This window comes from Centroberyx affinis, unplaced genomic scaffold (assembly GCF_046629955.1).
Source record: "Centroberyx affinis isolate AG114_WGS23_722 - 3 ecotype Tasmania unplaced genomic scaffold, CSIRO-AGI_Caff_v1 ptg001447l_1, whole genome shotgun sequence".
In the NCBI taxonomy this organism is placed as follows: Eukaryota; Metazoa; Chordata; class Actinopteri; order Beryciformes; family Berycidae; genus Centroberyx; species Centroberyx affinis.
Window position 1 is genome coordinate 210 of NW_027279921.1, and position 71,021 is coordinate 71,230.

The following is a 71,021-nucleotide window of genomic DNA, read 5'->3' on the forward strand; positions in this document are numbered from 1 at the left end:
ACGGTCATGGCAACACAATGCAGGTGCGGGTCCTGCCTTATACACGTTTAAGCGGCTACAGACAGTCTGTTAGCAGAAACACTTACCCCAGTTGTTCTAACTTTGGCGTTAAAAATCCTCTCCTGCCGTTGCAACTCTCTGTTGCGACGCTTCTCCAGACTTGCCGCAGCAACGCGGTCTGAGAGCAATTCAACGTTAAACATTTTGCCAAATTGTAGCTAACGTTACTTATTTAACGAAAAAAAAGTCCCCACTCCTTCAGTGAGAAAAATGGACACACTCAAATCCCAAACACATCGGTTGCTAAGAAACCAGTGTTTCGTCAACGTCCGCCTGTCCTCGGCGCTGATTGGCTGAGTCACGTTGGAGGCGACTGAAAACGGTTAAAGGTGCTACTTGCAGCATTTTACCAATATAATATAATGATAGTATAATTTCTGTAAACAAATGGCACAATAGTCGAGACAATTGGTAGCCTCTATCTCAAGCCAGTGGTGCTGGTGTTTCTCAAAATGAAGACCACTTTTCCCAGAAAACCTGCTGCTTCCTGTGTTAAACAGGATCTTTGCTTCTTAAACATGTTGTAAGTGATTTTCCCATAAGTTTTTCATTTGTTGCAACATCTGCCACTGTGAGTAACTGTGCCATAGACAAATATCACTTTGTGCCGTAAAGCCGCCCAGCAGATTTCCCCAAGTAGTCCCCGCAAAATCTATGGTGGCACACAATGTAAAATAGAGTGTAGGTCTCGTTTGTTTATGGTAATTATACTAGTGGCTCACAATTTATGTGGTAATGATTTATTGATGATAAAATTGTACACATAGCACCTTTAATTCTTATTGCACCAACCGAAAGTCACCATTTATACCAGTCATTATATGTTGCTTAGCAACCACATTGTCTGGCTACTGTTCAAGAACTTTATTTCTTGGTAGAAGAAAAACATAAAATTATGTAATTATTGATTAAAATAAATGTATTGTATTTCGTTCTTTCATTCTGTGGTATTTTAGATGTTTCGTAAAAGCTTCATTGTGCCCAACAATGCTCCTTAGCAGTTCTAAAATCACTAAAGAATGGCTTCTTGCGGCGTATAGCTTAAATCTACACTACCAGTCAAAAGTTTGGAGACACCTGATTGAATGAACTCTGTTTTCATTAAAAAGCCATTTTGATCTAAAGGCTTATACTTAAATACTTGAAATATGTTTCTTAGACAAATACAAATAGTGAAGTTGATGCCCATGTATGAATTTCTTTCCAAAGCCTTTGCCTTTCCATGAAGGCAAAGGGCGGCTACTTTGAAGAATCTAAAATATAAGATTGCCAACTATGTGTCCAAGAGATATTACAGATTAGTCATTTCTGGTTAACACTCCCTGGGTGCAGTCTGGTTGAACTGTACATGAAAACCACTCTTGGCCCTTCATGGCACATGGTCGCCCATCCTTGCTGTACACTTTGCCACACAGGTTTGATCCTTAGTTCTCTGGTTTCTGGTCTTTGGGAAATTTCATGGTGAAATAGACCGATCAGACTGTCCGACTACATGGGAATAACAAATACGAGTACATTGAGCGGTATTCCCTTTTACATTTCTATTCAAATCAACTCATGGAGAGAAAGAGAAAAATACTACTAAACAGTATAGGATTTATTGTACAATGAAGCCCACACATAAGAGGCTGTGCAAATGTCTGTGTGTTTGATTCAAGATTTACAAAAACCCAGAGTCACGTTGCTTTTCCATCCCATTAAAATGAATTACATTTTAGGCATTTAGTCGATGCTATTGTTCAGTGATTTATGAGCATAACAATACACCAGTAACCCCACCCCCACCACCACACCACTACCCCACACACCCACCTTAGAAGGCTTTGATTATGTTTTGGGCTTCCCATCTTTGGCCAGTGCATTCCTGCACTACAAGTTTGCTCTTTATAATTTCCAAACATCTTTTTGTCTGTCTGTTCTTCATTTCTTTGCCCTAGAAAAAGAGAGTAAGAGCAGAACACAGGTGTATCTCATCACATCATCATATTCAGACAACCATGGGAAATATTTCCAGTCATACTAGTCAATGTAAACTCATACAACATGCATTTCCAAAGGGGAAATACAACAGCTTCTTTAAAAAGGTGCATTTACTGACCATTTTATTGAAAAGGTGAATATTCCCCATGCCCCATCTCAGTCATGACTATAAAAACTTGTTTTTATGTCTGTCAAAACAAGTGGGAGTAGTTTATCCTGATGTACCTGAGTGAAGTCCCAGTAAATCCCCATCCCTTTCTGCATAGCCTCTTTGCAGTTGTGAAGGCCAGGCTCACTGGCTTTGTTGCCGTCGTCAGTCAAACACCGGTTGTCATTGTACTTGTGGGACTTGATGCCACCGATGTAAAGCTCACCACTTGTACGGTAATATGTGTGCTGAAGAAACAAGAGTAGCAGATTGGGCAATGAAAAAATAGGCCAACTGCAACAGGCACAAGGTTTCTTCTTAGTACTCGTACATTTCCAGGAAGCCACATTCCTTTTGATAATAGAACTGTTAGCTGCTTGACTTACTTGAGGTCCATAGTAGTAGCACTGGTAGGCAATGGGTGTGTGACCTGGCACAGGACCTTGGTCTATGCACATGTCAGCATTAATGTTCTTCATCTATAAGTTGGAGAGTCAATTGTTTTAATAAATCAAGTGAAACTTTATCACCAAGCACTATTAAGACAGGTAGTGGTGACTCATGAAAAGTACATGCGTATACTGTATGTGGACATGTGCATCCATACCATCTCCACCACACAAACTCTACAGTAGATAAACTCCAAACTTACTCCTCCATAGGCCACTATATTTTCCCAGGAATCCAACATGGGATAGACATTTTCCAGGTACCACTTGAAAGGTTTACATTTCAACTTCTCTCTCAGTTTTTTCCTCTCGGTCACATCCCCTATATCAATCCCATGATCCTGCAGAGGTGGAGAATTGCGCATGATTAGTTTGTGGTTGTAATACTGTGATTGTAGAATTTCAAAATCTCACATTAAAGTACCAAGACATGTATTCATAAGATACTGTTGTCAGAATCTTGCAAGCTGATGAATGTTTGTCTTGTGAAACATTCATCAGCTTGCAAGATTCTGACAACAGGAGTATCTTATGAATACATCTCTTGCAACCAACACCAGTGCGTGGGAAAAACACACAGTAGTTGAGAAGTAGAACCCGCACACCGAAGTAATCTTTAACTCACAAAACGCACAGTAGGCCATAATGAGGAAATAACGTGGAAATAAAGACAGTTTCTCTGCAGTGTGTTTCTTGGCAATATGTCAGTACCTTAAAGGGCACGTTCCAGGCCAAATTAACATTGTGTTTGTATTCATCCATCCAGATCTCAGCTACTCTCAGAGCATTCCTCTTCATGGCCTGGCTCAGGTCCGGCATGTAAGGCTTGTGGTTCCTCTCGATGTGGGCAATCTTGGAGCACGGAACTACTTCAACAGTCCCTCCACATGTCCACACCTATAGCAGTGGTAAGAGACACCATTAACTTTATAAAATTCAATAAAATGCAATCATCACTAATGGGATAGGGGTGTGTTCAACTCACACGAATTCCTAGCTCAACATTTTCCCCGCCGTATACTTTCATTCCTTCATCAAGCACTCCAATTTCTCCGAGAAACTTCCTGTCTGCGACTAGGATCCCCATGACAGATGGACTCCTTAAGTAAAAGATGAAAATGGTTACTATGCCGTTCATAACATCTTGTAAAGAGTAGATTGTAACTGCCACACAACCAAGACCACTGGACCACAAGGAATCCCTCGCCGTCCAAGGCCTTTTTACGTGATAGAGGTTCACTAATTGGACTCTTTCAGTATGTAAATCAAAACAAGACGGATCGATCTCACTTTAACTTACTTCCCGGGCATGGAGCTGTCTTTGAGCTTGTACCACTCGGGCATAAATTTCTCGTACATGCACCACAAGGCCCAATCGAAGGCATGTGCTGCTGCAAGGTACTGCACCACCTTGAGGTCGAAGAAGTTCACTCTGTCAAACACGGGCGACACCACCGTCGTTCGGTTGGCTTTGATCTGGGTCAGCAGGGGCTCGGCCCTGGAGGGGGAGAGGGGTGGGAAACTGAGTATTACATATATGCAAGAGCTTCCATTTTCCTTCATTACAGTGTAGACAGCAGCAAAATGTGACAACACTTCACACAGTGGGGTTTTTGCTTCCTAGGGGTCTATAATTCGCTTACCCTTTACTGAATATTTACCTGCCAGATTGCTGGATTTGCTCACACCTAGACAAAGAATCTATTGCCAACAGAGGAAAAAAACAAAAAGAGGGGGGGGATAACTGGCCTAGTGTTTGGACCCTGTGTCTTTCTGATAACATTCATTACCATTATAGATTCCGTTTCTTCCTCCAATTTTTTGCTTCCCAACTTTTCAATCTGCATCTACAGAAGTCAATGACACGTAGATGATCACCAAGAATACAAAAAGCATTGATTTTTTTTGCCACACTCTTACCACATCTCATGGACTTCGATGTGCGCGTCCAGGATGGCCACCACGTCGGCGGTAGCGGCCCTCCACCCAGACACCCTGGCATGGGCGAGCCCTCGCTGCTCATTATGCCTCACTCTAGTAATGCGAAGGCCCGGATTCTGCTTCTCAATCGACTTGACATACAAGTCAAGGTCGCCCTTCAGGTTTTCTGGTATGACAGATAACATTCTTTTTGTTGGCAGGTTGACACTTTTTTTTCTGATCTTTTTGATCTACAGTGGCATCTGAATTTGGGAATCATTTTATTCATTATTATTTATTATTATTGACGTTATTATTATTTTTTTTCATCATTTTTCATCAGCAAGTCGTTCCTCCCAAACATCTAGTAGCAGAGTATTTACCCGTTCTAAATACACTACAAAACAGCTTTAAAAAGGCCACAAGTTTGTGTGCACAGTCCTTGTGATAAAGAAACAAACCAACCATTAGAGCTATTGTCATCCACCATAATGATCTCCCTCAGCAGGTGTTTAGGGGTGCGGTCAATGATGCTGCGGAGCGCTCTTTTGATGATGGACAGGGCCTCGTTAAGGTAGATCAACACCACTCCGATGCTCGGCAGGTCCTTTGGGTAAGTCTTTTTCAAGCACCTATTCAGAAAAGACACAGAGCATTGTTTGTCATAGTCTCACATTAAAACTAGAGGATATTTGAACCCCTTGCAAACAAAAACACATGTCTCTTGCATCAGTGTTTTCCAAATTCCTCTCTGTCTAAACTTGTTTGAATAGGTTGCGCAGCAGTACAGAAATATAAAGGACGTCAGATCAGCAAACAATGGAAAGGTTGGGGAAACAATTTCTCCTTCCTCTAGCTTATTTATCATCACGGGGTAGTTGCGTAAGGTGACAATGATGAATTCTGTCAAACCCAAAGAACATTCAATTCGGCATGCTGTACCTTGGATCCCGGGTATCTGGAAGAACTCGATCTAGAGGAAGGCGATCGCTGAGAAAAACATTGTAGCCGTACTGCTGAAACAAAGCCTGGGCCTCTTTCTGATCCTCCTCAGACAGATTCTCCCCCCATTCCTTGAACAGGGCCGAGTTGGGGAACAGTATCTGGGGCTTTTTCTCCTTCGGGGCCTCTTGGCTCTGGTTCTTCTGCTCTCCCTGCTCTGGCTGCTTTCTGACCGCTGACGCTTCCATCTCTACTGCTTGCCTACGTCTGCCTCTGTCCTCTTCAAGCATTTTATGCATGGTTTCCTGCTTTTGTTCGAAAGCTTTGAACAAATTGTCTTGACAAATGAGAAATGAGAGATTAACAAAGGATGAGAGAGAGAGAGAGAGCAAAATGAGCCAGGAGAGTAATCACTTTTTATGGAAAATAAAGATAGATCAGACAATAAAAATTCTATATAAAATACTTATCCTCTAAAGCATTTACTTCACTGTAGAAACATGTAGGCCTAATTTGCCAGTTTTTACAAATTACAATTAATTATAATTATTATTATTTAATTTTATTTTTTTTAACATTCCAATTTCAATAATAAAACAGAGACTTAAAATAATTTAAACCTCAGTCTTTCCTCATACATTTTTGGAAGCAAAATGCCCACCTAGGCTACGTTTCTAATACTTTTTTTTTTACAGAATTATTAGTATTATTTATTTCATTTTTCCACATGTTTGTTAGTGATGCGTGGATTTATAAACAAACATAAATGAAACAAATAAATAAATAAATTACCCTAACTTGTACATGTGAGTATTCTCTCTTCTAAGAGAAGGATCAATTATTGCCCCAACTCACAGAGATTGCCGACGCTCGACTCCAAATCAGAAAAACTCCTGATCATCCGAGATGAGTCCAGTCTTTCAGTCGCCACTACATGCTCATGTCCACTCTTTAAAAACATAGCCATGTAGATGAGGAGTCCAATCCCCCCCAGCATCAGGGCTGGCCGCTTCACCCACACTGCTCTCATACTGAGGAGATAACTGGAAATGACAAGGTAGAAAAAACAAACCGTTTTGTCCCATGTAGACGCCAAGATGGGATAACTGGACTGACTGGCTGGACCGCTGTGGAAGATGATCTGTCTGATTACAGTAGAGTTTTTTCTTTAACTCCTAACACTGTGCACCCCCCCCCCCCCCCCACCACCACCACCACCACCACCACCACCACCACCACCACCACCACACCATACCTGGACTTCCCCGGAGCATATGCTTCAATTAACCTGAATACATGTTTAGTTCCAACTGAAATGCCGCTATTGTCTAAATCAGTACAACTTTTTATACTGGCCCAATTCACCTCTGGACGCTCTTTCACTTCACATGCTACTGTACATATTGGTAAACAATGTAAATAATGTACACAGTGTTTCATATTGCCGCAAAAACAGGTTCAATTTCGGGCGTTGTCTGCCATTGTTGCTACTGGTAACCTGGAAACAGTCAGCAACAATGGCACAGAAGGCATAGCCTATCTATCACAGCAGACAGTTGCAATATAATGTAACAGCCCAGCGAGCCACTGCGCTGCCCCTCACATCGCACACAGTCACCGCCGCTCAGCACCATGGACAGCAGCCCGACCTCTAGTCAAACAAACTTCCCGCATATAGCCTACAGCTACAAAGTGCTTCACAGAGAAAAGAATAATACAAAAAAAAAAAACCTGACGCTTACTGTTGATGATTTAGATGTTTTTTTTCTCCTCTCCCTTTTTTCTTTTCTAAAAAAGGCAGAAAGCCATTCCCTCACTGCCAATGAATGTGGTGGCTTCCAACGGCATGCAATCATTCTTGAAGGTGATTAAAAGGTACCTATAAGATAAAGAGATGTTGTTCCAAATTGTTTGCTGATTTAAATTAGTGTGTGGACTTCAGTGTACAGAGCTGAAGCAATGCCTGTAGCAGCAGATTTGGGATCTAAAATAAAATGAAGACAAAGGACGAGGCAGGGAGATCATACTTGCTCTGAATATCCTGAAAAGCATCCTGAAAGGCCTCTGTAACGTTCAAATTGCATTTTAAATCCCAGTTTAAACCACATTTATTACTGGGAGCCACTGAATACGTATTAATTCACACATTCATAAATCCACCAATGTGTATCTAAAATGTTTATTTAATGAAAAATGAGCAATCCAGTTATCTTGAGTTATTTTATCTCTTAAGATAGTCTGAAGGACGAGAGGAAAATAAAACAGCAGTCTGAATTCAAAATTGTGATTTTTGTCAACAATCTATAGAAAATGCCCTGTAAGAAATATCTCATTTAAATAAAAAACAAAACAACCTCCTGAGGTAACACTTTGTTGATTTTGGGACTTTCTCCCATTCTTCTTTGTTGTTCTACATATTGTTCTTTCTTTCTATATCCTACTATAAAATGAGGAAAACTCTGTCCTTCTGTGTGTCTGTCTGCAACCATTTTGCTCCTCAATGGGTTGGCCAATCAATCTCAAACTGCACATGGGCATTGAGCATTGGCATAGGCAGGGACTGACGAAGCTGATCCATTTTCCCAAATTTACGAAGATTTTAGTGTCTAGATCGATGACAAAAATCCATTTTGAATTCAGTTGTACCATACAGGTGTGAGCTAAAACTTTGTGATGACATGCTGAAACGTCCAACGCTGTCCGCTGCAGCGCTGAATGATGAGCTCATAGTAAGAGTTTCCTCCCTGGGCGATCTCAAGGCATCTCTTAGTGACTCTGTTTCTTATCGCTTGGCCCTGCAAAATTATAAGAGACGGAAATTATGAGAGGGCAACGGGAAGATTTTGAGCGAGCAATATTCAGTACAAAAGATATGAATAGAGAAGTTTTAACTACCAAAATGATTTGGCCAACCATAACCTGGATGCCCATTGCCTTTACAATGAAGTTTGCATTTTGTGTGCTCCAAAATGCATGATACCAAAATGTCAAAATGATGATCTACTCATTTTTTGTTCCTCTAGCCACAAAAGTATTCAAGTAAGTAGTTCAAATAAGATAATCTTTTCGCTTCTAACTAAATTATGATAGCTCTACAATACTCATGTTTGCTTGTCATAAATGAAAAAAAATTGTAGGATGGCATGACCTTTGCTTCAGGATAAAATGTCTCATGTTGAAATTACTTGAAAAAGTCACTGCACAGTCTGAACAAAATGCTCCTGCAGCTGTTGTTTACTAGGGTCTTACTTGTTGGAAGTCCCAGTGCAGGTGTAATCCACCTTGCTTTGCCGGCTGACACTGCTGCAGAGTGGGAGTGCTGCCGGTGCCAGGATCAACTAGGCAGCGGTTGTCGTTATATTTGTGAGATTTAATCAACCCAACGATGATCTCGCCGTCTGTGTTGTAGTAACAACGCTGGTGAAAAGGATCAATTATGATATGCTGTTATGATATATTGTTATCATATCAGTAACATCAGACACACATGCATACACACACAAACCCACACACTACCTGTGGATTATGGAAGTGGCAGCCATACAGGATGGGGATGTTTCCAGGAAGCGCTCCCTGGTCCACACAGTAACTCATAAGAAGGCTGTTCTGCAGCTGTACAAGCCAGTGTGATGTTAGGGGATTTATTGAAGTATTTAGTGGATCTTGAGCACTATGTGATCACTAACTGATTGCGTTTATATTATTTTATCCAATCACAGTTTCAGGATTGTCACATTTTCAGGGCTCAGCCACATTTTTGCCTAGATAAAATTAAGGTAGAACTTTAACACCAGATTTCTGAACTTGGTATATTAGTCAGCTTTAATTCAAGGTCACTAATATTTTACTCAAGTTCACATCAAATATGAATTGTTACATCATCAGACTTCATAATGAAAAATGATCCTTACCACACCATAAGCCAAGAGATTATCCCATGTTTGTAGACTAGTATATACATTGTCCAGATACCACTTGAAAGGTTTACATTTCAGCTTTTCTCTGAGCTTCTTCATCTGGGAGATGTCTCCCACATCAATTCCGTGATCCTGTGTGTCATATTCCAGGTCAAGTTCAGAAAGCTACTTTAGGTAGATGAATACTGCAACACTTTGACAAAATGTATTATCAGCTAAAATCTCCATCACATGTAGAATATTGAGGCAAATATCCCACAAAATTGGCTTGAATGGCAGCTTTGTATGTAATTCTTGCAGAAGTGCAGAGCAATCAGCACTCCTCCCAGGTATTGAGGATATTGAGTGATATTAAATATCACTGCGGACTCACCGTTTGACCAATCTGAACACCCTTTGAAAAACTTGATATCTACCATCTAGAGAATGTCTGTGAACATTTTGGTAGCATATGAATGAAGACTTGTGGAGATATAGATGTTAATTGATTTTGCATATTTTGAAAAAGAGTGACGGACTTCTGAATTGACCATAGGTTGCAGTGAGGCAAACTTTTGTCCCAATTCAGTGGATGTGCTGAAAAAATGTCAGCTCTCTAGGACATTTTGGAATGTGAAATGTCTAGAAATTTAGATTTGTTGTAATAAGCCACGCCCACTTTAATCAATCATTACCAAATTTTATGCATCGACTGAGTCATGACCCTAGATCGTGCAAACCGAATTTCGTAGGAATCCATGTAGCTGATTACGAGATATAAACTTTTCGTATTTGTAGTGCCCCCTACTGTTCAAGATTAAAACAACTATGCACACATGGTCATTGATGATATCTGAACATGTTCACAAAGTTTCGTGATGATTGGACAATCGATTGGTCATGAAGTTACGACAATTTAGCTGACAGGCCACACATACTCTCAAATTAAAAAATTTATATCTTCAAAACGACAGTAGATATCAACAACCTTTTACCAACTTTTCATGAGATAGGTCTGTAGATGATACATAAACATTTGGTGGTGATCGGTCAAACGGTGTAGGAGGAGATGTTAAAAATGTGTTTTTCAAAACTTTCAAAATATCTCAAAAACTTTCCAGGCGCACCTTGAGGGTGCAAATAGCAAAGTTGTAGAGTATGGTCACCTGTATAATGTGGACCAAGTTTCGTGAAAATCGGACGTACGGTGTGGAAGTTATGGCCTTTAACGTAAAACCTTTAATTATAGCGCCACCTTCAGGCCGATTGGGTTCATTTTTCTGGTCCTAGTAATGGTTACCAATATTTGTCATTGGGCCAAATTTCATGTCTCTGCAATGTACCAACTCATGGGAATTTATGCCAACGTGGCAGGAAAATAATAATAACAAACCGGCACAAAAACAAGAGGGTTTCAGCCCCTTCAGAGCTTGAACCCCTAATAAATCACAGTACACACCTGGGGGGGAAGATTCCAGGCAACCCTCACATTCCTCTTGTACTCGTCCATCCAGATATCTGCAACTCTCAAGGCATTCCTCCGCATGGCAGGGTTCAGGTCGGGCGCGTAAGGTTTGTGTGCCCTCTCGATGTGCGCTATCTTGGAGCAAGGCACAACCTCTATACTGCCTCCACACAGCCAGACCTGATTGGTCAAGACACACATCAGATAGCCACTTGTGCTTACATGAATCTTCAACCATAACTGATTTAAATTACTTAAGTTGTGACTACTCACACGAATCCCAAGTTCAACATTTTCTCCTCCATAAACTCTCATTCCACCATCAAGTCCACCAATTTCTCCAAGGAAGACTCTGTCTGCTGCTAAGATGCCCATGACAGAGGGACTCCTGGCCAAAGTAATGATGATGCATTTACATGTGGCACAGGTGCCAAAACATTTTATTTCCTGAAAATGTGTCTAAATGACAAGTAGACTGATTTAAAGCTTGACAAATTCCTTGTAGAATCAATGAGCATTTATAGTCTGAGATAAGATTGCCAGTAAGCTTGATCTCCATTCATTATGAGGCAACTCGGTATCCAAATGAAATATTTTACCAATTGAAAAGCCAGCAATAAGAAAAAATCCACAAAAATTGAAAATGATTTTGTTATTTTCTTCCCTGGTGTGAAATTGAGGCACAGGTACACTGCCAGGGTGATGCTCTAATATAACTGTCCCCCTCAGTGATCTGGCTGAATGCAACATTGCTTGTTCTACGTACTTCCCGGGCTGTGATTCATCATTCAGCTTGGACCACTCTGGTCTGAAGGACTCGTACTTGCACCACAAAGGCCAGTCAAAGCCGTGAGCAGACGGGTAATAACGTTCCACATGCAGATCATCGTAATGGACCTTATCAAACATAGGGGTTACCACTACCGTCCTGTCAGCTTTGATCGTGGCCAGCAGAGGTTCTGCCCTGAAAAGACACCAAAATAAAACAATGCAATGACTCAAAGACAAGGAGGAATAACTAATTCATCAATCAATCTGTGATAGTATATGATCAATTCAGCTCTTGAATTTACACAAAGATCTAAGAATTGTTCAACTCTGTTTATACAACAATTCCTCAGTTGCTATTGGTTGCCCCATATCTACCTCTTGATTTGGAAGGTGCACTTACCATCCCACCATAACTTCAATGTGGGCATCCAAGATGGCCACAACATTAGCTGTGGCATGCTCCCAACCTGACATCCGGGACTGAGACAAACCCATTCGTTGCTTGTGTCTCACTTTCTTAATGAGTCCAGGCCATTCTTTGTGGATTTGACCTATGTAGTCTTCTAACGGTTTGCCCAGGTCATCTGGAAATTGAGTCTACAGTCAAATCTGTGAACATCGGTCTACGGATGATTACAAAAATTGGACAAATATATGAACTACTCCATATAATGCGAGAGCCATTGCCTCTACTCAGTAGCCACAAGTACCACACCCAATTAATTTCCTCAAAAAACTATTATTGAGCTGAAGCACTGTCATGCCCCTGGGACTTAAACTAATAAGGCTTCTCAACGTAGAAGGGCTGATTTAATTGCAGATTTGTCTCACAGGGTGATATAATAAGACTTGATTTAGATCAGAATGCTAAGACATTTGAGAAGGACTTGCTCCACCCTCCACATCTCATACTGAACAGTGGTACTTTACTACAGATGTACGGTATGTTGGACTTACTATTAGAGCTATGGTCGTCCACTAGTATGATTTCCCACAGCAGGTGTTTTGGGGTGCGGTCAATGATACTCCGGACGGCCCTCTTAATGACAGACAGAGCCTCGTCCAGGTAGATCAACACCACTCCGATATTTGGCAGGTCCTTGGGATAATGCTTCTGCAGACATCTAAATAGTGAGAGATGCAGTGAGAGATAGACACTTCTGTCTGTTTTTTTCAGCCAGTGGCAGCCTTGAGTGACACAGTAGGGAGAAAGGTTAAAAGGATGCAGAGTGAGAAATCGGACACCATGTCCTGTTGCTTGTGACTGCATGGACGTTCACCATGTTCTGCAGTCTTAACAACTGCACCATCTATGCGCACATGAGCTGTCTTGGCAAGGTAAGGAAGGGAGAGTGTGAAAAGATTAGAAAGAAGCAATAGGGGTCAGATCCTTTTGTGTCCTGCCCTGTCTCCTACCCATGTCCATTTGTGCCCTGTGTAATGAGGGTCTTGTTCCATTACTGCATCCTGTCCTGTCCATTTGTGTCTTGTCCTGTGTAATGTGTGCCATTTGTTGGCTATTGTCTTGTCATGCTATATTGTGTATGCATTTAGCACAAGCAAACTTTTATTGAATTAGCGTCATTATTTACAGCTTTGTAAAAATGCAGCTTTGTAAGATTACTCCAAGATTGTAAATGTAGCCCAGTCTATAGCTGAGATAGCCTACAGTTACCCTAACTTTTAAAATTGCATGCAGCAATGGACAGAACACAAAGACCATAGGACAGGACATACTAGCCACCTAATGGTACGAGACCCTCATTACACAGGACAAAGCACTAAATTACTCAGGAAGATACTGCATAGGACAGGACACAAAATGATCTAATCCTTTCTCAAAAGAGTTAAAACCCCATGAAGTGGACTGAAGTTACCTCTTGTCTCTCGTGTCTGGAATCTTCCTGTCTAATGGCAGCCGGTTGCTCAGGAAGACATTGTATCCATATCTCTGAAACAGAGCTTCTGCCTCTCTCTGTTCCTCCTCTGACAGGGCATCGCCCCAGTTGGCAAACAGGGCTGAGTTTGGGTATAACTTTGGCACTGCTTTCTTTTCTGTTTTTTTGTCCACTTTTTCCTTCACAATTGGGAGGCCTGCAGTCGTGGAGTCGGTTTGACTGGATAATTCTATCAATTTTGCTTTGAGAAATATGGTCACAAAAGAAGGAACAAATTAGAAATGTAAACAAGTTGAAAAGTGAGATTCAGTTATATTGACCAAGAGCCTCAATAGAGGCACAAATATCAGTTTGACAACTTACTGATTTAGCTGAAATGACAGGATTGTTTAGAAAACGTGTCAGTGCAGCAAGTGCAGTCATACTTGTTTGCTCATTCAAATGAAACAGCACATTTTGCCATCTTGTTCACTCTCCTAGCCCATTACAGACCTATGCTTCTTAGGGCACAATTATCTGATTTAATGTGTCATGGACCTTTAAAATAGGTCTCTACAAAAACTGAAGACTTCATTTCCAAAATGCTATAGATCTTTAGGTTATGACTGCAACCCTGGTTCTCTGATAGCATGAGTGATGACTCTCACTATTGTCCTTAGAAGCTGCTGTCTCATTAGGCCAGCAATGATTGACCGGCAGGTGGGACTCCTGTGTCCAGAGGAGGGACATCCTCTCCCTAGATATTTAGGGCAAGCACAGCATCACTGGGTCACTCAAAATGAGCGCACCTCTTCCTCGCTTCATGCAAGGAGGGTAGTCTGGTGAGATACAGTACCTCACTCCTGCTGTCAGTGAACCAGCGTTATGAAATTCCTGACATATTTTACCACCGTGACACCTCAGAAAATACCGAGGTGTCAACCTGGACAAAGACCTAGTTCATTGGCAAGTATTGGGCTGCTCTGTGTACATTCAGCATTCCTATTCCTATAAATTTGTGAGGTTGACATTTGATGCCACGTTGCCATGTTAAGCCATCGTCTAACTCCAAATAGATGCAGTTTATTGTGCTGTCAAAAGGATTGGGGGAATAATATGGAGAGACTGCGCTGACAGGTGTCCAGTCATCAGCAGAGTTGGACACTGGTTTAATTCAAGCAGCATCTCCATCTCACTGTAGGCTCAGACTTTAAGCTGTATAATAATACTGTTGGTTTTGACTGTAGCTTTTTGGAGCTTTCTTCCTGCGGTGTCCAAGCACATCCAACGGCCTTCCAGCTCATGCTGCGCTCTGTGGCGGAGCGAGCTCGCGCATGACAATCATATGATCGCTGCTGAGTGGTCTGAAGGTTTATCAGGTGTGTCATTAGCAATGTGGTCAATAACCTCTATCACCTAGAGACAAACTAGTTAGTCTTGAGACTGATTAATTTAACTTCCATTCAGTCCAATATGCGCCATGCGTCTCCAGCAGCACCTGGTCAAGACACACGGACCCTGCTGTTCTGCAGCACCAACGACAGCACCTCCCGCCTGGGCAGGGGAAACCACATGTAGGAGCTTTAGGTTGGCCTCACAGATTAATTGAATGTTTATGGTGTGTTATTATTTGTGATTTAGTAAATTCTTAGTGACCATGGACATTGAATCTCTTTATACAAATGTAGCCTACCCTTTGAAGGGGGCCTACAGGCTGCAGAGTTTTTCTTAAATCAGCGCACTAACTGCATCCCCAGTACTCACTGCATTGTGGACCTCATCGGGATTGTCCTCACATCTAATTTTTTTCTGTTTGGTTCTGATTTCTACCACCCGGTATCAGGCACAAGCATGGGGGCTAAAATGGCTCCCAGCTTTGCTTCTCTATACTGTGGTTTCTTTGAACACAAAATCATCTTCAATCACCAACGCAACCCGTACCTAACCTTCATTTCCAACTGGAAGAGGTACATTGATGCCATTTTTTTATTTGGAAAGCATCTGAAACCCAACTGAGGGAGTTCCATAACTTTATTAACACTAACAGTCGCCATCTGAAATTCACTAAGGAATATGATGAGCACAAGATGAACTTCTTAGACATCCTTGTTCACAGGGACTCTAACAGACTTGGTACTAACCTATATTGTAAAAGCACTGACAGAAACTCTATTTTACATGGACAATCCTTCCATCCCATTCCACTCAAGAGGAGTCTGCCTATATCCCAGTTCAGCCGCATTCGCCACATCTGTAGTTCTGATGTACACTTCTAAGCCCAGGCTGCTGACCTAGAGAAACGCTTTCAACAAAGACAGTATAAACATGAATGGGTTGCACAGGCACGTAGTTGTTTTGAAAATGTATCGCAAGCAGAATGTCTTTACCAGATCCAGAGCATCTGAGTCCAGAGTCAATTGTATAATCCAGTATTCACCCCATGGCACGGAATTTCAATCTATCATTCGAAAACACTGGCACATTATAGAATCTGAACCAGCACTTAACAAATGTTTAACCACACAACCTTGTATTGTCTACAAGAGACCACCCAATCTGAGAAGGTGGGCTCTCACCTGCTGGTGAGAGCCCACCTTCCACCACTGACCCAGCCCCTTTTTTTACAGACTATTCCTCACGGCAATTACAGATGTGGTAACTGCCCACAATGCAATTTCACACACAAAGCCACTACTTTCAATCACCCACAAACTGGAAAACCTTACAACATCAAGGGTGTTATAACATGCAACACCAATAATGTGATCTATATGCTCAAATGCCCATGCAGCCTGGCCTACATCGGAAAAACTACCAGACCACTAAAAACAAGAATTTCTGAGCACAGATCCAACATTTGAAACCATGACATTAGAAGCTCAGTGGCAGTGCATTTCACACAAGCTGCTCACAACGTTTCTTCTCTCAGATACTTGGGCATCGAACTGGTTAAACATCCCCATCGTGGAGGTGATATTAACTCATTGTAACTCAAAAGAGAAGCGTTTTGGATCTACACCTTGGACATGCTGGCTCCAAAAGGGTTAAATGAGGACTTTGACTTGCGGCCATTTCTGTGTTGACTCTCTTGTGCAGGCTCTCTCTGGCCAGTCTCCTCTATTTACCAGGTGTGTGTGTGTGTGTGTGTGTGTGTGTGTGTATGTTTTTTATGATTGCTCTGATGTTGATGTTGACATATCTTCAGCCTGTGGGTTATATACTTTTTTGCTCTATCTCTCCATTGCTGTGGTATTGATGTTGACATTATATCCTCAGCTTGTGGGTTATATACTACTTTTTCTGCTCTGTCTCTCCATTGCTGTGGTATTGTTTCATTGCCATTTAATATTACCACCTTTTTAGATTAGCAGAGGTGCCTCTAAATTAGTTAGGTTAGATTTTCCTTCTTCTGTTTTCTTCTTGTTATTGCATTACATTATGATGGTTCATACCTGATGCTCTAGTCATGTGATATTCAAGTTCTAGGCACTGTACAAGGTCTTTGACTTGACAGATAAGTGTATCTTTTTGAAGTGTACTATGGTGCTTTGTACAATTTTTGTGTGCACATATGTGTATATATGTATGTGGTGTATTTTCTGGGGACTATATTGTGCACTTTTACTATGCATTGTACGTTTTACTACATGCTGAGCATATTTTTCTCCTCTCTATATGCTATAAAGTATGATGGTTTATTTACCTGATGATTCTGTTATGGCATATTTAGGTGGTTTAGAATATATTTTACATGTTTATTATACTTACAGGATTCATTGTACATATTCTTTGTACTTACAGGGCTCACTATTTTATGTATGTCTTTTTCACCTTTCATTTATTTCGTGGCTGAAGAAGGGCATGCGCCCGAAACGTCACATGGTGGTATTTTTATTTATTTATTTTTTTTATTTAACCTTTATTTAACCAGGCAGGTCAATTAACAAATTCTTATTTACAATGACGGCCTAGCGAGAGGACAAAAGGGCCTCTCGAAGGGTAAAGGGAAAAGGGGACCAAAAAAAAAAAAAAAACCACGCAAAAGAAACTAAACAAAGAACAATCCAGATAAGACTATCAGACACAAATGTTACATACATCGCAGAGGCAGAGAAACCCAACACAGTATGGGAACGAGGAAATAATCAAAACACACACCGAACAAACAACCAAATAAAATTACAAGTCATGCAAGTCTTGAAGCAGAATAGACAAATTTCCTTTTCAGTTAAAAAGCTGGGTAACAGTTGCAGGTGTGTGTGAACAACTCTGCAATAGAGTCCTTAAAAGCAGTGAGGGAGATCAATTTCTCCAGAGTCTTTTGCAGCTCATTCCAACAGCTCGGAGCAGCAGACTGGAAGGAGGACCGGCCAAAAGAAGTATTAGCACGGGGAACTTCTAGCGAGATATGGCGGGCAGCTCTGGTGTTATAGGGAGTGGATGACAATTTTTACAAGTGTATCAAATAAGGAGGAGTCAGACCAAGGAGGGTTTTGTAAACAAGTGTAAGCCAATGGATCTCTCGTCGAATGTGTAACGATGGCCAATAAACTGAAGTGTATAAGTCACAATAATGTGTTGTATAGGGGGCATTTGTGGCAAACCTAATTGCTGAGTGGTACAAAACATTAAGGCGTTCAAGGACACTCTTGCTTGCATGTCTGTAAATGACATCACCATAGTCAAACAAGGGGAGAATGGTCATTTGGACTAGGGAGCGTTTCGCAGAGCAAGCAAAGGAAGAGCGATTCCGGTACAAGAAGCCAAGTCTTGCTTTTACTTTTGACTGAAGATGTAATAAATGCTGAGAAAAAGAAAGTGTGTTATCTAACCATATACCGAGGTATATATAAGAGGTGACTGTGTCCAGAACTGAGCCATTAGTTGTTGTGATGCTTCCAGGCGGGATAACAGGCTTCCTACCAAACCACATAACTTTTGTTTTAGATGTATTTAAAACAAGGTTAAGACTAGAGAAGGCCACCTGTATACTATTGAAGCTGTCTTGAAGAGAGCGCAGAACAGCATCAGGGGAAGGTCCAACTAAATATAAAACTGTATCATCGGCATACAAATGAATCTTTGAATTTCCTACTACACTGACAATGTTATTTATGTATAAGGAGAACAGGGTGGGGCCAAGAATGGAGCCCTGAGGTACACCTTTAGTAACAGGCAAGGGCTGCGACAGGTGGTGTTCTGATTTAACGCACTGGGTTCTACCAGACAAATAGCAGGAGAACCAGGCTAAGAAATGGTAGTTGACACCAATGTTACCAAGTCTGTCTCTGAGAATCGAGTGATCTACTGTGTCAAAAGCTTTTGCTAGATCAATAAAAATTGCTGCACAATGTTGTTTGGAATCAAGAGTGGTAATAATGTCATTGAGGACCTTAAGAGTTGCAGTGACACAGCCATGCCCAGACCGGAAACCAGATTGCATACCAGAGATAATACTGTAAGTGTCAAGATATGATGTTAGTTGCCTATTTATAAGTTTTTCCAAAATCTTAGATATACAGGGCAAGATAGAAATAGGCCTGTAACAATTAGGATCAGTCTGATCACCCCCTTTAAACAATGGTAAAACAATAGCAGCTTTCCAAGAACAAGGGAAAGATTAGAAACGAGAGAGAGATAAGAAACTGGGGCAGCAATTATGGGAGCAGCAACCTTGAAAAAGTAAGGGTCAAGGTCATCAGACCCAGATGGTTTTTTAGGGTCTAGCTTAAGTAGCTCATCCAGCACTTCATCCACAGTGATAGTGCGAAAACTGAAAGAATGTACTGAAGATGAGATGGCACTGTGTGAAGACACAGCATCAGACAGGCTAGCAGAATTGGGGTGCTCAGGGGGGTTGATAGAATCAAATAAGAACCCAGATGTGATAAAATGGCAATTGAAGACCTCTGCCATGAGCACCTTGTCTGAAATGTTTGTACCATCAAAATTAAGGGACATAGGAAACCGGGAGAATGGGTTCTTATCTTCCATAACTCTGACCGTTTTCCAGAACTTATTTGGATCTGAGATACTATGGGAGAACTGATCTTTAAAATAATCAGCTTTGAGTTTTCGGATGGTCTGGGTGCATTTATTTTGAAGTTTGTCTGTAGGAAACTGTGAGAGTCGAGCCTTACGCCAGGAAGCATTTTTGCGATGAAGAAGCTCAACCAGATCACGGTTAATCCATGGACTGAGACCTTCTGGGGGCATGTTTATTGATAATGGTACTAAAATCATTGTAAAACAGGTTCCAGGCATCTTCAATAGAGGGGATCAGACTGATTCTGTGCCATTTTATAGTGGCTAGGTCATTCAGAAAGGCTTGCTCAATACCAATAAATGTTCATGGGAGCATTATCTCGGGTGCGGACTCTATTTTTCTGTTTTTCACAGGTAGGCTAGGCTACTTCTGTCCAGCACCTAGTATTCATTGCGTTTGGATGTGTGTGCTTTTGTAACCTTTTTTAATGTGACATTATGGCCCTCATTAATCCCTCATTATTCAATCAGCTAAACATGTTTCCAATTGAATATAATTGCCTATGAACTTGTTCATATAGGCTAGGCCTAGCTTTGTTCATATGGATATTATCAGTAGGCTTACAAATGGACTGAAACACATTTTGTTAATAGGTCTGGGACTGCTTTAATAGATTTTGCTTAAAGAATAAGTCATTTTAAGTAGAAACCACCACATTTCCAAACACACGTAGATTTTGATCATACCAAAGATCAAATTCAGTTAAGAATTTGAAAAAAATGATGAATGTCGAAATGTTTGTGGAAAGTAGGCTGAGTAAGATCAAATCTGATCGTACGCGCGTTTCGTGAATGAGGCCATTTATTTTATGGGAAATTGTGCAGTGAGTGAGTTTGAAGCTTTCACTTGTATCTTATGGCATGGACAAGCAATGAATTATTACTACTGCTTTTAAGGTAGGCTACCTCCTATTACAGGTTGCAAAAAGCATATGAATAGATTAAGTTGGTACTTCTTAGTTTGTAGTGTTAGTAGTAAAATCTTCCAGTGCAATGACTCGTAACCCATGAACATTAACACATTATCAGGTGAGTAATTATTTGATTTTACATTTAATGTAATAAGAGCAGAGTCAAAACATCAGTCTAAATCTGGAGCGCCAAGTCTTTTTGAGGTTGCTGCCGAGTTGTTCATGCTCACCCAGTTTGTTGAGGCTCTGTTCGATCCTTTCCAGTTTCCCCCTCACAAACTCTTGATCTGTCCCCCACTCTCGAACAGACTTGCCTATTCCCAAACTCATTTTCATATAGATGATAATGTATATTAAGAGTAAAAAGGCTCCAATCACTCCAACCGTTCGCAGATGGGTCCTCATGGCTTTTTCTCAAAACGCAGATTTTACAACTCATAAAAGTAGTGCAATAAAGCACACCATATCTCACAGATAACGTGTACCACACTATGAACCTAAGAGGGTAATTGCAAAACTCCAGTCTTTCAACTGACAAAAGAGAATGAACAAGAGTACAAGAGAACAAAATAACATAATTTAGTGAGACTAAATAGGAACAAATGCAGAGTAAATTACAGATTACTTTCAACAGAAACTGCAGTAGCTGTATAGGTTGAATCATATCCTATTGCCCTGAGGGTAGAATGAGTTCAGTCTCAAAGGGTGGAGCACATACATACCATATAGCTGACAATCAAATGGGGGTTTCAAAGTACACACCACTTCAACATTTTCAAAAACCATAACTCAATAAAAAAACCATAACTCAATAATCAACAATAAAACTACATGGCACTCTTTAGAGGATAATCCTTTATTTATGTACAGAATATTGTTACAGACAAAACATTAGAGGGGGAATCAGCCTGTCGTTGCCATGTTGATGTCAGGCAGTTTCTCCGGTTCTAGCTCAATAGTTGACAGTCTTGGCTGGCTTTGTCTCGTCCAGCTCAGCTTCCAGGTAACGGAAACGGCGGTGGCGACGCAGAATCTCAATTGCCTTTTGCTCTACAGAGGAGGGAACAATACCGAGATCCTCCAGACCAGGAAGTCCTGGGTACTTCATGTCTGTCGTGTGGAACTGGAAACAAACCGACACAATGCAGAAGGGGGTTAAGGGGTTGGTTATGCAAAAACTGATGGACAACTTGTTTATTTTATGTGCAGGAGACTACTGAATGTGGGTTGTAAATGCTCTGCAATTAGTTGTACAATTCTCAAAACCAAAAGTTTCAAGTTATGTCAAGGATATTCCAGGAGATGTATATTTTCGTTTCCTTACCCGATCTACTTTGTCTGGGGTTGTCCAGGGCTCAAACGGGTTCATTGCAAAAAGCTGCGCAGCAAAGCTGAAATTACAAATGACAATGTTGAACAGTTATCACCTGAGGGTATGGTATAACGTAATACAGCAGTAATACCTGAGAGGCGATGCATACCCATAATCACAGTAAAGAATGTCATCATGAATATTAAGCTGTTTGTAGAACAATGACCAATTCTTGTGTCTGAGTGAAAAGTCTTTTTCAAGGTCATACATACAAATAAATAGGAGAGAAAATAAAATCGAACTACTTCTCGTTACCACAAGAAGCATAGCAACCAATAAAGCAAAGCTAGCCAAACTTATCATCAGAATGGATGGAACCCATCTTTAACAAATAAACGACTTGTATGACATTAATATCTTTGCTTATATCCTTGTATGAAAAATGGTATGAAACCATTTCAAAGAAAAATAAAATACCACAACTTTCAATTTACAACCAGTGAATCAAAAGTAACATTCCTACAGCTACCTCTGAGAAATCACTGTATAAAATCCCTTTTTCTTGTCTGTGATGCATTCCAGAGTGGTTTCATGTCAAATAATCTGTGGAGTTGTGGTGAAAACTCCTTTCAATTTGTTGGAAAATCAAATGTAAGCACAGTAGAGAAATGATCGTGACTGCATACCAAATCCATTAGGGGCTTTGATGATTCAAAACCAAAGTGTATGTGGCAATTTGGGAAACCTCCGACAATGCTGCACAATTCTCCAACTTTCTATTACACCTAAACACATAATTCCGATCACTTCAAGCTCAAGTTCAATTTTATTTCTTGACCCTGCGAACACACCCATAGCATTTGGAATCAGATAAGATAGCACTTTATTAATCCCCTTGGGGAAATTCAGGATCAAGTCTCTGTCTTCATTAGTTCTATAGTTATGGCAAAAAAAAAATTAAAAAAAATCTGTTCATAGGTTTTTCAGATATCTTGCTGATAACTGACAGACAAACTTATGGGGGCGAAAACAAAACCTTGGCAGAGGCAGCTCTAGTGTCATACAGACAGCCTGTTTTTTACCCCTGTCTTCCACAATGAAATGAGATTTTAACAGAGAGTAAAAGAATGCCACATAGATCTCCAGTCATGATGTTACCTTGCGAGGCAGCTGGATTCGCGAGATCACGAGCACGCGAGAATCCATCTTGCCAGACTTCAAGTTATACGTTTGTGGCTGAACCACAGTGGTGCGGACCAATCAGTGTCCTATGAGGGTAGCTACGTGCATGGTTTAGGTGTGGCGACAGCGAAAAGCGACTGTTCGTTCACAACAATGGCGGCTCCATTAAGAGGCTAGCGTAGATGCTGCTATAACATCAGTTACTTCTGAACTGGAGAGTATTTCTTCATTGACAGAAGAGCAGAACGGCACTGAAGGCTTTTCTGGATGGAAAGGATGTTTTCGCTCTTCTCCCGACTGGCTTCAGCAAGAGTTTGTTTATATGGTTCGTTGATCTGATTGGTTAGCCCGTGATAGATGGTGATAGACAGATGGTTCATCCAATCACCTTCAAGTATTTTTTGAAAGTGCCTGCCCTTTTCCAAACAGTTTCCAAAATATGCAGATACACTGACTTGTTGCATAGAGTGAACCTTTAAAACAGATACCACACCCTGTTCCTTTTCTGGTTTTACACTGGTCTTGCAACATGCAATCGGAGGGTAGAAAATGTACTGCTCATATGAGGAATACATAGATAAACACTGAAATGTATGTGTGTTGCATAAAACCAGTGCTAATTAACTCGGAAGGGAATTGCCTTTTGGAGAAGCTTGAAAAGAAAACATTAGGTAGGCACTTACTGATAAAGTGGGCGGGGCAAAGGGTAGGGCAGGAAAGGTCTGTGTGCCATGGCGTAGATATACTCCACCAGGTCATGAAGAAGATAGCGGTTGGGACTGGATAACAAGAGAAAACAGGCCAAAAACATTCTATTAGGGACAGTCCTCACCAATTAGTCTGCACTCAAATGCAATATAAAGCCAGTGCATGAACCAAGTATGCTAGCCCAATATTTAACACACTTTCCGCACAAGGTTTCTATCAAACCAGCCATAAGGGCCTTTCATTAACTTTCGAAGACTCATCAAATTCAAGGACTTGGCATGTTTTACAGCTGGGCATTGACATGATCAGCATGACATGAAACTCCTCATTCGTCATTACCTTATCAAGCCAATAAACAATACAGAATGAAGGCTGACAGGCTTCCAAAGTGACTGGTCCACATGTTGTAGGTGTTTGTTATATGAAATTTGAAGCATATGAACTCCAACTTAGACTTGGAATGTAGCATTCCAAGTCTAAGTTGCATACATTGTTGCAATCTAGATGTGTGCTTGGTATTTTGAATAGGAGCTGCCATGCAATGTTATTGTATTTCAGTCGTCCGAATGTTTAACTATCAATTTTATCATAACTGCTTTCAACTATGTGCTATGCGGCTACCTACCCCACTAGTGCATATGTCTTTCCATTGGCATCAGGATCTTTGATGGCATTGATGATAGCCTTGGCCACATCCACCACCTGAGAGAAAAGAGAGTTTAAGCCTAGTGAGTAGCCAGCCTTGTAGAGTTAGGTTCCTGTACATAGAGTGGGGTTGTCTGACATTATGAGGCTTGGGATGTTGTGTTCAGTAGACAAGGCAAAAAGGCCACTCTATTCTAGTGACATCATCACACCATTTGAGAGTGAAGGCAGTGGAACCCTCAGTTTTTCAGAATCAGAATCAGAAATACTTTATTGATCCCCGAGGGGAAATTGGGTTACATTGCAGCTGCTCACATTGTAGAAGTGAATATATACAAGCGTAGAGAAATTATAAGAAATTATAAGAAAAATAGAAATACGAAAGTAAGAAATATGTAAATATGTTTTCTGAGGCTAGGCTTTCCAAGAATGAGTAACTGCTGACTATCTGATGTCAACATCCGTCGTCTCATACCCTTAAAACCATATGGAACAACAGTCGAACGATAAACAACACACTCATAAAACCATGTTTTGGGTTTGTTTCCTGTAGTTCATATGACTCATAATGAATGGCACCACAGTCTGCTTTGAAGAGGATTGACAACCACATTTTCAGGCGTCTCGGTGCAGTTATTTGTTGTGCACCTGAGTGCGAATGGCATTGTTGTACACACTCTATGTGCATGTGCGTGTGTGTGTGTGTGTGTGTGTGTGTGTGCGGCTCGTTTTCTCCACCCTTTCTCAGATTCCTGTGCAGTCTTCTAGCTGTCAGCAGACGGGTACTGCCCCGGCTCTGATGGTCTTCGGTGCTGGCCTTAGTCCCATCCCTGCTGCTGCTCCCACCTGACGTGCTCTGACTCCATGTGTTCTGTGTGCAGCTGTCTTCTCTCCCCTTTCCCCAGACTCCCCAGTGTTCCACCTGCCAGTGGACCGGTGTTGCTCCGCCCTGGCGGTTGTCAGCGCCGGCCTTGGTCCTGCTCCCACCCAACGTGTCTCTTGTGTGTTCTGTTGCTGCTGTTTTCCCCCCTTCTCTCTCCCCTTTTCAGACTCTGGTGCAGTGCAGTGGTCGTCAGCGCCGGCCTCGGTCCCATCCCTGATGCTGCTCCCACCTATCGTGTCTCTGACCCTGTGTGTTCTGTGTGCAGCTGTTTTCTCCCCTTCCTCTGTACGTGTGTGTGTGTCTGGACGTGTTTCTGTGTGTCTGGTTGGGTTGTGTTGTGTGTGTGTACGCGGCTTCCTCTCTCTCTCTCCTCTTCTCTGACTCCAGTGCAGTGTTCTACCTGGCAGTGAGGGGTGCTGCCCTGGCTCTTCGTCGTCAGTGCTGGCCTTGCTCTTCCCTGCTGCTGCTCCCATGTGGACGCTGAATTACGACTGCTGCCCTCGTCTCACTGAATTTTTTAGCGCTGGCCTCACCCCCCTCTCATCGCCGCATGCCGCTTCTCCTTCTTTTTGTTTCTCTCTGTTTGCTTCTGTCATTACTGTTGCCCATGACTCTGTCAATGGGCACCTATTGCATGATAAGCCGTCCCTGGGGGTGGGGGGGTCCCCTATTTGCCTCAGCCCGCCCAAGGTTTCTTCCAAGTTTTCCTACTAGGTTTTTCTTAGGAGTTTTTCCTTGTGTGCATTTAGGGTCTAAGGCTGGGGTGCCGGGTAGGTTAGGCTATGTAGAATGGGTAGATTGTTTGTCTTGCTAAATCTGCTCTTGCCTACCTGTGTTTTTTGCTATGTTTGTCCTACATAACTTTGTTCACCATTGACTGTGTTCAGGATCAAGTCTCTGTCTCCATTAGTTCTATAGTTATGGCAAAAAACACCAAAAAAAAAAAACGATAGCCATCTAAAAGCTGGAAGGCCTATTAGTCAAACCAGTTTCATGGAAATCTGTTGGGGGGGCGTGGAAACAAAACCTTGGCAGACCTAGCTAGACACATTCTCTTTAAGTCCTCTGAGACATGCTTGTGACAAAGGGCTATATAAATAAACTTGACTTGACATTGTTCTCACCTGCCTAACAAAATAAAGGAGGAAACGCTCCAGAGTTAGATGAACTGGTCCAAACATGCATGGCATGAACACACCCTAAAACCCCATGACCATAAATATGTGTCACTAGAAACTGAAATGTATTTTTTTATATTTGAATTTGAATTGCTCAACTTGAATAATTGCATTAAAAAACTGAATTTGAATCACATAATTTGAATTTGTATTGTTTAACTTGAATAATTGCATAAAGTATAAATAATTCAATTTCAGTTTCTAGTGACACATATTTCTGCCCATAAACCCCAAGTTAGCTTGGCAATTGATGTTTTTTTTCCCCTTGAACATGGCAAGATGCTGCCTCTCGTATAATTGATATTTCAAATGTTTTACCAGACAGCTTGCATTCTGCTTGACCTTTCCAGGATTTTCATGACCATATGAACCCTGTTGGTTGTACTGGGAAAGGCAGCTGTATGCTTAAATGTAAACAACTTCAAAAGTCACAATCCCATTTAAAATTGAGGAATTATTCCTGGAAATTAAAATGTATGATAAAGAGAGGTATTAGAGTGGGCCCCCTTTCAATAAACTTACATGAACAGGCTGCTTCACCGTCTTCTTCCCCATGGCGATGAGTGGTATAGCATTGCTGAACCAGCGCATGTCTGAAACGAGGAAAAACTTCAAGTCAAAACAGTTGTCTCCACTACCATTTTCCACACAGAGTACAAGTGGGACAATATGCAACAGCAGCTCCCTCTACAGTCCTACTCCAAAGTTGTCAACTAGGTGTGAATATGTGGAACTCAGTTACACAACATTGACCTCCCACAAACAATGTCTGCACTTGATATTCTGCAGTTGTGAGAGAACTATAGTCTTGAAAATTTTAAAAAACTATTTACTTTTTACTACACACACTGGATTAAAGCTTATATGAGTTATGTGCACGAGTCTCACGTTCCCCATCACACAGAGACAGACATAGTCAGGCACAGTCTGTCACACACACACACACACACACACACACACACACACAGCTTCCTTACTCGCGTAGTAGTTGAAGAATCTGTCCTCCCTCCCGAAAATCTCAGAAGGCTTCATGATGATTGCATCAGGGAACTCATCTCTCACCGCTGTCTCTCCTACAGCCTGTGGAGAAGGTGCATCACACACACTGATCAACAGCACTGCCATAGATTAACCCCCTTTGCCCTTTAATGCAGCCAACAATGGGCTTTTGCATGTATACAATACAATAAAAACATCTAAGCACTATTTCTACTGAAAAGTGTGAGAGATGCGCAGCAGGTAGAGGCCCAGCTCAGTACCTTGTTCCTCAGGTATTTGGAGGGGCTACGTATGTCAGCGTTAAGGTGAGACATGTGGATGAACTTTGTGATGCCAGCCTCTCTGGTTGCCTTGGCGATCTGCTGAGGGAGGGTCACGAAAACATCCTCGAAGCGATAGTTCCTTTGCACAAAAAGAAGAAAAATACAAGAAAATATTTTGCAACAATTTGTAAGCCTATCCAACAATTCCCTCCTATCTCACTACTAAACTTTGTAAAATACTGTCATCTAGTAATCAGTGAGACAATAAATGTGTAGTTGTAACCATGACTACAGCAGTTAAGTCTATACTTGGACCTGCAAAATGTTTTGTCCATTACAGACAAAATAATGGCTCTGTTCTGTCCTGTGGAGGGAGGCAAGCGAAAAAAGAATTTCCCTACGGGGATTAATCAAGTATCACAATGTTTTATTATTATTACTTTGTCTGTTAAGTGTTAGGCTTGTTTATTCAGAAGTTTCTTCAAACTTCACTGCACATGGTTTTAGTGCTATGCCAACATCTGTGAAAAGTCTGGTCATGGCCACTGTGAAGCAGGGAGAAAGTGGGGGAAAAGTGTTTGTATTTTGTCAATCAATATTCCGCATTTACAGCTTGGCTGTATGCTAGGCAGTGTTTGTTTGCTGTTGCACCCCATGTGGGTCTGTAGCAAAAGAGGGAGAAAAGGAAAAACCCAAACAATCAGAGGATACCATCCACCAACTTGGGAATGGAAGCAAAAACAAGAGGCACTTGAGCTGTCCAATATCCTGCCATAGTCACCATGATACATTAAACATAAACAGTTATGCTAATGAAGACATTAATTAAGCCAATTAATGCATTCATTAGCAATTATTTCCATGTCAACATACATGTCTTTACATAATAAATGGGTGGTATTAATATAAACTCTATTTTACAGCATTAAGGAGATATAGTAGTTTCAAGAAAATCAGATCTATGCAGCAAGGTGGTCCAAAATCTACTCAGATCATCTATTCTATAGGAGGAACCTGTGGCGCAAGTATGACGTTTCTATCATATATTGTTCTTGAGTCATTGTGTTCACAAGAATGTGTCTACACACAGACAGACGCTACCATGACGACATAGTGACCCCCATACCATGTACCATGGTGGCAGGACATAATACTATCTCATGTGAAACATCTTCAGACGAAGCCAGAAGTCATTTTTCCAGCCTACAAGTATACCTCGTCTCCCACTCTCTGCCCACCAGGTTGATGACCACATTAGAGTGCTCCAAAGCCCGTTTGATGGAGTCTTTGTTCCTGCCATCCCATTCCTGCAACACAACAAGGGGGGAGGAGAGCAGGATTTCATTTCAATTATGGTCACAGCTTTACAAACGCATACAGATTCCAAAGGTTGTGCAAAGTGATGCAACATTCCTGCAAGATGTTTGTGTGTGTGTGTGTATGTGTTTGTATGCATCTTACCACAAAAAGGATTTGTCCAAGATCTCCCATGGGCCTGAGGTACATGAGGTCATACTGATCACACCGGTGAGGAATGATAACCTGAGAGCCAGCGCGACCTGCAAAACATCAGTTAGGTGAACAAACACATACAGCACCTCTCTGTGTAGGAAACAAAATATATAGCCTACCTTACATATAACCAACATGCTGAATCAATTAGACAGAAATATGGAAAAGCCTCAACACTGGCAGTCACAACAAATAATTAAGCAGCTTGTGTTGGAGCTTGAAAAAAAAAACAGTCACTACTGCGATAGTGTCTGCTAATCAAACAACCAAGAATATTAATGTTTTTCATGAGAGAAATACACAATTCACCTCTGATCTTCGGAAATTAGAAGAAATGGAGTTGGGGGTAAACAGGATAACATGTTTACATGCATCTGCATCCCAGATAATATTAGAATATAACAGGTTTTTCATAGCTGGGATAAGATCTTATCCAGGTTATTGCAAACAGGATATGATGTTTACATGCACCAGCTCATATATGGAATACTTAAGTTTCCCGAATATTGAGGACTATTGGTGTGCATGTAAATGTAGCATCATTACGTAGGCTACTTTTCCTAACTCACCCAGCCTGTTGACCACATATCGGCCCAGGAATCCAGTGGCCCCGAAAACCGTGGCAGCTATTCCACTGGAAGAGGAGCGCCCCCCTTTTCCTTTGGGGATGACAGCATGGTGCAGCTTCCTCTGCTGGACTGCTGCTGAAGCAGCTGACAGCACTGCAGGAGAGCCGGCGCCCTCTGAGGAGAGAGGAGCAAAGTCATATCTAGTTATGATGTAGATCATAAATGTTTATTAAATTGTCCATGACCCTCTATGTATGTTTTTCTTTTCTAGCTTTGCTTACATTGCTTTTTACTGTTACACTGTTTTATATGTAAACCTTTGTAAAGTGTTTTGTAACTGAGTTTTGAAATAAAGACTCTTTCGTCTTATTTTTATCAATATAAGTTGCAGCTAAAATGCTGTCGAAATTGGAGACATTGGCAAACACTAGCGACTCAGAAGAACACTCTGCACTGCCTGAAGAGGATGAAATCTGAGAGGCAACAAAAGCATAGATTCTGTGAGTGGAAGAATACTTTATTTGATTTGATCTAAAGGATGCTTTCTTTTGAAACGCAGTGCAAGCTATAAGGAACTATTTGGTACAGCACTGTATGGGTGAGTGGTGTTATGCCATTTCAGTGTTGACTTTGTTATTAGTAACAACGCTCACCAGTAAAGACAGCAGCTCAATCTTAAACGGACATCTAAAACTTTTACATGTTCAACACTTGCACCTATGGGAACCTGGCTATCAAAACAGCAAGTGTTTAAGTCAGTGCTACTAACGTTACTCCAAATGATAACACTAGCAACGCGAATAGCTAACGTGATGCGAACACCTTTATTTAGATATTAACTGGTCAGAATAACATTATACAGGTAGCCAGATAGTCGGATACCTGGTCCAAGTGCATTTATTCGTACTGGCAACATTTTTGCTAGCTTCTAGCTAGCTACAGCCCTTGGCTAGCAGCAGGTACAGTACATTAGCAATGTTAGCCGAGCCTGTTAGCAAGGTCACTTGAGACAACAAACTGGCCTAAAGCCGATCCTGTTTTTGGGATGGCATGCGTATATAGACCGTCATCCACAATCCCATACTCGAACGTATTTATGTAATTTTCTAGTGGTACATATTTTGACATAACTCACTTGAAAGCTTTGGAAGGACACTCGCAGGACGGCCAACCAGCGCTGCGGTCGCCATCTTTCCGAGTAACTACGGCATACAGTATGGGCCAAAATGAGTCTGTTGTTAATCCTAATGTCACGGCTGTATCTATGGGTAATGCTAGTGTACAGAGCACAGAGCCTACACGCATCGTGCAAAACCAACATCTAATCTACCTTAACGCAAACATCACATTATGTTTAGCAATATGTTGTATGTTTAGAAACTGATATAAAAAATTGTATAAAACTGTTTTGTGCATGGACATGACATTCTCTGGCACATTTCAAGTTATTTTTCAGCCATTCAAACTATAGTTTGCATGCCAGTCACACTTACAACTTCATTGAAAAGTATGTGAACTGGTTCCCTATATGGAGGAGGGGGTGTAGGCACACAGATACCATAAATAAGCAACGAAGCAAGACATGATAAAACTTGAACATTTTGAACTTGCCAGCATAAACACACAAGGTCCAGTGCTGCTCATCATTGTTACTGAAACCTGAGTATAAAAATCATGGAGTGAAGACACAGGCTCGTTGAAACAACTTTTTATTTCGTCATAAAAGACATAAAAATTTCTGTCTTGACTTTTCTTATTTCAGCTACAAACTATCCCTTCAGGATCTCAGGTTGTGTGCCCCATTGAATTGTGATGGTGAGAGCACGCATGGTTCTGTCTTCAGGTTCATTTGTACCTCTGTTGGCGACTGAGTTTTGTTTTCTACTTACAGACAGGGAGATAAAACTAGAAAGAGACTGAGTTTTGTTTTCTACTTACAGACAGGGAGATAAAACTAGAAAGAGTGAGAGATAGAGTAAAAAGATGGTTATAATCGGCATGATTTGCAACATTTGATGAAATGAACGCCTTTCTGACTTCACAAATAAATGGGATCCTGGCAGGGAAGTCCTACATATTGCACAACTCTCGTTTGTTTGACAGGGCGAGAATCCATCAGTTTCTAATCCAGGTGCACACACACAATAGTAAAGTGCAAGAATTCTAATACTGCAAGGCACAAACTATCAATAAAAGGATTGTCTCATTGTGTCTAATAGTAAAAAATATTATGAATAACACAGACATACAAAATATGTTCCATACAGTAACAACACAACAAGTAAAACCTTGTCTAAACCTCAACAAATATCTGAAATATCGTCGTAAAATATGTTCTGCATTACAGTACATACAAAGGAAATTACAGCAGGAATATATACAATAAACATATGCTAATACAAATACATAATATTTTGTTGTGATTGTTGAAATGTACAGAAATTGTCAAACAAATATGAAACATCATATGACTAAACATATTCCATAATAAATAACTGAAATAATCATTATGTCATTAATTGAATTCTATAATTAAAAGGTACAGAACAATTAGATCTTTGTGTCAGGGCACCTTTTCTGACATAGTAAAAAAAATGTTTTTGGCTCAGCCTTTATTGCACACAATCCTTCAAAACTAATACACATTCTGAAGGTAAAATGAAAGTAAAATGTCTAACAGAAAAGAGAACAAGAAAGGAAAACAAAGATGTGATCATTTTTTGGTAATCATGCAACTAACCAACCAAGCTACTTTGTTTTTAGTATGGGGAAGTGTACACAAAGGGAAAAAAAGTAAAAATGGTGTTTAAAATCTAAGCTATTTATCAAAGACGTCAATGCACAGCAAAGATGGGATTCAACAAATAATATTATGGGACACAAACAGCGAAAGGTTAATGCTGTATTATGGGTCCTGTTCATTCCTTCATGTCGCGTGTCAGTTTGTCACCACTGACCGCGCTGTCATACAAAGTAAAAGTGTCTCAAAAAAGGAACACACTGATCTTACACTAGTAGAGCAATAACTAAAAGATGTCCCTCTTTGCTGATGACACAACACAATACATCAGCTACTTCCCCCGCAATCCTTTAACCTCTAATCTGATTCCCGACCCCTCAGGCTGCTAGATGATAGGAGGCAAACACTGAGATGGCTCCTGGCTCTCTTCCCTCTCTATGCCCACCTCCTGCTGAGGCTTGATGATGATGTGAACGGGCCTCTCTCCGCCTCCCTCGTGCTGCTTGGTGTCCGTAGAGACCTTGGCCCCGCTCTCGCACACCTCCTCCTCCGCTGAGGCCCCGATGGGCCGCAAACGCTCGGCGGGGGCCATCTTGGTTCGTGTCGCAGAGCTGTCTCTCTTAAGCTTGTCGTTACCGTTGCTGTCGGTGCTGACCCTCTCTGGTTTACCATGGAAACAAGAGGCAGGTGTTACAGAGAATGTCATCTTAGGGTGAATTAGAAAGTATTAGGTAGCCTAACAATAAACAAAGTAATAAAAAAGTAAGAAAATAATCTGAAGTTAGCAGAAGTGGGCAGCTTGTACCAATTCAATGAAGGCCTGAAATGTATAGATTCAAGCAAATCTTTGCTTTATTATAGTTGTTGTTTGTTTATATAATTTGTTTCTTTGTATTTTAAACTGCTATGTAACTTTGAGAAAAGTGCTATATAAATGTAGTATAATACTAGCTATACAAGACTGCCCATTACTACATGAGAAGGGTTTAAAGACCACTGAAAATGAAGGGCTCAGTATCAAAAAAATAATAGCCTTTATAATGACTGTGACTAGACTGTGCCTGCGCTAATGAACTTTATCTTACCAGGCCTGCTGTTTGTTTGTTTGCGGTAACTGTGCTCAATGGTGTTTTCCGTGCTGCTCAAGCTCTCTGAGGCCTTCTTCAGCGTTGGTCTGGTTTTGGGCCGGACTTTGTTGAAATTGCCTTCCAGGATCCACTCATGCAGTATGCCCTCATCAGGAGTCATACGCTTTGTTGGATCCCAACTGAAAAAGCACAGGAAAATAAAATGAGTCAGTGAGAGTGTGCAGCTTGGTATTCGGTCTGTAAAGACGCCTTTCAGGCAAAAACACCATCAAAAGTTCCTTAATCATACAGTCCATAGCAAGTTGTGAGACTGTTTTGCAGTCCTGCACAATTAAAAATTCATGCAAGACCAACAAGAGAGAAACTTCTTCTGGGAACCAATCAAACAGAAATGTGAAGTGAACATACGTGAGGCAGCGTTTGATGAAGTCTAAGAACAAAGCATCGTTAGTCTTCAGCACAGCAGACAGTTCCTTCGAGTTGGGTCTCCGCTTCTTCCCCTTGCTATTAGTGATGTTCCTGGGGTTTCCTTTTGAGTCTGCAGACAGTTACCAAACACAGAACTGAGTTATCATCTGGACACAGTCTTCCTACGGCTTCTCTAAAGAGCTGTAATCAATTTGACTATTGTGTAAATCCTAAATCCTACATTATAGCCTAATGTATATTCTACATATCAAATACTGTATAATACGAACAATATCCACAGAAAGAAGATATTAAAACAGATCTAAATCCAGCAGAAGTAAAATTCTCACCGAAGAACAGCCTCCTCCTAGATGCCGTCTGCACAAAATCGTTTGGAGGCATCCCGAGAACCTGGAAAATTAAAATAACTTGAAACCTTGCCATACTGTAGTTCACCTACCATACTGAGACAGTGTTTGCATTTGAATATGTAAAAACATGCTTTATGAGCTTTAAAAAATTAAATACAGGTGGACACATCAAACTGGAAAAAGGAAACTGGAAACAGATCAGCAGTAAAATTTCCATGTCGTACCTCCATGATGCATGCTATCTGCTCCACTTCGCTTTCTCCTGGGAAGAGGGGATAGCCTGTGTAGAGCTCAGCCAGGATGCAGCCCAAGCTCCACATGTCAATGGCCATGCTATAGGGGTGACCCAGGATGACCTCCGGGGAGCGGTAGAAACGGCTCTGGATGTAGGTGTACACTAAAGGGAAGGATGGAAGTAGAGGAAAAGAGAGAGGAGAAGACAAAGGGGGCAGGGAAAGAAGGAGGGATATAAGTCATGTGCACTAGACTAGACTTTTCCACTTTTTTGAGTATGTTGACATATTCAATACAATACAATACAATTATAAGCACTTACCCCTCTGTTGTTCATAACAGCTTGATCCAAAGTCAACCACCTTGATGTTCCCTGGCCCTCTCTGAGACAAAAGGATGTTCTCCTGTGCAGAAATACAATGGTGCAATATTATAGTACTCCACTAGATGGAGTAACATCCCCACATATGTCCTGGGGAGTCTTACAGCACTTGTGCAATACAATTCATAAACAAGAGGTCATTTCAAAGTCAGTGGATCCTACTGAGGCTACAGTGCATAAGCATGGTCCTGGTGAGGTTTTGTTGACTTCACTATATTCTAAAAAGAAAGGATCAGGGAAATATTAGATGGAAGACAGTACCGGTTTGAGGTCGCAGTGAATTATCTTCTCTCTGTGCAGCATCTGCAGGCATCTGAGAAGAGCGTGGGCGAACCGACGGATGAGAGCGAGACTGAAGCCCTGGAAGTTGTTTTTTTTGATCAGCTCGTACAAGTTCACCCTGTCAAAAGATACAGAAGATAAGGCTTTTGCAAGAAAGAAAAATTGTATTTCACTGTGACAACTTTATTTTTCCTTATAGTTCTTTAAAGGTTTTCTTTTTGATTTCTATTATATGCACAATTACACTACACTCATACTAGTGAATATATAGCATAGTCCACTCAAACCGGATTCCCTTTTTAACGGGCGACACATTAAGTGTTTTTTCCTGTTCATTCTGAGAAAAGAAGGGCGCTAAATTTGATGTCACTCTACACTGAACATACACTGTAATAAAACATCATCTAACTGCTAAGCACTTATTTAGAAATTATCTATGATTGTGCCTGGAGACAGGAGCTGAGAGTGTGCGCTCCTGCTATTTCCTGCTACTTGCGATAAGCATAAACTTCTTTAGGCCGTGTAACTGGAGCCTTCACACCATGAAGCAAGCAGGGGAAAGAGATAGGGCCCTAATCAAGGCCTTAACTAAGGGATTCGGTGACGGTAATGCTAGACAAGGTGGCCGTCCAAGACGTCCTCTAAAGGTCATTCAGCCTGAGTGACACACAAAACTATCTTCCCTCAAATAGATATCAACGCATTAAGGCAATCCACACTAAAACACAGATGGCTTAAGGTACACGGGCAATCACTTAATTCCTGATTGACTGGAGTTGTGTAGCAGTAGGTGAATTGACTAACAACAAGTGAGTGGAGCATTTGATAAGAGTACAGCGATCAAATCCTGTTGTTGAACCTGGGGAGAGGTGGCTAACCTTGAATACCTTTGATTAACAAATCAATTATTCAATAACGTCTTTATAGTGTCCTGCAGGACTATTTTCATTCTTCGTGTGAGTTTTTGTGAGAGTGTCTGTGAGTGCATGGACTCACCCAAGAAGCTCGAAGGAGATGCAAAGGTGGTTTCGGAAGTAAAAGTACTCCTTCATGTGAATGACGTTGTGGAGGTTGTCTTTGTCTTTCCTCTTCACCACGTCCAGGATCTTCAGCTCCACGAGAGCTTGGTGATGAAACCTGCAGTCAAAGTAAGAGGCAGAGTTAGACATTGGAAACGAAGAGTAAATATGATCCATATAAGATTCGATCCTCCCTTATTCCTGAGTTGACAGGTAAAGCCAGACCAGGATCTGTCAAGTTTTGTCTCACAAACCCTTGATATGCCACAAACTTTATCATAATTTTAACGCTGTCTTTTCATTACGGCTGTGACACAAAGGTTTAAATCCAACACATTAATCCTGAAAATAGCAATATGGCTGGGTCAACCCAACACAGTCCTTTCCCATGAGACATAAGATCTTCAACAAGGGAGACAGTGGAAAGTCCTAGTGCGCCTGAGGCAGTCCTGTGGCAGTTTGCACCCATTTTGTTTTCTGCATTATTGAAGTGGCGGGAAGGCCCGATGGCTCCTGCATCCACCTAACAGGAATCGGGCAGTCAGAGCCACTCTGTTTCCCCAGTGAGGGAGGACAGGTAAGGTAACACCATGAGGTGCCGACTTCCATCATTCTAAATCAGGATCTGAGTGATCTGGCGGACTCCAAATAATGTAAAATGATCGTAGGCCAGGCATGTGGGGAAAACCTAACAACAGGGTAATGGATGGTCACATATCTGACAAATATCTGACCCTAATGATCTCAAATGTGGGTCATATGTAGATTCTTTGAACATGACAGAGAACTCACTCCACACATTTTCTAATCAAGTATTATTTCAGCATTGCAGGATTTACTTGATTTACAGAAGTAGGTTAATGTTTTTTTCAGGACAGACTTGATCAAAGACGACATAAGGCACACTGAATTGTTTTGGTTTACCCTTACCTCTTCTTATTGCGTATCATCTTAATGGCTACCATTTCATTGGTCTTGTGGTCCAGGCATTTTAGGACTTGACCAAAGGAGCCTTTGCCAATGACTTCGAGCACCTCGAACCTGTAGCCAATGTGGTCATGCAGCACCTGGAGACAAGAAGCAGAGCATATGGATGTTTAAGCAAAATGTTTAAGACTTAATATTTTATAGGATACATCCATCACCGACATCATAATTAATTCATATGAACAAATCAAAACAATACAATCAACATATTTTTCAGTGTTGATTACTGTGTATATAACTTCAAAGTTACTGAACCTAATCCACCACAAATAATAACCATTGTTAATAGTTATGGATTAGGTCTGATAACTTGTCATTACATTACATCACATTACATGTTATTTATTCAACGACAGCACTGTTCTCAGGCTGTATGCTTCATTGCACCACTCTGCTGTGCACATGCCAGCTACTGGCAGTACTATGACTTTGTTATGACTATCAGTCCAAGCCTGTGACAGAGAGAAGAGCCTTGATAGAGATATAAGGGTCTAAACAATGGCCATTCACTCAGCCTGAGACAGCTCATTCATAGAGTATTGACTAAGATGCAACTGCCTTTCAGTAGACAGCATGGGCTTATTTTCACAAGACAGCTAAGCCGGTGTCACGGTGATTGGTGACCTCAGTGCAGTTTATTGTATAGTCAACAATGAAGTCAGTCCAACAGACTGGCAGGCTGGTGTGCTCAATTGCTGGATTAAGGTCGTATGAAGGCATACGGTCGTGTATAGTTCAGCTTAAATGCCTCTATGCGCGTGTGTGTCAAATTTCCTAGTCAACTAGTAACTTTCAAGTCTCTTCATCTGCATCTTTCCACTTTATGTTCTTTTGCATTATTCTGAACATAACTAAATAAATAAATAATTAAATGCCATTACCCTGATGTAGCTTCCGTGCTCGTCGTCAAACCCAGAGTTCTGCGGCGTGCCGTGGGAAGCCTCGATCTTCTGCGCGCCCAGGCCCATGAACCAGATCTCAGCGTAGTCCATGATCTCCTCCTGCTCAAACTCCGTCAGCCGCTCCTGGAAGTTCTTCAGCGCCTCTGCATCGGGGTGGGAGATGGGGAGGAGAGGATTTTTTGAGTCACCTTCGTATCGATCGCACCTCTGCCTTGAGCACATGATGGTGAACGTTCGACTGTAACACCGACATGCTAGTTTCATTCCGTCGATACAAGAAAATGATTATTACTCAGTTACATGTGAATCATGCTTGTGTCACAGCACCCCCGAAAGATTCAAAATCTGTTCATTGTAGGAACACATGTGAAATCATCTCTCCATGCCTCTCTAATGCTATTCTATTGTATTCTAATACAATACCTATGGGGGACATGGGCAGCCGTTGTCCCTCATAAGCCTTCTCTTTCTCCAGCTTGTTGCCGAGACTCTTGGTATTGCGGGAGTCTGACACTTTGTCCATCGCTGCACCAAACCGCATGGTGAACTGCTGGGTGGGCTTCGGCCTCTCATCCTGTCCAGGAGACACACACGGGAATTCACAATTCAGATTTCAGCTGCTGTGTCATCATTGTCACTGTTGTTAGTATGTTATGCTTAGTTGTACAGTTTGGATTTACTGAAATGTCTGGACATCAGAATCCTTGGTACAGGATTTAACCAGGTAGACTATGGATGCCATGCTACTGCATTTATGTAACTATGACCTCCATGATGTTATCATGGTGAAACACCCAAATTCTGTTTATCTACATCTGACTGACATATGCCTCAAGCTACTATGCAGTTTCTTGGTTGTAATTTATTAGCTGGTTTTGAGACATACTGAAGCTGCTGTTTTTTTCTCCTACCATATTCTCATTATTTGATGCACTCTGGCTGTCATCCAACCACTGTAGGGCAGTAATACCCTCCCAGTGTTGCATGTGTAACTGTATGAGAGCCTCACCGGGTGTGTCTGGTAGTTGTTTTGGACCCCCTTATTGGCAATTTGGGGCAGGATGTTGTCCGATTGCTGGTGTTGGTGTTTGGCATTGCTGACCACCACCTGGACCTGGACTGGTGGCTCCAGCTGAGGCAACGTCCCGACACCAGGACCAAACTTCTGTAAACCAGAGATTGTTTTTTTATTTATTGCCCCAAAATAACAGATTACACATTAGAAACTTTATTACATTAAAATAACATGAAAAAAGAAGACAAACAAAAATACAAAGAGAGGCAAAGAGAGGTATCAGAAGATAATGGTGGAAATGAGACCATATCCTGGAGGCTGTATGAAACTCTAGAAGCTTGATATTGAAGGCAGTGTGAATAAAGAATCAGATGAAGGCAGATTCAGTCTGATAATGGACAAAACCAAAGTAAGAAAGAATACTCAGACAAAGTAACAAAAGCCAGAGGCTTTTGAGCTCCTTTTCTTTAAGTAAGACTGAAAGGGCATAAAGCATTCTGCATTTGAATACAATAGAAGAGTAAACGCTGAATAGCACATAGTATTGCAGACAACAAAAGGAGGGGGAGAGAGTGGGTTGGCTAGCGTTAAGTCTTAATTCATTACATTGTTTTTGCACTGCAGCTACAAGCTTGTGGCAGCCCCTTTCATTTTATTATAAGCATTCGTGGGCTGCACCTCATTAGTTTTGCTATGTGTTCTTCCCCGCTCTCTGCTAGTTAGCTGCATGCCTTCACATCCATTTAGATAGCGGAGGCTCGGGTGACCAGGACCCCCAGGAGGTAGCGGCTGGAATTACTGAGCAGGGTGAGAGTGAAATGGGGACAAAAGCCCATGTGGCTGGGACCTGACAGAGTCTGTCACCGCTGGCTCGGTGGGGGAGATGAATAGCAGCAGCCTGCTTTTCTCTGGCTGCCATCCTGCTTGCTCTGGGAGCACGATTACATGTGTCACAGTCTTGCAAGGCACAGCTTTGGTAATGACGGGCAAAATTAGACCTCTGTCCTGTGCCAGGTTCTCTGGTAATAATGAGATATCCTAATGGGGGTGTATCTGTGTCAGGAGGGACAGTTTAGAATAGCTTTAGCATATATTTTTCAGTTGTTGGACAGCAATTCCAATTAAATTTCAATTAAAGGGATTCGAGAAAAACCACCAACACCATGCAGGGGATGATGTAGTCTTCAGCAATGTACTATACCAGCCATATAATGAATTCTCTCACATGTGTACTGAATTCTACATAAAAGCATTCCAGGAAAAAAAGGCTTTCCAGTCTATAGATAGCTCTGATATTTCATCTCACGTGTAAGAGCTGCTGCAGGATCTGCCAACTTGGTTATGACGCATAGAGATAGGGCTAAATATAGTCTCCAGCACCTGCCACAACAGGCAAAGGAAGTAAACACAGTAACGTGCCTGTACACAACTGGGGGGCATGCTGCTTAAGCAAGGCTCCCATGTAATATTCATCTCATGTTTTCATAATCTGTGGTGCGCTGTATTGCGCTACATAACCAACATGTACAGTAAGGTATGTACAGTCACATCTGTGTTGGTCTCTGAACTCTGGTGGAAACTGATATTTGGCAGTACTTTCGACCTGCACCTGTCACCCTTGGCATTATTTAATGAGGCAGTTCTTTTCAGTATTATCTCTCCTAAGGAGGGCCGCTGTTGCCCTTAAGGAGCGTTAGTTAGACAACAGTTGAATCATCAAAACAACACGATAATCCATGGGGACGGTTTCATAACATTATTGCGAGTGCTAAGACTGAGAGCCTTGGATTTCTAGGGCACAAATGGTGTTGTTGAATACATATATGTGGATATGTGAAGAAAACACGAGGAGTGCTTGAGGTATCTTATCATGTGACTCTCATGTGACTCTCATGTATCATGTGACGTTTTTCTTCTTTTTTCGTATTTCAGTTAATTCAAATACTTGGCACTATATCCAATATAAAAGTCCAGTCACCTGGAAAGGGCAAAACCTCCTCCCACCATTATTCACCTATATGTTTTGGGTGTGGGTCATCTGTTACAGTACAGTATCTTACAAAGGGGAAGGGCTGACCTGTGAGTAGGGCCGGTTGTTTACAAGACGGTTGCCTTCGGTTTGGAGTCTGTGAGGGTGAGGGAAGGCCTCCGGTCGCGACGTCTGCGGGAGGAATCATAGAAATTCATGAAAAATCAAACAAAATGGAAAAAAAGAGGGCTATTGACCCATATTCACCGAAACATATTGTGTATTTCCGTGTCAGCATGCTGAATAGATGCAAAGCGTAAGCATATTTTTCTAATGTCATGAGTTTTATTCAGCATGATGCATAACAACACTATTTTTATGGGTCTTTTTACGACTGAAAATAGACGAACATTGAAGCACTGGCATTAAATAATAATGGCAATGCCTTATTTCTGTGCTGGCAGGATTCTCCTGCAGCCCACCACAGCAGTGGGTCTTCTCAGAAATACACTGCCTGTGGGCAGCAGAGCAGGGCTGCAGCCAGACTCGCAAAAATAATGCAGTAAGATCCTAAAATAGATTACTTGTGCAAAAATCCCAGCTACAACGCTTATCTCAGTATTCAATATTCTGTGTGTACCTGCTGGTGTGTGCAGGTGTGAGTGCACATGTGCATGTCCATGTGTCTGTTGGTGGGTGTACACGTGCCTTCAAGCCTGCGCACATTGCAGAGCCGCTTGCCTGAATGCGTTAGAGGGGGGCAATAAATGTTGTGAAAAGCAATAGAGTCACGGGCGGACATCTAAGTTCATTCCAGGCGCCTCTCTCAAACATCAAGCCAGCTGACACGTGCCTTATTAATCAGTGGGTGAGCGTGGCAACTGTGGGGAGGGACACCATATGGGTGGAATAAAGCTTAGCCCCTTATGGGGACACGGGCTAAACTCCCTCAGCCTGCCTGTAGGGAGGGAGGTGGGGGCCACAGGTGCTGGCTAAGAATGAGCTTCCCCATCACAATCTTAAGCTTTATCACTGGTGGGCAAGCTGCAAGAGCAACATCAGGTCAGTCAGTGTCATGGCAACATCGTCCAGATGGGTAGCAGAGCTGACAAGGAATGGGATTGACCCGGCTCTGCCAGCTCAATAAGGCAGGATGAGAAACTGAGCTGCCATGACTTCTGAACCCACCAAGGACCTCACTAACCCCAGCTGGTTGTTGGGGGAAAAAAAATCATATTGTCTGCAAACATGCTGCTGGCTTTGCTCTTCAGATCAAAATTAATGTCATTCTTCAGCAATAAGAATGAAACCACAATGTAGCCAACATATATTCGTGTACCAATCTCTGGGGGATTGTGAGAGTGAGTATTGGCTGGCAATGTGGGTCAATGTGGCAGGCTGGCTCCTAAACATCACCTGCACAGGCCTGCTGTAAGCCTGCCTAATGAGCGCTGAGCCAATGGAAACCCAGTAACATCAATAACCGGCAAAGAAAAATGGGCAAACACAGACAAAGATTGCTTGATTGAAAGAAGAATAGGATGGGCTCAGTTTCCTTTTTATATGCCTGCAGGTGCATGGAAAGCTTACAGTAGGTGATTGTTGAGTTGACCTTTTATTCCAGTGTGATGAATGTCTCTCACCCCTAACCGCCGGGTTCGCACGAGGCAGCGAAGGACATATCATGCTTCAAACACAGACAGATATAATTTCATTTGTCTTTATAGGCTTGGAAGCAAAGGAAACAGAAGTCAACGGAAATGTGATCTCTCGCCCTCACTCTCTTTCTCTCCCTCTCTCTTTGTGTGTGTGTGTGTTGGTGGTGGGATCATCCCAACAGGTGTGTGAGACCAGCTTTGGCTCATTAAGGTCTTTCAGGTCAGTTGGTCAGAGTGTCAGCAGAGCAATAAAATCAAGAGTAACTGAGGGTAAAAGTCAACAAACTGTTAAACTGCTCAGAATCATTTGCAGTGAATAATCATTTTGCCGATTCATTTTCACTGACCACCAGAAGCTGTCACCACACTGTTATCATCAAATATGACCATATGGCATCATGCTTGAAGTCTACCAGTCACAGCAAAATCAATAGCCAATTATGTGATATTCAATCAGTTAGGGAAAGCACAGATTCCTGTATTTCTTTCTATTGCTAAAATACCAATAAATACAGCAAAAAGATGAGATTCTCTAAAGATCCAAAACCAGAGAGGTGGTTAAATTTATATCGGTGTCCATGTAAGGTGTGAAAAATACACCAGAACACATATAGACTTACAGAATCTGTCAACACAACAAACACTGAAATAAATAGGCTATAAGGACTGAAATAGAAATGGATCATATTTTTCATCATAACTTGGCATACAGTCAGGGAAAGGCACTGGACTCTTGAGTTGGGCGTTGAAGTGGATAACTTGTGGAGGAGAAAGTGATAATGCATTCCTAGTCTTGTCATGGTTCAAGAAAGATGAACAGAGTACAGTATATGTAAGAATTTTACTTGAGTCTCAAAATTGCACTATTTTGAAAGGATTTCATTACCTGCAGGCTTTTTTTGTTTTCCAAAAAAATGCCTTATCGAATGGAAACCCTGGTTAAAATGTATTGAGCGAAATAATCCCCTACGAAAAAGAACTGTAGTTAAAAGAACTACATTTTAGAAGGATACTATCATAGCAAATATATAAATACTGATAGGAATACAGAGTAATATTACCATGGGAGATAAAAAACAAAAAACAAAACAGAAACTAGTCACTATTGAGCAGGCTACTCACTCTATCATTATAGAATATTATAAGAATATACAATAATTCACTATAAATTCACATTTTAGTACCACAGACACACTACAAAGTCCCATAGGAATATTACAGAGATGCCTTTTCCTTAGGGAACGCATTGTAACCAACCAACCAGCCAACGTGCCTCACCTTGTTATTTATTTCTGGCAACATACTGTGTAATAATGTCAGCCTTTATAAACACAGTTCCTTCCCGGTGTATAGTCCAAGCACAGAGGGGAGATTATAAAATCCAAGTAAAAGTAAGACGCATCATTGTATCCAACTCTTGTCAATCCAGCCTCAAAACCAAGACCCGGACCCAAGACGCACTTCGCACAGTAGGCACAAGTCAGGACCGGCACGAACACAGAAGAAACGCTGCTGAATAAAATCCTGATGCTGGTCAGATCCTGCAGCCCGAACCTGCCATACTCATAGTTTTATGCATAGAGGGTAAAGGCTCTGTCGTCAGCGCGGAGATTAACGAGGGAGGCAAGCTGTTCAGGGTCTATGCGCCTTGACGCGTAGGGCTAAGACTCTGAGGAAGCCACCTGTTCAGGTTTCTGCCGCTGACAGCTGGGACTATCCCGATATAGATTTGTTTTTGTCCGTTTCGTGTCGTCCACCTACATACAGCAAGCTGTATGATTGATGCGCTCTCCAACACCGACGCTGTGTGAGAGGGCTGGTGCACCGATGCGCACACGTCGTGGCCACACTGCATGAGCGCGCTTTCTTCCTATCTACACAAGATGCATGTTAGACCAGTGGTTCCCAAACTGAGGTGCGACGACCCCCTACACTGTAAAACATGTAAATCTTAGCAAGTAACGTAAACTCAATTTTAATCTTGAAATAAATAATTTCTAAAATCTTACATTTTAAATTACTTTTGTCATCGGATGGGGAAATTCCACTTGTTTCCAGTGCAGTTTCACTTGTTTCAACTGTTTCAGTGTTCTAAAAACAAGTGTCAGTATCTTGTCACAGAATAAGGCAGATCACTCCACTAACATCAAGAAAATCACCTTTGATTCAGCAAAATTTTCGAAACAAGTTGATTTGCATTGAAAACAACTGAAATTATCTCATCTCATTGGCCGAGTTATTAAGACTCAGTACAAATACAAGTTGCAAAGATGAGTATTTTTTGCAGGGTAAGGGCTTGTTTTGTTCTCCCACTGAGGATCTGCCTCGTAAAATGGAACCCTTGTCATCTATAATCATTCAAATATGTTTAGCATATTTGTTTTCACTATGTCTAGAACAATTTATCTATTGGGCAAATAGCTAGGCATTAGACCACAGACCCTCGTTTGATAAAACTTCGTCCTAAAGAACATCATCTGAGAAAAATGTAGTTAGATATGGTTCCATATAAACGTCTATACTGTAAATGAGGAGGTGACAATGGGGAGAGTGAACCCAGTGATCAATACAGTTATCATATACATTCTCTCACTGTGCTAACTTTGAGGGAGTGAAATAACCATGAAACTAAACTAATCCTCATTTTGCTGGGGACCCACTGGAACCCCCACAGAGACCCCAGAGGCCCCTAAATCCCATTTTGTAAATCACTGCTGTAGGGGACTAAGAAAACACACTGAAACAGACAGTGAGTGAGCAAAGCTGCCTATGTCAAAATATACAGGACTTGTGGAAATGCAAATGCATCAAGATTGCACACAGATTAAGAGTATATTTGTTACTATGGTGATGATGATGGTGATGATGATTGTGATTATTATTATTCAGCATGGGTTATCACAAGCACACATGCATGCACACACACACACACACACACACACACACATACACACACATACACATACACTTTCAAAGTGTACAAGCTTACTGTTTTGCAACATAATGAATAAGTAAGGCACAGGGTGATCGCCACAATATGTGAAATCACATCTCATCCTCCACTGTAACAGGAAACCAGACTCCTGTTAAGCCTTAACACCCTGTTGCCGTCGTGATGCAAGTGTAAGAAGAAGACATTTGTTTTCCAACCACTAATCAACACTACAGGGGGGTGAAACAAACCCGAGTCGCTCCTTGTTATGGGGAGCGAGAGATGAATATCATTAGACGACAGCTGTTATGCAACAGAGATGGTACTTCAGTAATCAGCAAAGAGCTTGGAACGGGATGAGCAACTGTCGAGGAAGTTCCTCCTCACTGCGCTCTTCTCTTCTATTCCTGTCACTTCCCTCACCAGATCTTGGGGGTTTGAACAGGCATGTGAGGGACTAGTTTCCACGGAAACAATATAAACTAACATCACTAAGCTCAGTCAGATATGGAGGAGGTAACAAGCGTGCAAGAAAGGACGCACAGCTTGAGGATTTGGACTTGGCCCCAGGGTGTGATCAGCCCCTGCTGGTAGAGTGCTCCTTCAGCAGAATGGGGCTCAGCCAGGCAGAGAGAGAGAGAGAGAGACAACAAGAGGGAGGGAGACAGGGAGGGAGACAGGGAGGGAGACAGGGAGGGAGACAGGGAGGGAGACAGGGAAGGAGACAGGGAACACTCAGACCTCTTAGGGCCTCTCAGAAGTGGGAGGCTCCTTTAAATCCGTCCTGATTAATAACTTCCACAAGGAGTGCAGTAGGAGGTAGTCATCTTATCCAACCTAGCTGGAACAGAACAGTCGAGGACCAGAGAAGACAGCACTGTATGATTGTTAATGCTATTGCAGTTATGCTGACATTATGTTAAGTCGGTCTTATAATATTTTTCAGCTTTTACTCATCATGGGAAGGTTGACTGAGCACTTTTGCTAATTTTCAGCAATGTTGTACTTCACAGTCAGCACATAGTTGCATGCTGTATATTCACAACGACAACAGCTGGGGATTAAGTGACTTGATCCTTGCTCCTTCATTCCCTAGCCTAGGTTTCCCCAGCCAGTCTGAGGATTCAACCTGTTGACCTTCCAGTCACAAGCCTGCTTCTCTAACCTTTGACCACTTTTAACCATGGTACCACTGCTCCACTTCACATCTAATTCCACCTCTTTACTGCAGCAGTACATTGAATCAAATCAAATCAAATCAAATCAAATCAACATAGTATGGAGTCACGGAAACATTTGATTTATTAAGGTAGAATGCAAAAAAGCATCATATTGTCAGACATGCTCTTATGGAAAGCTCTGAACTTTTGTGTCTTCAGTTTGTTACAGAGGTAGAATAATAAAAATTTTAACCACAAGCAAATCAGCCACTGTAAACCTTGCCTGAGTCCACCTGGGAGAGTCAATATGCTGTGTGGTTTCTGTCACCCAGGTGACAAGCCTTGGAATGATGTGAAGCAAAAGTAACCGGAGCAAAACAACGCAGATACAGTATATCTTACCCTGACGACCAAAAAGGAACAAAATGAACTGTCACAGTTTATGCCTAACATAAGACAAAACAAGGACTGTGCTACCAGTGAGCGATTCTAAAAATAGAAACTTAAGTGCTAAGAAAAGGACATGAAAGACAAAAGCGAGAGAAAGAAAGAGTGGGCGGATGGGACAGTGGAAACAAGTTATCGCCTGGCGTCCCATCTCCCCTCCACTGCCTTTACACCTACCTCAGGTTGAACCCTCCTGTTCCTGCCCCAGCAACAGCCCTGCAGGAGGCTAAAACCACAACAGGCAGGTGAGGTCCCGTCTCCCCCCATAGCACATCTCCCCCATGCTGCCACAACCACACCCAGAAGCCCACCTCAGCCTCGAGACAACACTTCCAGCCGGAGGTGGAGGAGTTTCTCAGTGCTCAGAGACGAGAAAGAGAGAGAGGATGTTGATGCTAGTCCTGAAGATTCCCTGCTCTTTTTTCTAAATTCTAGAAGCTGTGGATCATTCTGTTGCTCCTTGGCCCTGTTTTTAAAATAAAATCCTCCTTGTTGTTATGAAGTTCAGTTAGTATTGCAGTTGGATTCCATGTTCTTCTTTAGATGTGTACCAGTCCTGTAGAGTTTCTCTGTGCAGAACTTCCCGTGGTGCCTCACATCTCTCCAAAGGCTGAACACACTCTGGACTCGAGCGGGGAGGTTCCTTGCATCACTTATTCATACAAGGTTACATCCAGGTTGTTTGGGACCTCCGAGCCTCTGGGGTTCTCATCCTCGTCAGGTTCTTCCAAACTACTTTTACTCTGCTCCGGGGATACAGACACAGGGGAGAGGCAGGCAGAGAGAGGATGCTGTTGCCTTGCGCTGCCGCTGGGATCGGTAGAGGGAGCGCTCTGCCTTTGCTGCCTTTGCCGCTGCTGCTGCTGCTGACGTATGGATGGGACTCAACAAGGGACCCATCCTGAGCCGGAGACACAGCAGCAGGGGCCCGGCGCTTGGCTTCCTGTCAAAGAGGCCTCTGGGGCTGCTGGATGGGAGAGGAGACAGGAGGAGGGGTGTCGGACTGGAGAGACAGGGAGAGAGAGAGATACTGAGGATACAGATCCCATCTTCCTCCCAGGTGGGCTCTTCACGGGGCTGAGGAAGTCAGAGGGGGGGCGGGGGGGGGGTTGGGGCGGCACAGCTCTAATGGGACTCCCAGGTGGCACAGCTGACGCCTGCGACTCCCCTCTCCCTTCTTGCTCGCCACTGTATCCTGGAGACAAAGCCCGTGGAGCAGTCACCCCCCCCCCCCCCCCCCCCCCCCAATTCCTCCTTATCTCCTCCTCCCCTCTGCTACCGTTCTCCACCTGCTTCGCTTGCTGCCACAAACCCCTGCGGGATGCTACAGCACTTGCTGACAAATAGCACGTAGGTGAAATCGTACCCCACCGCACCCCCGGCTGCCCCTGGCCTGCCGCCTGCTCCACGCCGCAGCAGGCAACTGCAGAGTCCACAGCAACTTAGGACAAAGATGCTGACGACGGATGTGGTTTATGGGTAGTTATGGGGCCGATTGAGCTGTTGTAATTAGCTGCCAGTATCTCCTTCTGTATTGTTGCGGACGAGATGATTTACTGGACCCCCTTGAAGAGACCTAATGATGATGCCAGCTCTGTATTTTCTCTATATTATCCTTGAAGCCAACAGTAGGTTAGTCTAACAGCACAGCAGCATTTCACTTCAAATGTTGAGCTCAACTGTCTTGGCACCGAGGGGCACATCTTCCTAGAAAATGTATATTAACTGACAAAGATCTTCCCCTCTACCCAGAATAAAACCTGTAAATCACCTTGTTTGGGTGACAGGAAAAAATGTTGCTATTCCTGTAGCATGAAGCACCAGGCTACTGTATTTAATTACTGCTCTGTCAGCCAGTCTTGACGCTTAGTATGAGGCACTGTGGCATCTCCTTTCTTCCTACACATCTCTTGGGTTTTCAGTTTATAATGTCTAATGTCTGGCTCTGAACTCAGCTATAACAGGAACATTTGAACAGACTGTGGGGTTCCCAGGGCCATTGCTTTTCCACTTCTTAGAGCCATTTAGGCCAGATCTGGATAGAGTGAACAGCAGGCGGCTGGACAGACTACACCAGGCCAGACCAGACTGGGTCAAACCAGGGCCAGATTACCTGCTTTTAGAGGACCATAACCTGGTACCTTGCATTCTGTTCGGCCCTGGCTGCCTTCACCGGTGCCAGGTGCCAGACGAGGCAAAGTGAGGCGAGGTGAGCTGCCAGCCAAAACAGACAGTATCAGTGTCTCCTGACATTTGGCAGAGCGGGCTGTGGGTAGTTTGACCTGGCTGGCAGGCGGACTGCAGCATCTGCAGTTTAAGCCACACGGCAGACTTCTCAGTGACAGCATGTCACCATGTGAGATATGGGTCAAGTTCACAAATTGACACGAGCACACGCACTTACACACACTCACACACACAGGTGATAATAAGCAAGCTGTTTCATTCTGACATACATACGACATGTTAATGGTGCTTGGCGCTAGAAACTGGTTAGCCTTAAATATACAGAATACACAGTGATGAAGGGCAGCTGTAAAATGGACCAACAAAACATGAGTGGTGCTGTTCTCATTGCCTTTGATTGTAAATTCAGCGGACTAAGGCTTAAAGGGAAATCCACTTGCCTGAAATAAAACCATTTTACTATGAACTAGGACCAGAGTTGAGGTCAATTCTCATTCCTTTCGACCATTTCTGGAAGTGGACATTATTCAAAGTTTCAAAACTGGAAATCTGTTGCTATAAATAGGTTCTCAATTACACTCTTTGAAGAAAAAGTAGGGAAAATCCCTTTAAAACTGTATCATGTTTATGTGAATTGCAGTTTTAATCCTCTGGCACAAGGGCAACTGAATATCAAGCAGTTCTCGTGGAGCTACTGTAACAATAGCAGTTGATGAACAATCAGCACACAGTCAATATATTACAAGCACATGCAATGGGCTGTCATTATTGTAAAGTCATTACAATCAAGTCAAATGTTGAATGTTAGTCTGATTAGCCTCATCCTCTGTCAAAAAGATTGAGCAATTTTGAGCAGTTTGTTTATGTGTGTGTGTGTGTAGGTGTATGTGTGTGTGCGTGTGTGTGCACACATTTGTGTGTGTGTGTGTGTGTGTGTGTGTGTGTGTGTGCATATGATTGTAGAAGTGGACAGCTGAAAACTAAGCGGGGCTCAGGCCAAGCCAAATCTCATTAGCCATGTGGAGAGCCTCTCTCTCTCTCTCCAGTACAGAGGTTGAAATAAATAACCAAATCCTTACAACATCTTGTGTCCAACAGCAGTAACTCAAGCCAGTATCTCATCCCAGACAGATTGCAGCAAAGCCGACTAAAGGTCTAAATGTAGAGACACATCAGTCACAGCTGAACTGTTGCTACAAGTAATCTTTAGTAGTCATTATTGTGTTATTTGTAATTGTTGTGTTTGTGCTCCTACGTCAAACATTTTCTGTCCCATACAATTAGATTGACAATAATCTTTTCATTTATTTCCACTTCTGCGTATTTGCACAGAAGTGTGTGTGTGTGTGCGTGTGTGTGTGTGGTGCAAGTGTGTGTGTGTGTGTTGGGGGGGCCCAACCAGTGGCCTACTCCCTTATATTTGTGTCAACTGTGCCTGGCCGTCCGTCTAGACTACCTATACTCAGACTACACATAATCCTCCCATGCTCTAATACATTACACATCATTTCATGTACTGTAATAATGACACACGTACACTCCCAAATATACAGACACACACACACACACACACACACACACACACACACATAAGAGCAACCTGTCTGTCTGTCTGTCCGTCTCTGTCTCGTTTGTTCAGACAGAGACCCAGACTGTCATGAAAATTACCAGAATTGGAGCACAGGTCACCTTCCCTGGCCTTGTTTAGCAGATGATTGGACCACGGAGGTTTTATAAACAATAGCCTTTTCCCATTTCCCCAACACTAAATCTGTAGACTAAATCCCTCACATTTGAGGCTAATCTAAAACACAGACAAAATGTGCTTCCTCCCTTTCGCTAATCCTGTGTCCCAGTGTCTAACCAACTCACACATAGTAATTATAAGCTAAATGCCAGACTACCTAAGACCTGAATAGCAGAGTGCATCCACATCACTTTATGACCGGGTTGTCACACTTTATCCAGTGCAGCAGCATGAAAAACAAAGCTCGTTCACACAGCCGTCGTTTGCAACTATTATCCTGTCTCATCCCTCTTTCCCTGTGACCCTCTGCTCAACTCCATCCATATTCACATATAACAGACTGAAGACAGCCGGCAGAAACCCTATCCCTCCTTCCCTCTATCCCACCATCCATCCATCTCTTATTCCTTAGCAATACAGCAGTACAGAGATACAGTCAGTAAACAAGTGATTAATATAAGAGCTAGAAAAATGCAAACGATTTAGCAGACAGATTCTGGCCCGTTCTTTTAGCTCTTGTCTTGATTACAGTGCCTCGTGCAGAGCTGCTCTCTAAAAACACTTTCCTCGCTTTCAGAACAACAGAAATTTTTTTCCGTGCAGGGAGTACGACCTCCACTGGAAAGCAATTAGGAAAATGCAGGTAAAGTGATGGGATTATGGTGTAGCCAGGTAGGATGGCCGTTTTCACGAGACAGGTGCCTTGCACTCAACACTCTATTGTATTAGGATTAGTGAAGGACACAGGGGAATCCAGTCAATACCAGTTTGGGACAGTAAGGAAATTAAATGCTTATTCATCTTACTTTGTTTTCCTCAATTTTAGAGTATCAAAGTGACACAAATTTGTTTCACAATCTAAGCAATTTTTCTATGGGCAACAAACACAAGCAGTGAAATATTGAACATTCAGGCATAGTAGGCGAAGCTTAGTAATATTCCTTTCAATGATGGTCTGACCAGGTTTGATTGTTGTATAGTCTGATGTAGCCATTGTTGGAGTCCCAATTGCACATGCTTTCTGTTCTGTTATTGCTCAAACCTCAAGAGGAAACAGCAGAGTTTATACAAGATAGATGGCAGGTAGGGAACTTCTACTATGGCTATTGCTGTACAAGTCCTACTCTAGATCCAATCAGACACCATACAGGCCTACACAATACAGTCATCTATCTATCTATCTGCCCAGCTGGCCATAACCTTGGAGGTCTTACCTCATCAATCATTCCTTCATTTAAGATCTGCTGCTTCCCATCCGGGGCGTGTGATCCGACCCAGGGCCCCATGTTTGGCTGCGCTCTTCCCTGAGAAGTTCTCCGTTATCTGGATGAAGCTGATCAGATGAAACCCTCGGGGCTACTGGCACTCCTGTACACTGGGGTCGGCCTATCACTGCAAGTGCAAGGCTGCTGAGGCAGGAGGAAAGGTCCGCGCATGTGCATATGTGTGTGTTTCAGTGTGTGTGTGTGTGCGTATGTATGTGATTGCACAAGTCTCTGAGTTTGTCACCATCAACCAAATGTGGCAGTGTTAGAAAGGTTTCGATGATAAATATGCTTGTAACGGTGCCAGGTCTGGCCCCTATCATGTGTATTCCGGGTGCTGACCTAAATGCCCCAGACTTTGCCCTGCCAGGTCTGAGAACCTGAGGACGGAGGAGGCCCGGTCCACCAGCCAGACCAGTGTGAGTGATGATGGTGTGGCATCTCTGGCAGCCCCGAGGCAACACACCACGTCCTCAGATGGCTCTGACCTAGACCTCGATGACCCAAAACCTGTGGGCAACTCAGCACAAGTCTCTATATATCTTTCCCCAGTTATATCTTTCCAAATATTCCTTCCAGCTTTCTTTCCCTTCTTCAAACCCTCCTGCCTTCTCTAAAACCAGCTGAGCAATGATGGAGCATCGACTCATTCCATCACTCATTCCACCCCCCCCTCCCGTCTCCGCCCTGCCCTCTGAAACCTTTTGCCTCACTCCATGTTTCTGGAGGGGTGACAGGAAAAGGTGCGCTGTCACCCAGGAAAGATGAGCGCTGTTATGTCACCTCTGGCCCTTCTTTTGACCCTATAAGGACTAACTCACCTTCCACAGTGAACTTCGCAAGCTGATCCCTTTTGTCATCGACTGGACACAAAAGGCCTCATGTCCGAGCCAGACTGATGCGGACAATACGCTGCCTTCAAATTGCAACAATTAGCGCAAATTGCAGGATTTAATCTGATGACATGTGTGGCACATGTGGACAAAGGGGATTGAAACGCTTGTTGTTTTTGGGTGCCAAGTACAAGAGGCTATACCGTTCCACACAGTGTGTAATCAGAACACAACGGACAGACAGATAGAGTCTGTAAAGGAGATCCGGTCTCAGATACACCATGAGAGGCTTTATCAAATGAGGCTCAGGTGTAATCTAGTAAGGTGGCATTCAGGCCTTTCTCATTCAAAAGGGCAAAGATACCACAGGCAAATACTGACACACTCTGGCCTGTCAGGCCAACATAGGGCTGAAGGATTATGGCTACAATGTTAATCTCAGTTATTTTGCTAGATTCTGTGATCACAATCATGAAACACGATTATCAGTCTTGATGATTTGAGGAGAAAAATCATTTTAATGCACTTTTTGCATCTTATATCAACCTATTTTCAACTAAAGCATATGTTAGTAAAATAACATGTCTCAACATGGCTGATATGCCTATATGTTATGATTATAAATTGTGGAAGCTAAAATTGCAAAGTACAATTATACAAGATTAATTACACAGCCATAGACCGACATTTAATCAAATAGCTATTAGATATCTTAGATATGCATCTAATTTTTTTCAGCCGTATCAATTTTCCACAACATGGCTATAGACAGGTTCATGATGATGATGATGATGATGATGATGATTATTATTATTATGAACGGTTATAGTAGCAGCAGTAGCAGTAGTAATAACAGTTGTGCTAGTAATAGTAGTATTATAATTTACAAGTCAAAAAGCGCATATGGACTATTTCCAGAATGCCGTATCTTATTTAAAGTAAGTCTGAAGGCAGCCAAGTAAGGTAACAACCAAATCCACTTATATAACAATATTTTTTTGGATAGGCAAGACTTCACACATTCTTACACAACAATACTCCTGAGCCCATGGAGAAGGAAGGAGAAGGTGCAACGGGGGAGGACATAGTATGTTTAGCAGTTCTGCGTTGCATGACTCATTGCTAAAGGAAAACAGAGACTTCATGCAACAAATCCAGTCACTCATTAACGCAACTCCCTGGGTGGCTGTTTACCCAGCATTCTTTGTAAATCCAATTAATGTTTGTCAGACTTGGAGACTGTCTCAGCCCAGCTGTCCTCTCTGGAGCAGTACCACAACTCCTCCTCCCTATGGAAACCTGCAGCTGCTACATGGCAACAAGTGGGCCACAAGTGGGCAATAAGGCCAATCGCTGCTATGTGGAGCAATGGGATGGACAACGGGCATCCCTGGCAGAGAGGATGCTGCTATGCATGGCTTCATGGAGGTCCACATGTTGAGCGGCCTGGGCCATGTGACAATAAGCCACAGGCCTTTGTGTTGGCTGGGCGCTTTGACCCACTGCACTGGCACACACACACAGACACACATGAATGCTTGCAAACATAAACACACACAGCTCAAACTGCTCACCTGAGGGTACAACCTCATGAAGACACACACACACACACACACATATACACATGCTAAGGGACAAATGAGGAGAAAAAGGTAGTACTGTAATAGGTAAGTCTGATTTGGATGAGTCACGAGTGGGTAGAGTAGTAGTCACAGGCGCACACACACACACACACACACACACACAGTGTGGCAGTGGCAGTGTGAACTCTGTGCACCGTGACACTGATATCGGCCTGTAATTCAGTGGAGGTGAGCTCTCTCTAAATGGCCGGCTTTAATTCAGGGGGTCCGGTGTCAACGAGGGACAAAGCTGTGATGAGAAACCCTATCAGGGGCAGGGTTCATCAGAATAATGAGGAGGCACACTCACTATAACACAGTCCCAGGGAGGTATATGGGCTGGGCCAAGAGCATGGGGCTGCCCTGCATGATAAACAACACTCTGGTGCTGTTCATGAAGCACACACAAAAAACGATCAAGGTCATGATCTTACAGCATGTGCTGACATTGTTTCTTAAAGGGGTTGCAGGTTGTGTTTCCTGGAGGTTCTGACAGGACAAGAGTGATGGTTTTCAAAAGATTAAAACTAAGACTAAGACCATTTGGTAAAAGGTTAAAAACATTTAAGAACCCCTAAGTTAAAATATACTATTCATAAGATCCAAAGAGAGGCATAAACTTATATATATATGCTCAAATGCACCGGTGCTACAGAGCTACTACTGTACTAAATCTTTCATTTTGTGGGGTTAGACTTAAAGATTAGTTGTCTGGCAGAGGGCAAAACCCAGAAACAGGCCCTGTACAAACATTATAATGCAATGGTTCTAAACATGGGGTCCGGGGACCACCAGGGGTCCTTGAGGCGGTTCCAGGGGGTCCCCAGCAAGTTGATGAATTGTTTAAACTTCAGAATTATTTCATTTACAAGAAGTTAACACAATTAGAGAATGCAGAAGAATGACTGTTTTGATCATAGTTTCACTGTTATCTCTCTACCTACAATACAGACAGATTTGGAATTCTGGACAAAATCATGGGTGAGGTCAGGTAAATTGGGCCATCAGGTGAAATGGGCCAGATAGGGTTGGAGCTTCATAGCATTTCAAGATTTAATAGCTAATCACTGCAAATAATTTCAAACTGTTGCCAAAACAGGAGTGATTTATTTTATTGGTCTGAGGTTGCTAGGGTGGGCAGAGCAATGGCTTATATGGACACTAGTGAAGAAAATCATATTGTGACTGTCCGTACATGCTAACTTTTACGTTTCAATAATAAGGTTAATATATTTTTAAGAAACCAATGAACATCTAGAATTAATTTTTCATGATTAATATTTTGATGGCCTCTAACAGAAATATGCTGAAATTTGCTAAATAACTTAAATAACTTGAATGAAAAAGCATTTTTATTCGCTGGCCCGTTTTAGCTTAACATGAAATGAGCTATTAGGTTCAGCTAAATTGGGCCACCTGCTGGGCAGACTTTCGGCAGATATTTTGGTGGTTTCTCTCATTAAAAACTATTAAAATGTTATTAAAATATTATAATTATTGTTATTATAATGAAATACTATTGAAAAATTCCAGATATGCCATATTCTCTCACTCTTTCTCTCACACACACATAGGGCTACATACACTCACCCATGCTATGCTATGCTAATCCGCCTCTACATCATTCACACATACACAGACACACACACACAGACACACACACAATAATTTTTTTAACACAATTAATTTTATTTGACCAATTTTCAATGGTGTTTTTGCTGTCCAGTGTCACTGGCCCATTTTAGCTGAACAAGTGGCCCATTTTACCTGATCATAGAAAAGTTTTCTTGGAAAGGGACATCTGCCCCAGCATTTATTTTTTGTAATATATTTTCCACAGAGAATGATAGAGGAGACCTGACTTAATAAAGAAAAAACACATATGTGTGAATAAATATTTTGATGGTGTTCTACATGATTTGCCAAAAAGTGGCCCGCTTTACCTGACTTCACCCTATCTACAATAAAAATATTCTCAGATTTGGGTCCAAGAGACAAAATCTCATCAAATGGGGGTCTGTGGCTCTAATGTGGACCAAATTAGGGTCCTTGATATGAAAAAGGTTGAGAATCACTGGTATGATGTACTAGTCCCCTTCATTGCCATGAACAAAAAACATGCAGACAGCACTTTCCGATATAAAAAGCAGAGCTTAGCTGCTGGACTTCGTAGTGCGTTACAATTGTGAACGACTTAGTGTGAAGATTACACACACATAAAATCACCCAGATATAAAATCACGCTGCCCGCAGTCCCAGTGCCTTTCACATCTTGCAGGGTTGGGTCTGCTCTGAGCAGCTGCTTGCGTCTATATTCTGTGATGACGCAAATGTTCTCTATTGATATAACAAAACAAAAAAAAGAGAAGACGGTCTGAACCCAAGCCTGACAGCGGAGTCCACTTACGGCACAACCCACCACTGCTTCAAAAGACTCCTTGGCAACTGCTCTCATCAAACACTTTCTCATACGTTCGGGATGTTCAAAGATGCTTTTCAGCTTTCTGAACTTAAGGGTTTTAAGTTTCTTTCAGCATAGAGAACTGCTGGAAGTGTCAATGCCAGCTAGGAGGGCTGTTATTCAGACGCTGAGATCAAAGCAAGGGAAAGGGTCATGACGGGATTCATCATAGAAGAGAGAGTTTGGCCGGTCTGCAGCACTCAAACAAGCCGAGAGTTTATTGATGAAGAGTATAATCCATAAGCGATGGTATTACTATGCCTTATCTTCTCCTGTAGGTGATTAAAATTGGTCAAGTGACACAAACCCCTCCCCACGCACACCACACACACACACACACACACACACACACACACACACACACACACACACACACACACACACACACACACGCACAAAAGGAGGCCTGCAGGTTCTGCATGTATTCATTTCATTTCCATTATCTAAATCTAATGCCCCTCCCTCCCCATATTCATGTTATCTACATTGTTTTTCCACCCCATTCATCTATTCTCCTCATCCACCCCACTGTTCAGTTATAAATAGACTCTCAGTCCTGGTACAGTAGCTTGAGAGCAAGAAGGCCAGCACTGTTTCACTTCAAAAGGATTTAGTCATTCCTGCTCCACTGGTCCTGTCAGCCCTGATGGCAAAGAGGTCCACTCCGTATTAAAAGTTTAATCAACACAGAGCGGAAAAGTGTTTGAGGGGGTTTGGGACACTCTAATCCCCCCCCACACACACAGAAAGGGAGGTCAGTCAGTCCACTGCTGGATGGCCGTGTCCTTGTAGGGCTGACCTGAAAGTTTGGGAACTTTTCAGACAACCGAGAGTGCGATGACATGGGTAAAATAGAGAGGTGGTGTCACAGCAGCAGACCTCGGATATGCAGGCTTATAATGTCTCAGGGTTGGGTAGTTCCACTCTCCAACACTGGCAATGGGAAAAGGGCATCTGTCTCAGATGGCACAGGTTCAGTGGCTGCATAGTGCAGTCTTACCCCTCCCAGTCCAGTCCAAGGGCCAAGAACACCACAAGGCAGAGTGTTCCCTAATAAATCTGTTCTGCTGAGTGCACACAATCGCCCACATAACATTTATTTAATGGCCCCTAGATCAACACAGGGTATAGAGTTGCCCTAAACCCTAACCTAACCCCTCCAAAACATGGCCGTCACTTAGAATAATATATTGGCTGGGTGACTCTGACAGGAACAGTTATGTAAGAGTAAACATTAATAAAGATGCTTAATAAAGAAAACGAATGAGGGAATGTCTCAGGAATGAAGGATGGTCATCCTACCTTGACCAGCAGAGGAAAGGTACGTTTCTTCTCTCTTCTTAGCATATCCAGCTTATTGTTGGAGGTATTTCTGTTCAAAGGAAAAATCATACTTTAACTCATAGAAATATATAATGCATAAAAAGTATTGTGCCAATATAATGCCATTATCTATTTACATATTTGATACGTTTGTTTAATTGGGCGTTAAATCTGTGTAAAAAGCAACTTCGCCAATGCCATGTTGCTTTAATAATAATAATAATAAACTTGAACTTGACTGAGAAACATATTAACAAATGTATGTTGAAATGTGAGCTGTTTTCTCTTATGGACAGTCAAAGTTGTAAGATCAAAGTGTTTTCAGGGAGGCAGCCTTAAGATAAACTACACTGACACCTTCTGGGCACAGCTTTGTTTCACTCAAGGTTTATCTTATAGCACAACAAGTTCTGTCTATGTTATAAAGGCATGCAAGCCTACAGTGGCACTGTATCCGCTGCTAAACGCTTATTCTTTTGGACAAAAGTTTTATAAAAATTAGTCATTCAATAAAAATGTCATCCAATTTCCCGTAGGATAACGAGCTACTGTAAATACTACAGGATACAACAAAAATATAATACAATAAAATATCTATTATCAAATAGAAATATTATAGGAATTGTATAGGCGATAAGTGGTAACAGGAGCTAAAAATACTCTAAAGCACTATAAGGCCACTATAACCTCACTATTGTGTACCACAGACACACTAAAGTCCCTATAAAATACTATTAGGACTAGAATATTATAATGATTTCTCATTAGAGAGAAATAGGGAAAAGACATCATGGGCATCATCGATAAATACGAAAGGATCAAACATTCTTCACAAACTTTTGAGTGAATATCCTACTAACCTTTTCTTCATCGATTTAGTCGGCGAGGTGATAGTGGTGACGCGGTCATGCCAGACATGCCCGGTAGGCTACTTTGTAAAAACCGATGGTAACGCGCGGCTGACAGCCAGAGTGCTTCCTACTGCGGTGCGTAACCAGGACAAGATCTCCAGCTTACCCACAACACAATGGCTCCACAGTGAGTGCCCATTGACAATTTGATTCTCCTTTTTTTCTGACGTGTGTGCGCGCGTGCGCGCGTGTGTGCGTGCGTGTGTGTGTGAGAGTGAGAGAGACGGAGGGAGGGAGAGAGAGAGAGACAAAGAGACACCCACCAGGCTATACAATTTCCACATAGTCATGTAGTGATGCTATTACATTATTAGCCACAGAATAACAGTCTATTAAAAGCAGCATTGTATTAAGAAAGCATCGCACTTCTGGCTGCACAACGATGATTCTCCCTGAGGAAAGTAGGCCAAAAGACACACATTAGAAACTTAAAATAGAATACCTACACATGTTGCTTAAAAATAAAAAAGAGACGCTATGCTGAAAAGGAAAAGGTATAATTTTTTTCAGTCTGCCTGTGATTTGTGTCTAAAAAGTTGTCGGCCAGGAAGGTGAGATGGGAAAGCAATAAGTTAAATACCTGTAATGGATACAGCATGAATTTTTCATGGGGGTCTTTTCTCTGGATTGTGAAATAAAACCCTGCTTTTGCCCCCTAAAGCCCAAACAGAGCTCTCCTAATGGCTCAGAGGGCCCTACTGTACTGAAAGCAAACACCTGGCTCACAGCACGGACACACACACACTGTCCAGCCTGTTTGTAGTCTGCTGTAAGTTCTCATCTTATAGAAACCAAAGCCCACAACATACACAAGCGATGGTTTTAGTGTTTTCAGTACATTTGAAGTCAAGATAAGATGAAACTGTCATAATCCTCAAGAGGAAATTGAGTTGTTGAAGCAGCAAAGAGTATGATATAGATAAGCTCTCTGCAAATACAGCATATTGAAGATTAATATCAGTCTGAGACTCAAGTATTGTTGTTCACTTCATTGTAGCTTTTGGTGTAAGCCACACAATCTTGAAATGAAACCAGTTGGGATAGTATTGAGGAAGAAAACAACATTCCTCACCTCATTGTCTAAGACTTTTTTATTTTTTATGTATGTGTCCTGCATTGTTGTTGATAAAAACAGAATTGTCTACCCATGTCCAGTAGAGGGAGCCAGTGCCTTAAACAGGGGATTCCCAAACTTTTGGGACCTCCTAAGGTCCCTGGACCCCATTTTGGGAACCTCTGCATTAGGAAACCAAATACTGTAGTCATCTACTTTTTGACTAAATGATTAAATAAAGACTCTATCAGAGCAGGACAGTATCAGACAGACACTCATTCAAAACATGATATGGTATTGACAAGAAGATAAAAAAAAGTACAGCTTTGATCATTTAAAAACCATACATACTAGAATTTCATCTTCTAGTGCATCTTCAGGCCATTTCTTCATGCTCAATAAGTCTGTCCAGTAGGCTGCTTATATTCACATCATAAGTCGTTGCTATATGGCATTGACTTGCATATTGTTGATCACTTGTATAACATCAACTTCTGTCCTGAATCCTGAGATTACTTGCAGCAGGAAAACAACACAACACCCAGACGTATCTCAATGATGTGGTTTATTTGGAATAAACAAGGCAGCGTTATAGCACCAGTTGGATCAAGAGCAACTTTCAGACGTCACTTTAGTTTTGCACACAGATAATGGTCACATCTTTTGCTTCACACCTCCGCCTTATTTGATGTCTTTGTATTACAGACCAGCTTATTCTTCTGTTATAGAGGCAGTGTTGACACTGAGCACCATTTGATTTGATAACACAGACACTCATATATGACTGACTACTTTGGACAGTTAGACTTTTATGTGTAAATTAAGTTTGAGAATAATGTATTAGATAAAAAAAAAAAAAAATTGGAACCAGCTTTAAATATCCACTCTGTAAAAAGCCCTTTCTTTTACCATGTCCACTGTGATTGTGGTGACTTAAACAAAAAACAAACACAACAACAACAAAAATATTCTTATTCTTAGTAATCTTAGCCAGTGATTTTACCTTGAATTCAAATTTATCAAGTGTATTTCAAGGTATTTTAAGTCGGATCATCTTACTGCACTGGCAGTAATAAAAAAGCAATAACATTACTTGTTTTGCAAAAAAAACTTGAAACAAAAAAGGAATTTAATTTGTTTCAATGAATTAAATTATAATGAAACATATAAAACTAGAAATCATCTGCTTGTACAGAAGATAATTTTTACCTAAATCACTGTAAAATCAGCTTGATAGGCCTGAATGCAAGATAAAACCACTTGTTGTGTGTTTCATTTTTTTGCAGGAAGGGAAGTTTCTTAGTTTTAATAGGAATGATATATGTTCAGCATCTGTTGGATGGAGTCAACCCACAGCTGTCCCTCCAGCTCTGACACAGTCAAGACCCAATTTACAACAGTCTTACAGTATCTATATTCTTATAATTAGAGCTATTAATTATCATGTTAAATCACAGTTAGATTTGATTACAAACGGCAACCTCTACAGCTGGACTATTTCCTCTTAGTCTATAAAACATTCCAGATTTCAGAACAGGAAATTTGAGCAGCGTCCCTCTGAAAAAGGTTTCGAATGGCGAAACGACAATAATGTTGAAAATGTGGATTTGATTTAACTTTGTGATAGCGGAGAGAGAGAGGGAGAGAGAGAGAGAGAGAGAGAGAGAGAGAGAGTGAGAGAGAATGATTTAACAGGGCCACATGGTCTTGATTTTCTCTGTTGACCAGCAATTGCCTTAAGGTTAGGAAGTGTGCGTGCTTGTGTGTTTGAGTGTGTGTGTGTGTGTGTGTGTGTGTGAGAGAGAGAGAGAGAGAGAGGGAGAAAGAGAGAGGGAGAGAGAGAGAGAGAGAGAGGGACATTGTCCACATTGTTACACATGTAATACGCTTTGGCAATACAAATGTGTGAATTTTGTCCTGCCAACAAAGCACCATTGAATTGAATTGAACTGACAGAGAGAAAGGGAGAGAGAGAGAGAGAGAGAGAGAGAGAGAGTTGTAAAAAAAACAATGGAAAAAATGGCATGGGTTCCTCATTTCCTTTTGAGACGGTTTGACACGTTTGATAAAAAGAGCTTTGGTGCGTAGCCCTGCTCTCCCCTTTTCCCGGTTCTCCGTCAACAACACCCTCACTTCTTCCACCCATTCATCACAGACACCAGGCGGAGAGACAGAAAACCAACCACATTATGTCTTTGGCTGTCAGTGTATCCCAAAGGACTTCGTAACTGAAGAGAGGCGGCAAGACAGGGCTTTGCAAAGAGGAGGTAGGAGCTGTAGGTTTGGTCACCAGGTCAGATCTGATCCTGTTTCAGGTCGAAGAGGACTGGGCTGGTTTGTGGACAGTTGATGGTTGAGGTTGTGTGATGGTCATAGCTGAGGCTGAGGTCTGCTCCATCTGAGAGGAGGAATAGAAAAAACATGAGGATTTGTCTATGAACGGAGATAAAGATGACAATTACAGATAGTTAGAGTTAAAATGGCTGAAACGTACTTCATCCCAGGTGCTTGTGGTGATGTTTTTCATAGCCTACTGCATTGTTAGAATTACTCCCTGTCAGAGGGAGACATCATCAGGTCAGACAGGTATGTCAAATTGGAACTGTTGCACATGATTCAGGAATAATTACTGCTGCGACAGGTTTGTCAGGTTGCCAGCGCATTACTTCACTTACCTAAGTAATCCTTGTAGTCCTTGAAGTATTTGTGCCTCAGGCTGCGTCCATCTAAACAAAAATAGATATATATATATAGAAGACACATAGCATTTTGAACGGTTGCGTCAATGGTAATTATATCAAGTTTAGAAACTACAAACTTGCCATTTTTCTTCTACAGATCATTCATTGATATTTCTGCCAATCGCTTACAATGAAAATGGATAGAAAAGATAGAAGGGGATGATGTGACAAAGGTCGTGAACTGCTTTCAGCCACATTAGTACTTGTGTATTTCTATAACTATTTCATGCGAGGCACTTGGCACTTGACAGCGTGTCATCTGCCAACAGATTCCAGGTCAGACTCAAGACAGCTGCTGTCACAGCCCAGTATCTGGTGTCTCTGTCTCCATGCTACTTTCTCACTATCTAAATAATACATTAAAAAAGATTAAAAGTGTGTGGACTAAAAGCTTGCCATCTCTCCTTTAAAAAAAGGTTGGTATACTTTGGAGAGCGGTATTATTAGATCAGATACATCAGAGATTAACAGGAAAAATGAAAGTGAAGAAGGGGAGGAGGTGTGGCAAAGGTCTAGAGCCGGATCCAAACCCAAAGTCTGTCACCAGAAATCCTCCATCCTTACCGGAGTTGCCTCGCTGCTTGATGCATTGTCCCCGGTTAGGGATGCCGGCGGCGGGGTTTCCTGGGTTGATGATGTGGCACTCGTAGCCTGTAGGACAGTGGAGAGGCTCGTCGCCATCCTCCGTCGTGCTGCAGGCCTCAGCTACAGGACAGAAAACACACTGGGAGTTATAGGAGCACACACAAGTGAAATGCACACAAGCAAGCACGCACACACACGCATGCATAAACACATTCACACACAAGGCACTAATGGTTTAAAGGAAAATTCCACCCTTGGATACACTGTTATATATCATTAATTTGTGATGTTCAATGCATTCCAGGAGTTATTTTCTGTTTTTTTTCCCTCAACCTGCTTCCTCTACTTCTTTTTCAGTTTGTGATTTGTTTCTCAGAATGAGTCACACCCCCGCACTTACAATGCACATCTTGTGGCTGCATTGCACTGTGGTCTATTGAGGCTGCAGTCAGTGGAGAAATTGGTTTCTCTGCCTCTTCTATGATGGATTTCTCCCTCTGCTGAACATTGGTGCAAAATGGTGAGACTAGAAAGAAGCCCTCGCTCTTTGATTCTGAGGGACTGACACCAAAACCTGACGTTTACCGTGATGTTTTAGATGGGTAAAAGTTTTTTTTGCCATTAAATGGCACTGTATCTGCACTGGAAATATCTCAGCGTGGCATCACATTGTCTACATTTAGCCAGTTATCCAGTTATTCATAGGAAAAATGCACTGTCAAACAAACAAATAGGCCCAGAAATGCATGATACATTGCCAATAGCCGTTTTTAACAGTGTCAAAGGGTTTTACGGTGGATTTTTCATTTAGTTCATTTATTTCAAGTAGTCAGATGATGTGGCAGAAACACATAGTGGTAGAACAGAATAATGATAGTATGATTATGAAATGCGCTGAATGAAATCTGTTTAGCCCATAGATAGGGTGTGAATATTAGCATTTGAAGTATTTGTGATAATTTAAGGCTAGGATGCAGGAGGAGAGTCATGACATCAGCAGCATACCCTGTGGACAAGTGGGACAGTAGGCAGTACAGTGTAGACATAAGTGGCTTTAAGTTTGAGAATTCCCATCATGTTGGATGTTTCTGATGCATTTTTGTAATACCTATAAAGCTGACTTTGTGGAGACGTCAGGTGTGTGTACTCACCCTGCAGAACCTCCTCAGGCCCGTCTAGCAGCCAGCCATTCCCCCCCAACCACCGGGGCTTAGGCTGCACCAGCCAGTCCAGCACTGGTCAGTACACACACACACACACACACACACACACACACACCAATAACAAAGTCATTTCAATGCTATTGTACAAAACTTTTTTGGATGTTTTTAAAGATTGTGTTTTGCACTATGTACAGGACTTTTGGAGATGTTGTAGCCTTTAACCTCACAGTGGATACCAATGGTTCTGAAACTTTTTCTCTAGGAACCCACATTTTAAAAATATATTTTTAATGCCATATTTTGTAAGTAATGTTTTTGGCTATTAACTGTGTAGATAGTTATGTTGATAATTGATAGGTTTTCTTATTCTATTCTAAGGTCTAGGGTGTTGAGAATTCTATGGCAGCATGACATAGCCAATAGCTTCATCAAAAAGTAGAATATGCCAGTCAAAAACCTATTTTCTGATTTTCCTGAGTAAAATTGACGAGCCATTTCACTTCCCCTGCAACTCAGCTTTGAGACCCAGACTCTGGGAAACCCTTGCAGTGTAAGGTGCTGTCTGTGCTGCTGACCTGGCGGGGGCTGGACGGACTCCAGGCAGGCGTAGATGCAGCCGTTGTAGCAGCAGCGTTTGTGGCGCTCACACTCTGAATCTGAGCGGCAGCCCGGCACCTCGCAGGCCCGCTCCGGCAGCATCTGGGGCGGCGGTGGACACCGGTCGTTCTTCTGGTGCTGTGTGGACTGGGACTGGTTGGGGTACTCATAGTCCTGTGAGAGAGATCAGAGAGAGAGAGAGAGAGAGAGAGAGAGAGAGAGAGAGAGGGAGAGAGAGAGAGAAATGCAAAAAAGATATGCTGGGTTTAACTGCAGCTGACTGTGTCTTTGAATGAGAGTGAGGGTGATCATCTATCTGTGTTTGTCCTGTGATAGACTGGCGACCTGTCCCGGGTATTTCCCTGCCTTCTTCCCAATGCATGCTGGGACAGGCTCCAGCCGCCAGTGAAAAAGGTTAACTGAGTAAAGAAAATGAATAAATGACTGTAGGAGAAAGGGTCAGTAAACATGCACCCAGGATGATTAAGTGATGTTGCATGACCAAGAAGTCACACAGGGCATCGTGGAACAGACTAGCAGTAGCTGAGAAAGTCGAGCAGAAATGTCTGACTGTACTGTGAGCTTCTCGCTTTCAAAAAGGAGATATATCATGTTTTTTGAAGGCTTAAACGATTACCCATTGGACTGTGCAGAAGCCCGCAGTGAGAAGATGCAGCAAAGTGGCAAGTTCCTCAATACTACAGCGACTTGGTTAAAAAAAAAAAGCCAACCTATCCTTTAAGTTCCCCTGCCTCACTTTCCCTTTAGGACCAAATCCTTTCAGATCTTTGTCTGTGCTTCCCCTACTCTCCTGCTTTCTGTACAGCCCACTCTACACTGACACTTTCTTAAAAACATACACTCTTATGCATTCTTCATACAACTCCTCAGTGAGTTAAACTACACATGGACCCTTATATGATGAAAGTAGTACAGCAGGGTTCACTAAGTTTGGGTTGGTGGGTGAGAAATTAAATTGCTCATGTGGTTTCTGGGCTGAAAAAGGGACACTTTATTAGATGCTCACACCCGATGGTTTTAAAAAGGTTTCAGTGGTTCTCACCTTCAGTCCTTGGGGCTGTGAGTACTGCTAGTTCTCCATTTTGCAAGGTAGTGTTCATTCTAGCTGTCTAATCAGGGACTATGTAGACCTGGGGACGACAGGTGAATTTACCTGGCAGAGCACGAAACCAGCTGTACTCTGGCCCCCCCTGAGGATTAGAGAACCACTGTCTTGTCCTGTTTTACCAGCAGAGGGCAGCACCGGATTGGTGTTGTCAACCCAGCAGTAACTGTAGCATGCCTGCCTGCAAACGTCTTGACCTGGATCGGGAAGGTGATTCAGTGTGGGAACAAACACTTCTCTGGTGAGTCTGAGAGGGAGAAAAGTAGGCCAAAGGACCCTGAGCCAAGCAACTACACACTCCACACAGTTGGAGGTCTGGCTACATAAACACAAGTGGACATGCACACACACACACACACACACACACACACACACACACACATACACACACATACACACACACATGCATGGACACGCTTTTCAACTGTTGCTGAGAAAATCTGCTCTTGTTTGCTTAGGAGAGGTTTACATAATGAGATTTGTATCACAGCCCTGCTCTCTGTGATTTTATAGTTTTCAACAAGCTACAGCTCTTTATTCAAACCAGCTCAGCGGTTTGGATGTTTCATGCTCTCATCTCTTACCACTAAAAATGTCACAGTATAGCTGGAGAGCTTAGGCCAGAATTAGTGAGGGAAGTTTTTATACTCTTTTATAGCTCTGGTATTAAATATCGCAATTTTGATCTACAATATGTGGGTGACCACATATTATTATGGGGATTACGCACACATGGGAATTATTTCCCAACAAGCACAGCTGCCCTCAACTAAACATTAACTCTCATATTTTCTCATGTTTTTGCATTACCACAAATTTGCTTTTGTGTAACTACGAGTTGGATCGAGTTTCCAGTTGTGTTAGAGAGTTCAGTCCAGTTCTGATTCTTTTTTTTTTTTTTTAACTGCTACAAATGAGCAATACTGTGTTGCTTACTGGCAGGCGAGACAACACTTCCACTACAGTTGCTGAAGAACATACCTGGGGGAACAATTTAAGGATACTGTAATTATATGGGCCATTACTGGGGTGTGGAGTGGTTTATTTTATTGATTTGCTTTGAACACCTTGAGTTACTACAGCACAGTAGAACAATGGAGCAGTGGCTGTCAAGTGGTTTGGTGAGGCACACTGGGTTTGTTATTTAGTTCAGGTATGCCTTCAGGCAAGTGATTAGACAATCAAATATTAACTCTATTTCAATCTCACCATGTCACTACAGTGTGGGACAAATCCTTCTTGTCATTTTCTTTTCTGGCCTCCATGCACGATCACAAGACCCTGTGTGTTTTTCATGCAGTCACTAATTTGGAGGGCCTTGGAATTTTGTTTATTTCGACGAAGTTTGTCCGTTTCTCCGAAAAGATTGACACACATGACATGTCACTGACAAACATCCACAGCTTTAGAATTTCAACTGTACTCATTTTGCTTCCATTAATTTCTCAGCGGTTTGGATGAACTGCTCAGACTTGGACTTGGACTGAACCACTGATTTTGGATATCAGCATGGCCCGATATGAGCGTGTGTGTGTGTGTGTGTGTGTGTGTGTGTGAAAGAGTGAGAGAGAGAGAGAGAGAGAGAGAGAGAAAGAGAGAGGGAGAGAGATGGGTGCTTTTTTCCCTACTCTACATTACTAATTAGATAATAGGCTTGTGGGCTGCACGCGATCGTTAAAGCGGCGCTGTTTATTTGGCAGGCTGAGTGAGTGCTCTCCCAAACCAACCGGAAAAACGAAAGCAAATGTTTGGCGCTGATGGCGGTCTCCCTATCCCACACACTGGATGTGTGTTTGTTGTAAACACACAATGATTCGCTCTGGCAGCTGCCAGCTTAGAGGGTGGACGGGTGGATGGGTGGGTGTTAGGGGGGATCTCACCGTGGAACGATGGATGGAACGATGTATGGCTCTTAAAACCAGAACTCGTAAAAGTTACATTGAGATCCTGCAGGTTTCCACATGAGACTTTGGGGTCGGGGTTTGTGTTAAAAGAGTGATAATCATTGTGATTGTACCATTACTTTACAATAAACATCTACTCCACTTTAGCTGTGATACCCGTTTGCACATGCTCCACTGTAGACTACGGTTTGATACACTGTACATGTATGGCAGTCAAAACGGGTGGAGCTACAATCGTTTAACCCATTAACCCATTACAGTTAGATCTATGAATGAGGACTGTGAAGTCTCCTGTGACTGGATAATGACATAATGACAACTGGCTGTCCCCTTGTCTCATATCCGATCAGTTCCCAAAGTCTCCTACAAAGCTATCTCTTTGTCAGATTAGGTCATGCATGCCCTTCCTGTTTGTGTCTGTGTATGTGTGTGTGTGTGTGTGTGTGCTTGTGCATGTGTGAGTACTGCATGTTACAGAGGTCATTCAGAGTGTGTTTAGCGTCCTGATCCTTGAGCCTTCCACACACAAATTTACAGACAGCCATTTTCCCCATCGACTGACAGCATTTCTGCCCATAGATTCAGCTTATCCATGTTACAAGCTTGTGTATTGTTTGCTTGTGTATGTCTATGGGTCTATCTGTCTGTCAGTCAGTCAGTTCTTCCAGTTTCCTACCTGCCTATCTGTCAGCCCCTCTGCCTTCTTGTCTATGTGTGCCAGAGGCGCTGCCATGCTCTACACCCCGAGCTCCATCACGCAATCTTGCACACATCTCTCTGATGTCCCGCATTGTTTATTTACGCTCCCGTCTGCCTTGCTGCCCTGCCGCAGACATGCTGCCAGCGGGCTCTGTGTGTGATGTTCGTGTCTATCTGTGGGCATGTTCTCTCCCTCTCTGTGTCTGTCTCCCCGTATCTGTCTGTTTCTCTCTCACTATCTCCCCGTCTTCCCTGCTTTTCTCTCTCCTTGAATTTTTTCTCTCTCTGTGGTGGTGAAAAGTAGTGGCACTTGATGGTCGGGCGTAACGATTCATCCTAACTATTGTGTATATATGAGAGAGATGAACTAAAGCATTCTCTCTCCCCCCCCCCTCTCTCTCTGTCCCTCTCTCTCTCTCTCTCTGAGTGGTTTGTAGGGAGTTTGTGGTGAGAAGCCACCAGAGACCCAATCTGGCTCCGTGACTAAACTGAGATCAGGCCATTCATGGTTCTGTACAGAGATCTCAGACAGATACTGAGACTCTGTGCTTCCTGTATGTAAGGACACACACACACACACACACACACACATACACACACACATATGCTCCTTTACATACACAGAAACTCACACAATGGTAGGTAAGTATGCTCAAACAAACACGTGCACATACAGTAGAAACATGGTTAAGGTCACCATTTATAAACATGGAAAAAACTGTGTTTGACCATTCTTTCATAAGAGTTGCAACTCAAGCCATCCAGATCCCCTGTGCCTACTGAATAATAATGGCCTACAGCACACATCTGTTTAGCTTCTGGGTAGTCTGGGTTCATTTCCCGTCTCCATACAAGCAGTCAGTCTGACATAAAGATAGACAGACGGTCATGCAGTCGAAGACGGAGGGGTCTGAAAAAAACAGGTAGACACAGCTGGGAAAGGCCTTGAAATGCAGACACACAGGCAAACTGACATACAGGGAGGCAGACTGATGACATCTAACCTTGAAGTGCAGAGAGACAGACTGTACCCATATGAGTTCTGGTTCACACAACAGGATAGAGGTAGACCAAGTGTGAACACAGCTAATTAGCGTTGGGCAAACAGTTTGGAACAGCATCCGCTGCCTGTCAGTCATAGCCTGAGGTAGCAACAGTAGAAGTCCCCCTTCACGCATCTATTATACCTCTATCCTCTGGTAGTAGTGCATCAGCCACAGTAATTCAAGCCAATTCTTTTTTAGATGTTGTACAGTAGGAATTTTAAAAAGCAATCTAAAGCAATATTAATACCTTTCTGCTCCAAAGTAGGCGTTTTACGATGGCTATATCTGTAAGCTGTGGATACAAGTCTCTGGCTTCACATACCCAGACTGGATTTGCTATTAAATTCCTTTCTGTTGTTGGAGATGATATAACATGGAAAGTCTTCCTGCTGCCAAACACAGGGAATGTTTGGAACATCAGAGGGCGAAAAGATTAAGCAGTAGTATG

General features: G+C 42.2%; 5 protein-coding genes across 6 annotated transcripts in view; all 5 read right to left on the minus strand.

The window, feature by feature from the left end:
- Positions 1–795: 795 nt before the first annotated feature.
- LOC139650146 (probable polypeptide N-acetylgalactosaminyltransferase 8) lies at positions 796–6,530 on the minus strand. Of its 2 annotated transcripts, none has more exons than XM_071526713.1 (12): positions 6,355–6,530; positions 5,500–5,836; positions 5,023–5,189; positions 4,558–4,744; positions 3,938–4,135; positions 3,623–3,737; positions 3,349–3,534; positions 2,841–2,978; positions 2,575–2,667; positions 2,266–2,436; positions 1,873–1,993; positions 796–1,548 (listed from the first exon to the last, which is right to left on the minus strand). In XM_071526713.1, exons 1-11 carry the CDS (start codon positions 6,527–6,529, stop codon positions 1,874–1,876), a joined length of 1,887 nt encoding a protein of 628 aa, XP_071382814.1. In that variant the 5' UTR covers position 6,530; the 3' UTR covers positions 796–1,548; position 1,873. The 2 variants fall into 2 exon arrangements, with proteins under 2 accessions (XP_071382814.1, XP_071382813.1); XM_071526712.1 differs by having other exon boundaries at positions 2,796–2,978.
- Positions 6,531–8,159: 1,629 nt separating this feature from the next.
- LOC139650145 (probable polypeptide N-acetylgalactosaminyltransferase 8) lies at positions 8,160–20,869 on the minus strand. The gene is made up of 11 exons (XM_071526711.1): positions 20,695–20,869; positions 13,509–13,725; positions 12,589–12,755; positions 12,032–12,215; positions 11,627–11,824; positions 11,134–11,248; positions 10,855–11,040; positions 9,411–9,548; positions 9,016–9,111; positions 8,749–8,916; positions 8,160–8,294 (listed from the first exon to the last, which is right to left on the minus strand). The coding sequence occupies exons 1-11, from the start codon at positions 20,867–20,869 to the stop codon at positions 8,160–8,162; spliced, it is 1,779 nt and encodes a 592-aa protein (XP_071382812.1).
- A 413-nt stretch (positions 20,870–21,282) lies between these two features.
- Positions 21,283–30,912, minus strand: ndufa9a (NADH:ubiquinone oxidoreductase subunit A9a). Its single transcript, XM_071526720.1, has 11 exons — positions 30,851–30,912; positions 29,716–29,889; positions 29,096–29,193; positions 28,850–28,941; positions 27,632–27,773; positions 27,350–27,452; positions 26,895–26,965; positions 24,292–24,368; positions 23,642–23,737; positions 21,789–21,855; positions 21,283–21,587 (listed from the first exon to the last, which is right to left on the minus strand). The coding sequence occupies exons 1-11, from the start codon at positions 30,903–30,905 to the stop codon at positions 21,417–21,419; spliced, it is 1,146 nt and encodes a 381-aa protein (XP_071382821.1). The 5' UTR covers positions 30,906–30,912; the 3' UTR covers positions 21,283–21,416.
- A 1,928-nt stretch (positions 30,913–32,840) lies between these two features.
- Positions 32,841–44,072, minus strand: dyrk4 (dual-specificity tyrosine-(Y)-phosphorylation regulated kinase 4). The gene is made up of 14 exons (XM_071526723.1): positions 44,049–44,072; positions 41,221–41,304; positions 39,138–39,293; positions 38,552–38,702; positions 38,108–38,271; positions 37,170–37,306; positions 36,217–36,357; positions 35,200–35,338; positions 34,879–34,960; positions 34,547–34,719; positions 34,302–34,362; positions 33,952–34,081; positions 33,541–33,722; positions 32,841–33,115 (listed from the first exon to the last, which is right to left on the minus strand). The coding sequence occupies exons 1-14, from the start codon at positions 44,070–44,072 to the stop codon at positions 32,841–32,843; spliced, it is 1,899 nt and encodes a 632-aa protein (XP_071382824.1).
- An 18,635-nt stretch (positions 44,073–62,707) lies between these two features.
- The window catches only part of wfdc1 (WAP four-disulfide core domain 1), a 13,478-nt gene continuing 5,164 nt past the window's right edge, over positions 62,708–71,021 (minus strand). Inside the window, exons 2-7 of the mRNA XM_071526719.1 lie at positions 65,777–65,972; positions 65,190–65,273; positions 64,018–64,158; positions 63,388–63,438; positions 63,207–63,266; positions 62,708–63,110 (exon numbers count right to left, since the gene is read on the minus strand). Of these exons, the coding sequence (XP_071382820.1) occupies positions 63,208–63,266; positions 63,388–63,438; positions 64,018–64,158; positions 65,190–65,273; positions 65,777–65,972 (531 nt within the window). The 3' untranslated portion in view covers positions 62,708–63,110; position 63,207. The remainder of the gene's footprint in view (positions 63,111–63,206; positions 63,267–63,387; positions 63,439–64,017; positions 64,159–65,189; positions 65,274–65,776; positions 65,973–71,021) is intronic.

What these genes read in the sequence shown, in the direction of transcription:
- LOC139650145 (XM_071526711.1), bottom strand. Translation starts at nt 20,869, where the DNA reads ATGAGGACCCATCTGCGAACGGTTGGAGTGATTGGAGCCTTTTTACTC. An exon ending in ACAGAGCCTCAACAAACTGG is followed by an intron (nt 13,726 to 20,694) that starts GTGAGCATGAAC and finishes CCACGACTGCAG; the next exon opens with GCCTCCCAATTGTGAAGGAA. An exon ending in ATGTTGAACTTGGGATTCGT is followed by an intron (nt 11,041 to 11,133) that starts GTGAGTAGTCAC and finishes TTGACCAATCAG; the next exon opens with GTCTGGCTGTGTGGAGGCAG.
- dyrk4 (XM_071526723.1), bottom strand. Translation starts at nt 44,072, where the DNA reads ATGTTGCCAGAAATAAATAACAAG. An exon ending in ATGATACGCAATAAGAAGAG is followed by an intron (nt 36,358 to 37,169) that starts GTAAGGGTAAAC and finishes CTTTGACTGCAG; the next exon opens with GTTTCATCACCAAGCTCTCG. An exon ending in AGATAGCATGCATCATGGAG is followed by an intron (nt 34,363 to 34,546) that starts GTACGACATGGA and finishes TTAATTTTCCAG; the next exon opens with GTTCTCGGGATGCCTCCAAA.
- ndufa9a (XM_071526720.1), bottom strand. Translation starts at nt 30,905, where the DNA reads ATGGCGACCGCAGCGCTGGTTGGCCGTCCTGCGAGTGTCCTTCCAAAG. An exon ending in CCAAATACCTGAGGAACAAG is followed by an intron (nt 27,453 to 27,631) that starts GTACTGAGCTGG and finishes CCTTCTCCACAG; the next exon opens with GCTGTAGGAGAGACAGCGGT. An exon ending in CGGTGAAGCAGCCTGTTCAT is followed by an intron (nt 24,369 to 26,894) that starts GTAAGTTTATTG and finishes CTTTTCTCTCAG; the next exon opens with GTGGTGGATGTGGCCAAGGC.
- LOC139650146 (XM_071526712.1), bottom strand. Translation starts at nt 6,529, where the DNA reads ATGAGAGCAGTGTGGGTGAAGCGGCCAGCCCTGATGCTGGGGGGGATT. An exon ending in GAGTTTGTGTGGTGGAGATG is followed by an intron (nt 2,668 to 2,795) that starts GTATGGATGCAC and finishes TCCAACTTATAG; the next exon opens with ATGAAGAACATTAATGCTGA. An exon ending in TTTACTGGGACTTCACTCAG is followed by an intron (nt 1,994 to 2,265) that starts GTACATCAGGAT and finishes CTCTTTTTCTAG; the next exon opens with GGCAAAGAAATGAAGAACAG.